This window comes from Amblyomma maculatum, unplaced genomic scaffold, assembly GCF_055883805.1.
Source record: "Amblyomma maculatum isolate TAMU_Amacu unplaced genomic scaffold, ASM5588380v1 scaffold_84, whole genome shotgun sequence".
NCBI lineage: Eukaryota > Metazoa > Arthropoda > Arachnida > Ixodida > Ixodidae > Amblyomma > Amblyomma maculatum.
The window spans coordinates 79,329-151,417 of record NW_028146809.1 but is presented as its reverse complement, the minus strand read 5'-3'; the positions used below and the strand labels follow the sequence as shown (position 1 = coordinate 151,417).

Genomic DNA, 72,089 nt, shown 5'->3' with positions numbered 1-72,089 from the left:
GTAATAAAATAAATAACTTCTTCACAGGAAGGCAAAGGCGCAGTATATGTCACACTTGTTACTGTGGACACCTAAATCATGCCGTAAGGTAAGGGAAGGAGAAGGGTGTGGAAGTGGAAAAAGGTGACTTTGTGGACTACTACTGAGTAATTTCGACTAGCTAGGGATCTTTAACGTGCGCTGACACCGCACAGCACACGGACGCCTCTACATTTTCCCTCTATCGAAATGCAGCCGGTGGTGGCGGTGAAAACATTTATTGTTATATTTACAGAGAGGTATAGTCACTAGGTGGGATGCCTAGACAGACACTCCTTTGGCATTTGCCGCAGCCTAGGCACGCTGTGTTAAGGCCTTTTGGGCATCGAGTGTGCAGCAACCTGACAGGGTCTCCTCCCAATTCTCTTGGGCGCGCCATGAGACCGCGGCTGTGTACCACTCTCTAGGGTTAGGGCCGGAGATATCCGCGTAGAAAACTCCTGGTTTGCTTCCTATTGGCGGTCTAAGGCTTCCGCCCGCGCCAGGCGCCGACCATTATGGTCCTCTTTGGACATGTTGGTGGGAAAAGGCCACACGTGGAGGACGCGTCTCCATTTTTCTGGAATGCAACGTCTCTCCTCTGTGAGTTGAGTGCCTTGGATGTGAAGTGAGGCAAGAAGACGGCGACCCGACTCTGTCTTTGGTGAGCTGGGCCTCCCAAAGCTCCTTGAAAATATTCCTTAAATCCAGTGCCATGAGACGGCTGGTAGAGGTGGGGACCGGGAAGTCCAGTGGTCGTTTCATGATTTCACGGAGAATAACTTCAAGAGTATCCTCCTCCTGTTGTCGCAGGTGAAGATAGGGAGTCGAATACAAGACTCGACTGGTCACGAATGCGTTCGCCAGCCGCAAGGCATCCTTGCATCGAAACCCCGTCGCGCTTGTTGGAAACCCGGCGGGCCATGCGGTCCACCTGGTCCGCCACCTGCCGGAGCTTGGCGAGGGTTGTGTCGCATTGTCGCTGGTTGTGTATAAAAAGCCAAAATAATCTCATTTGAATAGACTCTTGAAAGGACCGTTTTGCGAGGAGAGATTGATTTGAGTCGAGCGTGAGCGCGAGGGTCGCAGGTGCACGAATTGAGATTTCTGCGGTGAGCATTGGAGACCACAGCCGTGGGCATAGCGGTAGATATGCTAGCAGCAGTTTGCAGGCTGGTCTTCATGCCCCCCAGACGCCCTTGCGTGACCCAGAGAGAGATGTCGTCGGCGTACAGCGCGTGTTGCACCCCTTCGACCGCACCCAACAGAGCAGATAAGGGCATCATTGCAACGTTGAATAGCAGAGAGGACAACACGGCGCCTTGTGGAGTGCCCCTCGTGCCGAGCAAAAATAGTCCGTCTTCTTTATCCTGTATTCGGTTGTAAGAGAGCCTGTCTGTAAGAAATTATTTGATGTAATTGACAGTGTCGGTAACACAGTGCGCTTGACTCAAGTGCGTGAGTATGACCTCGTGGATTGTGTTGTCGCACGTCCCTTTGAGACCCAGGGCGAGGACGATTTTGTCATTTATTGTGCATGTGATGGGGTTTACTTCTCACGGTCGAGTTGTAGCAGGACATCCTGTGCGGATCTGTGTGAGCGAAATTCGAACATGGTGTCCGCGAAAGTGTTTTGTTGTTCAAGGTACTCAGACAGCCGATGCCGCACCATCGTCTCTATCAATTTGCCCACACACGAGATGAGAGAGATGGGTCGGAGGTTGTCAGTGTCGACTAGGCTTCCGACTTTGGGAATAAAGGTTGCGAGGGCCGTCTTCCATTCAATGAGAAGGGGGGTTCCACCGTTCAGGTTGCATTGATATAGTCAAGAAGGCACTGGTGCTCTTTGTGAAGGAGGTTCACCGGACGTTTGAAGGTGACCTTGCCCCTGCCCGGCGCAGTGCTCTTCTTCATTTTGGCCAGAAAGCCCGCAGATCGTGGAACCGGAATGGGTTATCCAACTCCGAGTTTTACTTGCCTGCATAGGAATAGACCGATACGCGGGGTTCCTGAATTGTGCATAGGTAGCGATCGCGGACGGTCAATGCCAGCTGCGTTGTTTTCTTGGAATGGCTTTGTGTAGATGCTTCTTCGTTTCCGTTCGTATCTGCGTTGGATTTTCAGGGTTCGGAAGAGCCGCCACGTGTTCCGGCTTGATATTTGCCTCGCCGCCATGTTGGAACGGTCCACCCAGATGGTGTCAGCGATTTGGTCCGTGTACTCTGCTGCTTGCCGGGTGAGGTCCGCAATGCGCGCTTTGAGCTTCTTGTTGTGTTTGTGACGCTTCCAGCGGCGCATGAGGCCGCGGCGTGTTTCCCAGAAATGCACGAGGTGGTTGTTCACGTCTGTAACTACCTCTGTGGGCTGTATTTGTTTCCCGTGGGAGTGAAGGTGCGCCATGGCTGACTGAAACCAGGTCTTGTAATCCTGCTCTGTGATGTTCGTGTTAGTTTATGGTGGGAAATTTTGGCGAAGGGTGGTCCAAGTGGGAATGCGGGCTTTCGTTGTGGGGCGCTTCAGGGGGCGAGTGTAAACGGTTGTGTTGAGAATACAGTTGTTGCTGCCGAGGGTCACCGAGTTGCCGGCGCAGGTGGGAAATGCTGAGTCGGTGTGGAGAGTGACGCCCAATGTGGACGCCAGTTCTGTCAGCATGCGTCCACTTACTTCCTCCTTACGATAGCCCCATAGCTGGCTAGGGGCGTTGAAGTCACCCGCAGTCAGCAAGGGATCGCGACCCGCTTCTTTAAGCAAACGGCTAAAGAGGCCTGCGAAGGTCCCTCGCTTCAGTTTCGGGGAGCAGTATACGTTAAGCACGTGCAAGGGAGAATCCGATCGCCGAAGAGGGAGGATCCTCACCATGATGTATGAATAGGGTATGTTGAGATCGAGGTCAATTTCGGTGGCTGTGTAGGACTTGTGCACGAGGAGACACGACAAAGTATCTCGCTTGAATGTCGCGTAGTTAACTTGGCTGCCGCTCCTACCTCCTGGAGGGCAACCACGTCGGGCAAAGCCTCGAAAGTTTAGAAGTAGAGACGCAGGTTCGCGCGTTTTTGCCGAACCTTAAAACCTCTACATTTCCACTGCGTTACGCTTACTGAATTGTACGTTTTGGGAGGAGAGGAACGTGTGTTAAGCCATCGTGCCATGATTAGGAACGAAATGAGAGATTGGGGGCTCTGAGACTCCGACCCAGAGCCAGCACCGGGTGGAGATGCGGGTTTGAAGTCCTTTGCTTTCGCGTCCGTGAGGTTGAGGACAATTTTCTTCTGCCTGTTCAAGGCTTGGATCCCCTAGTTCTGGTGTTTGATTTCATGCAGCGGGTGATGGCTACAGAGACCGATGCCCTGCATTTGGTCTCCAAGCAGCACATGGCCTCTTCTAACATTTTCTGGAAATAAGAGGTGAGGCGCGCCTCCACCGCGGCCATTGCCGACGCGAGCGCGGGCGGCAATTCGGGTTCACTCTCTATGGCTTCGGGACTCGAGACTCCCGTCACAGCGGCTAGTTCTTTCTCTAAAGTTTGAATTTTGGAGAGGAGTTGCCCGCTCTGTGCCCTAAGCTGCTCATTTTTCCTGCGGCCTTCGACACCACACCATACGTCCAGGAAGGGGAAGCGAGTGAGGATGAGAGAAGGGAGGAAGCGGCCCGCACCCAGCTGCTCACTTGAGCATTTTGTTTCTGCGCCGCGGCCCGGGATAGCCGGGATCCGGCAGCGCCATTTGGAATGAGGACGGGAACGTGCTCGGCGTCGTCTCCGTTGGGAAGAGGTGGTGGCGTCTGCTCTTTTTTTCTTTCTTTCTTCGTCCTCTTCCCCTTCTCCCCCGTTGACGACTGTAAGGGAGAGGAGGAGGCCGCGTTCACGTCACTCTGGCGTGAGCCGGTGATATGATCGCCACGTGGCGCTCCGCCATTGGCTCCGCCGGTGAGGTGACCTCGCTTGCCGGCGGTCGGGATCGAACCGGGTACACGTAAGCCAGCCGAGGTAACCATTAGGGTAGACTCAACATGCACAACGCATAAAATCTTAGCAGTTGGTTATGATTCAACCTTACCCCACCTATTATCCGACTATCGCGGGACATCCCCAGCATACTACCTATGCGGCGACCCTCACACCATACTATGCCACATCCTTTTCGGCTGCCTTGCTGATCCTTCCCCGCAAGGACAGCCCGCCATTTCATGCTAGGAGCACTGGGAGGTCCTGCCTCCAGACCGACATCGCCTCTCGCTGCGGTGACTCGGGCTGCCGACGTTATGAAGAAAAGGGACGTGAAAGTTTAACGTAGCGCAGGGCCGTGCGGTGACCCGGGAGGATCTAAAACTTGTTTGCTTTAATAAAGTTTCTCTCTCTCTCTCTTGGCGTTGTAGGTTGTCCATTCCGGACGATCCTGTGGACTTCGAGAGTTCAGATAAGTGTGCGTGCACTGACAGTCCCCGCAAGATTTTATGCAGCGGCTCCTGCGAGCGCAGTAGGTCTATGCGGACAGTGCGTGTTAAATCAAATCAAAGTTTATTTCCCATCTAACACTACAGATGGAGGAATCGTAGAAGAAAGCTGCCCTTGGGCAGCTTGACGAGTCTACAATCCTAATTATTGGCAGGGAGGCAACCCAAGAGTTTATACAAATTTAAAAACAAGCACATCAAGGAAACACCAGAAAATACTTGAAACAGCAATATGTATACACATAATGAAACCTAAACCACGTTATTCAAAAACAAATTATGTAGTTCTCGACGTGAAAAAGAAAACAAATTGAGGTTAATGTGGATATACCTATTTATAAGCGATGGAAGAGTGTATTCAAGGCATTCCGACCAAGGTTTAGGCGGGGTGTTGGCACTGTCCATTCTTCGCCACGTCTTGTTGCATAGACTGATTATTTTTTCCGTAGTTCTGCTAAATTCTTAAGATTTGTTACATTTTTCCTGATTTCTGCTTTAAAAGTAACACTGAGGCGATATTTATAAAAACTATGGTCTTTAATAACTCTGGAATGACAAAAGAAAGCTGCACTTGGATGTTGGAACGGTAAATTATATATATTTCGGAGATTTCTTTTTTTCATTAAATGAATACGTTAAAGGTTAGTGAATGTTGTAGTACCCCACACTTACTGGCAGTTGAATATTGAATTGTATAGGAGCATCTTAGTTTTTGCGGGAAGTACGTATTTTAGACGGCCTATAACACCGGTTTTTTGAGCTATTTTTTACAAGATATAATTGACATGATCCCATGACATAGAGGCAGAAAATATAACCCCGAGGCATTCAAACTGCTGAACTATTTCTACAGACCACGAGTTTAATATAATATTATCCTGCGGCGGGATAACTTTGTTTGTCGGCCTAAATATGACAGCTTTGGTCTTACTCTTGTTTATTTGCATCTGGTTAACTGCAGACCAGGCCTCAAAAGCTTTCATTGTGACAGTAAAGATACGACGGGCTTCCCAGCAGTGGATCCGTCCGAGATAAATGACACTTGGTGGAGCAGCTTCCTAATGAACCGGAGAACTTTATACAGACTATATACAAGAGATGATACAAGAGTCAAGCCGGATTTGCTTCCCCAAGGGAGCAACAATTAGAGACGAACGGCAACTGGCCGCGCCGGCCGCGCCGACCGCTAAAACAAAGCAACCAGGGACTCCGCGTCCCCGCAATTGAGCTGGCGCCTCTTGCCCCAGCTCCAAAGCAACCACTACTCCCAGCGCTCGCCAGCGCGAGCGTCCTATCCTAAGGAGTAGCTCCGGCAAAAAGCACCTGGGCGCAGTCCCGCGCTCCTGAGATGAGCCGGGAGCATGCCCCTTTCCACAAGTAAAAAATAAAAAAATAAAAACACATTTACTGCAAACTGTCTCCTTGGCAACCTTCGCAAAGCGCACCAGATGCACGCTACACATCGCAATGCAGCGCGACAAAAGCCTGACCCCCCTTCGCGGGTTTTATGGCCTCCGGTCGCTCCCACTCGTGCGACGGCACAGCGGGAGACCGCGCTAATGAGGTCCGAGGAGAGGCAAAAGGGACGCTTCTCCCATCTCCAATAGCAAAGGGAAAATAAACTCAGAGGGGGTCCGAAGGAAGCGTTCGCATTTTAGAGCTAATGCTCTCCTTCTAGGAACTAGAACGCGACACGCAGTTCAACACTAGGCCACCCAGCTGAGAAATTCTCCCAAAACACAAGTACAGATATACATCAACACATACACGAGGGTCTGGCATAGAAACTTACACAGGCAACCCAACCACTGAGGCCGAACAGAGCACGGGCCTTACACGTCCCCCCTAAGAGGATAATTGAGCTTCCAATGCGCTCAATTAGACTAAAAAAAAAAGACCTGCTCTGTGAGGCTCGCTTTTAAACGACCGCAACCGCCCCTGTCCGCGGTTACACAAAAGTACTCTTCTGCCTAAATAGGACCCAGTACCCAAAACCAGAGCATGGAAACGTACAAATAGGATGCGAAAACATATCTGCTTAGCGCGTACACAGTCACAGGCGCTTGCATAACCAAACAGTTCTCCGACATGCGACTAAGTCACACACACTGTAAAAGATTAAATCTGTCAACAGAAATCAGTTCATCTTGATCGTCAGTTCTCTGCATGTTGAGGGCTCGCACACAGCTTCGACGTGCCCTTCCCCCATTCTCACACACTGCCTGCACACATGCTCGAGCCAGAGCGCGGGATACGCTTCTACAACAAGACAATGTCGAAGTGTGCACAGAGTGCGACCAGTTAGTCAATCATTAGCCTCCCGGGTCGAACACCTGCACTACCTTTTCCAGGCGGCCCCACGTTGACCACATTGTACGATTGGGCTCCGATCTCCCCAATGCAACTGCGGCTCCGACTCCGGTCAACGCAATGCCTGCCCGTAGCCTCGCGCGCTCACGAATATTACCGTCAGGGTACGTTTCCGAACCTGGCGTCGGCGGCCCTTTGTTCGGATTCGGGTCAACCGTTGGCATTCCTGGCCGCTCATTACTCCTTCGCGCGGCCCTATCCTGGCGCTCGAGGTTTTCTACCTTCTGCGGTAGTAGGTCTGCGCCGCTCATTGTACACGGAAAGGAGACTTTGTCGCCATATATCGGCAGCAACTCATGCAACAAAGAAATAGACGACGCCCTGCTCGCGTTTCCGTCAGCTTCGTGCAAACTGTCTGCCTTCCCCGGCGCTCGCAGTAGCTGCTCAACTTCTTTGTCAGGCATCGCGTCTGCTACGGTCAAAATGCAGATTTCGGCTCCATCGCTTTCGCCGCGGATGTTCTCATTCCGAAGGATGTCGGGACCTTGTTCAGAACTCACCTGCTTTGATACCGCTACAATCGGCAGGCAGACTTTCTTTGTGTCCGCTAGCCATGCCTGGTCATCATCGGGCACATTACTCTCATCCTTCAGATCCCCTGCGAGGGGTGGCAACCAGACCTGTGTGTTTCTGACATCGGCAGTATCTGCCTCCTCGAAAGCTACATCCAACTTTGCGGTGCTAGCTGACGGCACCGCGGGTACCGCATTCACAGCCGCTTCCGCTAAGCTTAGACTGTGAGTCTTGGCGTTGGTCATCTCATCGCTACCGGCCTCGTCATTTTCTGAGCCATCTTGTGGGCTCGCATACTCGGATTTCTCGTCTGAGGCTGCCTTCTCTGTACCCGCTAAACCTTCTAGGGATACGGCAGCGACATCCGCTTTCACAACTGATACTGCAACGATTTGCGATGCTACATGCAAAACGTCAGCGTCGAATGCTACTGGGACAGTTTCCTCTGACTTCAGTGCGAACTCCTCTAGAGTTGCCTTTACCTCTACGATTCCCGAAGGGCACTCGTCGCTTTCTGTCAGCGGAGGCACAACAGCCGTCTTAACTGCGCCGTTCTCTCCTTCGTAGCTTACTCTGAGCTGGCTACGTTTGCTGCGCTCTCTTTCTAATAAAAGCTCTTGCCGCATTTGTCTTAGCTCGTCAAGCTCCTTCTGCATCTCCTTTAGTCTCATTGCTCGAATTTCAGGACCGCAGTCCACCCCGAAATCCCACAGCCACATGTCAAACTCCATAGCTATTTGCCTAGGCTTTTGGCTCGAGCACGGCAGGGACAAGCAAGCAAGAATGGGGAAAATCACTCACAAGTGACGCTGCAGTACTGGTTGCAATAATGGAGCGTCCTTGGCGTCATCGCTGTGATGCTCCGCATCGTCAGTGCACACACACACACGCAGTCTGCAGTCGGCGTTTACCCGGTCTTTCGGAGTCGTCGATAGCTGACCTCGCCCTAGCTACGTTGGGGCTGGTCTTCTGCGTCTCCACAACCGATGCGCGCACCTCTTTGCTCTCGCGTCTTCGGCGCTCGGCCGCCCGATGCTTCATGCACCCTCCTGCACTTCGGCGTCTCGGCGCCCGATGCTCACGCACCTTTTTGCAGTTACGTCTTTAGGGTCTCCACGCCCGATGCAGCACGCACCCTCTTGTACTCGAGTCTTCGGCGTCTCGGCGCCCGATGCTTCACGCACCCTCTTGCACACAAGTCTTCGGCGTCTCGGCGCCCGATGCTTCAGGCACCTCCGTTCTCTCGGTTCCGCTGCAGCGCACCAATCCTGTAGCGACTGCGCCAGTAAAGATACGACGGGCTTCCCAGCAGTGGATCCGTCCGAGATAAATGACACTTGGTGGAGCAGCTTCCTAATGAACCGGAGAACTTTATACAGACTATATACAAGAGATGATACAAGAGTCAAGCCGGATTTGCTTCCCCAAGGGAGCAACAATCAGAGACGGCAACTGGCCGCGCCGACCGCTAAAACAGAGCAACCAGGGACTCCGCGTCCCCGCAGTTGAGCTGGCGCCTCTTGCCCCAGCTCCAAAGCAACCACTACTCCCAGCGCTCGCCAGCGCGAGCGTCCTATCCTAAGGAGTAGCTCCGGCAAAAAGCACCCGGGCGCAGTCCCGCGCTCCTGAGATGAGCCGGGAGCATGCCCCTTTCCACAAGTAAAAAATAAAAAAATAAAAACACATTTACTGCAAACTGTCTCCTTGGCAACCTTCGCAAAGCGCACCAGATGCACGCTACACATCGCAATGCAGCGCGACAAAAGCCTGACCCCCCTTCGCGGGTTTTATGGCCTCCGGTCGCTCCAACTCGTGCGACGGCACAGCGGGAGACCGCGCTAATGAGGTCCGAGGAGAGGCAAAAGGGACGCTTCGCCCATCTCCAATAGCAAAGGGAAAATAAACTCAGAGGGGGGTCCGAAGGAAGCGTTCGCATTTTAGAGCTAATGCTCTCCTTCTAGGAACTAGAACGCGACACGCAGTTCAACACTAGGCCACCCAGCTGAGAAATTCTCCCAAAACACAAGTACAGATATACATCAACACATACACGAGGGTCTGGCATAGAAACTTACACAGGCAACCCAACAACCACTGAGGCCGAACAGAGCACGGGCCTTACAGTGGCCTTACATTGTTTAATAAGTTCATAAACATTTTCACCTGAAAAAATACGCTCGTATCATCGGCATAGATCAAAAACTTCGTATTATCGGTAATGTTGACAATACCGCTTAGGTAAATATTGAAGAGTAGAGGCCCTAGCGTACTGCCTTGGGGGACACCGCAGAAGAGCGGCTTTGGTTCAGACGATATGCCATTTATGAATACCACTTGCTGTCTAAACGACAAATAGGAACTTAACAGTGAGAGCGCTTTTCCTCGGATATCATACCAGTGTAATTTATTTAGTAAGGTTTTATGATTTATCAGGTCAAAATTCTTTGAGAAGTACACAAATATACCAATGACAATAGCTTTGTTTTCAAGTTGCTTTATTATATATTCCTTTTGTTAGAGTAATGTTAGTTCAGTTGATTTGCTTTTGCAGAAGCGATTCGATACCTTATGTGGGGCCATAGGTTGTACATTTGAGCGGTGATCCATGCTCATAGGTGTGTGACCGGATATGTGAAGAATGTTCATTTTTATTGATTTTTTTTATTTTTCTCTGGTGTAAGCGTATCGAAATATTATTTTACGGTATTCTTGAGCGGGGGAAGAGTGACACACTAGCGTCAATAACTTTATTTGACACGGTTGCTGGAGATGCCCGTGTCCGCTCAATGCTAGTCACTTACGTTTGACATGCGATGAAGACGAGGGGCTTGCAGCAGTCAGAGTAGCTTCTGCTTCCGGTCGTTCCCCACCGCTCTGCGCGCGGGCAGAGTCCACGCGCGGCTCGACAGAGCACCATGCCCGTAAACACACAGAGTGAACTAGATATTTGCACGGGCCGAAATTATGAGACCAGGCCCTGCCCGGGCCCTATGCTGCAGAACTGAGTCCGATCTGGCGCGGCACTGGAAGGACCCGAGCCTGGCCAGGCTTACTATAACTGTATTTGAAGTGAAGATATAGAAGTAAAAAATACCATGATGTGTTTATTTAAACGAGTATAAACGCCTAATTTTGGGGTTCGTGTTTTATGATTTTCAATCATGTGTAAGACATTACTCTCCGTGATATTTTTCTACGACCGCTGCATAAATATAACCGGATTTTTTCTCACGTCCGTTTTGTTTCAACAGTCAAGTGATGGCTGTGACGTCAAAGTCAAGTCTAGATCTCGCGAGGGATGAAGAAACATAGTGTCGGTCCCTCTCTCATATCGATTCCCAAGAACGCTAAAGCGAACAGGAATTACAACAATTGAAGTCAGCGATTATCGCTGCTTTTTCTTTCCATGTGTGAGCTAGACTTGGCTTGTAGAAGTACTTGCTGAAGAGCTAGTTGGTTCATACTAACCAATGGAACGGCGCATAGAGACGATCACAGGAAAAGAATAGGAATAGAAAGAGCGCCCACTACCAACTTTAGAAGACACCCAGTTTCATACCCTACTGTACATAAGATAAAAACGATTGCAAAAACTATGATAAAATTTAATGTTGTGACAAAAAGAAACAAAAAAAAACGTGGTATGTTAAAGGAAATGCATGTAGCAGCCAAGACAAGGTGCAAAAAAAAAAACGGAATCCCGATAAAAATAAAAATGGCTCACTGTCAGGAACTGCACATAATCATCAAAGTGAAAACGTGGTAATAAAAAAACTGATAAAATCACATTCTCAATATCTGCACGTGACCTTCTAAAAACCGATTTCCTGGTCGCTAAGCTTTACCGACGACGTGCTTCTGCACGTGGGCCCAGCTATCTGTATATTATACACTTCTTTGATTATGAAGATGATAATGATAATATGGCCTCTTTAAAGCCATTTATTAAAGCGGAAATGATTTTAATGAAGCTAACTTTCAGAATGACATCGGGATAACCAGCGAACATTTCTTGTCCCTGCTTGAATTTTATCTTCACTCCACAGTCATTGATATTAACCAAAGGTTTTATCTGCAAAAAGCAGGAATCTGCATTGGTTCGTCTATCGCCCCTATCTTGACTGACATCTTTTTATTCTGTACTAACCAGCGCATTTGTCCGTAGCTAAATGGAACACCTGTTAAACTTTTTTTTGTTGATAATTATTTTGTTGTGTTTGATAGAACCCCATCATTTAACTTTGACGAAGCGATTGCTGATGTTCTTAGCATTTTTAATATACTATAGAATGTCAGCCCGGCTTAATTTGTTGCGATGAGGTTTTACAACCGCATCCTGAGAACTTTTGTCCATAACTGGAAATGGACACATAAACGCTTTATTTATGCACTATTTCATTCGCGTGGGGAAAGAAAAGATAAAATTCTGGAAAACAGAGGTCGAAGAGATTGTGCTAGTGAAGGCAAACGCTGCACCGTTTAGTCATGTACGCTAGCTGACTCCTCAACGAGGCTCCAGTACCGACTGTGTTGCGCCGTAGGTGGTCTTGTAAGCACGGAAGACGGTCTAGCTGCATCATATTTTGTGTTGTAATTTACATCAGCCATAAACTTGCAATTGATTCCTATATGCCGGCGTGCTCTGCTTTGAGTGCTTCAGCAAGGGACGAATGATGAACAAACCCTTTATGCAGTTGATGCAGCGTAGCTCATAGTCAAAAGGTAGATCCCGCCGCATAAAAAAAAAAATAAAAGCATTATTTTCTTACGTTCTCTACCTTCGCCTGGAAGAGGAAAAAATCTAGCTTTCTCAGATGTTGTGGAATGAAATGTATTTAAATTCAGTAGCATTGCACGCTGCCAACTTTTTACTACGAGTTGTGTACTTGCTGTGGCAGCTGTTAACTAGTTCGGACTTAACATTTCCTGGCAAAGAGTTAAAAGAGAAAATATTGAAGAAGCTTGAAGCATAGAAACCCCACAATTGGAGACAGGAAATAAGTGTCAATTAATGTTTTTGTTTTACAGAAACAAAAAAAAAACACGAATGCGTGCTCACCACCGAAATATTTGTCATCAAATTATTGTTGCCTGGTCATGATGCTCTTCAAGAAAATTATTTTTGTCCAAAAGCTGTATAAGCGCGTGGATAACTCTCATGACCTGCCTTCGAATATTTTTGCAAAGTCGGCCTAACAATATGCATTTAAATGCTTTTTCCTATGCGGTATTATGGGACAATTCTCCATACTTTTTAGGAATTTTATCAAAACACATTGCAACCTATCTATAAATTGCATTCGTTCGCTCTAACAGTTTAGAAAAAACGTGCCCTCTTTGTCAAAAGTAACCTGGCTGCTGGGTTTCCTTTTCAACCGCAAGAAATGGTCTTTACAGATAAGAGTGATTTTTTTTTTCGCACAGGTGAATAATAATTTGGCATTTCCTGTAAAACGCTTAACTACAGGGCGAAGGAGAAAATCGGGCAGCCTGGTTACCATTGGCAAAGGCGGTACGTTGTTTCTAGCAGTGTTAGACAGGCGGCTATTTGCGACGCAGCGGCGCCAGCCTTCGCAGTGACAGCATACGCATCCTTCGTTCCCACGCCTGAGCAGCGTCCAGTCACCCCCGGCGGAATTTCAACTTGCGGTGTCATATGAAACCATACGGACAGCGCTGCCGCGCTCGCACGACTGGCGCCGGCGCGCTCACAGCCTTTCTCTCTTCATCTTCCCTCTGCTCTCTTGCAGCGCAGGTGCGCGCCTCGCGGTTGTGTGCTGCAGCTCTGGGGCCGTATTACAGACGGCTCACACTCACAATCACACTCACACTCACAATCTTCCTATTGGCCAGCGGCAAAACGGTGGGAGTGGCCGTCCTTTACATCATCGACGTCTGCTGTTTACGTCATGAACAAACTTGAAGTGGTGACGTCGACTACGGGCCAATTGTGAGCGGGGGATGTGAGCGACGCGAGCCGCTCACAACTCGTTTGTGAGCGCGCTCACAAAGGAAAAATGGCGGCGGTCTATGCGGCGGCCGGCGTTCTCGTGAGGCGGTAGCGGCGGCAAAGGACGGTGTACGAAGACTGTTTGACGAGCCGGGCGAGATGTTTCGACGCATGTTGCTACTCGAGAAGGATATAGGACAGTGACTGTGCGACGCGACGAACTGAGATAGGTGTGTGCGGCCGAGTGCGCTGTCTGTGTGGCGGCAGATAATGTGTGCACTGCGCTTTTTCCGAGCTCCTAGTGGCTTCCAAACCGCTACTGGCAACGAGGCGAACATCGGCCTCGCGCAGCCGACACTTCGAAAGCGTTTGCGGCATGCAGCAAGGCGGCGGCGAAGAAAGGCTTCCTTCGTCACGGCAGCATACCGGGCGTCGTCGGGTTTGTCGACGGCCCATCGGGCGTCTACGAGTAGCCTTGTGATGTCCCTGTTTTCAGATATGAGATGCCGACATGATTTGGGCCATGAACCTCCCTACGTGGTATCTTGGCATGATGCTTTCTTCTGGCGGCCTCCTCGGCTGCACACAGGCATGACACAGGCCGAGGAAGGCCTTCTGCGAGGCGTCGAATTCACGACAGTGAGCCGTGCTGCTCTTTGCAAGATAAGTTACGGTAGGCTCCACATGCCTCACATGTATTGCCGTTCTTGGGCTTTTATAAAAGCTGAAACGTAAGACACGTCGTACATTTTTGAAATGCCTACGTAAGAAACGAATATGGGAATGCGTGTGTTTGACGCCTGTATTGAGTAGGAATGGGGCACCATTTATACCGATATGAAGTGCAAGGCTGTCCTTACAGCAGTGTTGCTGAAACTTTCAATCATTCATTGTCTGCACTCCCGTGAATGTCATCGTCAGCAAGACCTGGCAATGAGCTACTTGATGCGACTCTTCCATTGTGTCAGCAAGGTTCCATTGTGTCAGCAAGGCTGTTAAAGTTTATGAGGCTGTTGAGGTCGACAACGACGAAGAATGTGCTTAACAGCGTGCCATTTTCGGTTATGCTGGTGAAAGGGGCACCTGTTGGAGACATGGCTGCCAGTGTCATGGCATCCCGGTCCGGACTCTCCATAACGGCTATAGAACAAGGCATACACCTCCACAAGGTTAATGGTGGATAACTGCGTAGGCGTGCTGAAGAGCCGCTTCCAGTGCTTGCAAAAATACTAGACGCTCCTCTACCAGCCAGAGCGTGTAACATATGTGCCGTGTTGCATAACTTCTTTGGATGTCTTCCTGGCTGCAGACGAGGAGGTTGCTGCTGGCTTGGACAAGAAAGGGTCACATCTGCGTACCGGCTACTTGGAAGTGGGATCACTATTGCCATGCATACCTCTAGGAAAAAGCCATACAGAATCATGTTAGCCTGTTCCACAGAACCTGCCACCAGAGCTGGCTGGCACAGCTGCCCATGGTGCGGCAACAGCTGCGGCGTCAATGCCAGCACAACAATCGGCTATGATATACCACACGTAGCTGACCAATTCATCGCAGGCAGCCAAGTGCAGCGCCTTCTCGTTTCATGTCTGTGCCAGAAACCTTTGTGATAATGATGAATCTTCTCGAACCTCATCTGTCAAGTCAAATTTGTCTTCGTACCCCCCCCCACCCCCACCCCCCCCCATTCACTGTTGCTTGCAACCGTGCATGTTGGTGTTTGTGTGTGTGCCTGTGTTTGAGTACATAATTAAAGTGTTTCACAACGAGGCAGCAATTGTGATGCCTATCGGAATGGGAAAGTCTCACAGAAGTTTTTTAGAAGCACGTGTATCAACCGTGCCCCTTTATTTTCCTGCAGCGTTTCACACGCTTGAATATGCAGCAGCGAAACCAACTGCCTGCAATAGCACAGGCAGTTATTTGCACGTGCTGCACGATTGTGCTACACAGAGAAGACATACACGAATAATTTTTTAGCGCCTGTAAGCTGGCACTGTACTCATCGCAGGTCTGACACACTTCAGAAACAAGAAATGAAAGTATTGTGCATAAAACTGCGACTCAGAGGCATGACACAAAATAATAGTTCCTTAATGATTACAGGCTTGCATAGTAGTTGTCATAGGTTTGGCACATTTCAGAAGCAGGAAACAAAGTATGGCTCTTAACAGTGCAGAAACATGACACAAGTAGTGCTATGTACAATGTTTGCATAAGGTAGTCTCCATTAGTGAACCTTCCAGGACTACAGGCCTGCATATACTGTTAGGACGCATAGAAAGCATTTGCTTAATGCTAAACAGTGTAAAGCTGACAAATTGAATGCATAATATTGCGAGTTTTAATGCTCACAGTACGCAGAAAAACATCACATATGCATCAAGCAAATGGTGTGTGGGCAGAAGGTATCGCTCAAAAACAAAGCAACTCACTCATGAGAACAAAGAAAAAAAAATACAGAGCACACTACAACGAAAGCTACATCGAAAGCCCTGTCACGGTGGCACTGCAGTGAATGAAGGCTTCGGGTTCAGTCACGGCAGGGGTGGAAGCATTCCCATGATCATGTTCTTTCCTAAACTACCCAGCTACATACAAACAGATGATAATGCAAGGACAGAGCTTCATTTTGGCCTACACTACATGCTTCACAGTCGTCTTGCATTTCCTAAAGAGAAACAAATAGAACCACGGAGCCTGCATGTTGCACTTTAAGCACTTTTCTCATCGATACTAGTAGGCGCCGACCGAAAACACCTTCGCAAGTTATCTTTGTCCATTTCCGTGTCAAGCGCTCCATGAAATTTTATCGCTGCAGGCCCTGGACTTCGACTGCATTCTATTAGATTTTCAGCATGCTCACGGCACTTGCACGGTACTTCGATTACCGACGACACTAAAAAAAGCAGCACCTTCTCGGGGAATCAGCTGTTTGCTTGCAGGCCGCCATGTGCACGCCATGACGCCGCCGGCGCACCCTCGCGGCAACAAAAGTTACCTAATAGCAAGTATAACTACACAACTAAGAACGCTTCAACTTGAGCTCAATGTTAATCAATACTAAAAATAGTATCTTGCCAAAATAAACCTTTGTTTGTTTTATTTATTGCGTATTAGTTGCGTCGTGTTAGAAAAAGTTAGGAGACGGTCCCTGCTCAGTTTTGTGCCACACTGTGGCATCAACGTTTGCCGAGGATTCGGGACTACTAGGGCGGAGCCACGCTAAAAGTCGCTGGTAATTGGACGATTTCGCATACTCGTCACGATTGACGTCTCAAGGCTGCGTCACAGCTTCGTAATTTTGACGTCACGCTCACAAACTTGTGAGCGGAGTCCGTAATTCGGCCCCTGCTCGCACACGGAGAATAAACAGTAGAACCACGACATGCCTCGTCCTGTCTCGCGGAACAGTCTGCAGCTCAGTGTGAGTACCACTGACAATTTATTTAAAATATATGTTCGTAACGGAGTAGGTTTTTGGGAGCATTTGTTGCTTTATTTGCCTCCAATGGTGCTACACTTCCCTGCAGGAGTAAAGACTCGGGATTACTAGGACAGACCTTTGAGTGCCAATTTCCTTTGGGCTGCTTCGGTTGACGCTGCATGCACGGCTGTTCGGGACGACTGGTAAGATATCCATTTTTTACACAGTGCGGTGTATTAACTGGAAATTAATCATTTTGTAAGTCATTGGCACCTGATAATTAAGATTAACAGAATGTGCTTATCTGCTGTTTATGTATGCCAAGAGTAAGAAAAGCTTTTACTTCAACTCTATTGCACCGAAAAAAATGCATTCTTCATGAATTCCAATTTCAGCACACTGACTTGTACAAACTAATTTTGTAGCAGTGGCAGATTTTACTGCTCATGAACAATTTTCCCAAGCTGTACTAATAAAAACAATTCTGCATAATATTGTCTCATTTTTGTTTTCGCTTGCAGATGTTTGTACGAATGGAAGATGGTGACATGCAAGCTGCTCGAGCATAAATCGGCAAGGGCTGTTGTCCTTATAACCGAGAGCAAAAGGCGCATGCTAGAGATGCTGGCTTGGCAGACACCTGAAGCTCTGCCGACACCTTGTCAATGGGCATAGCCAGAGGTGACGTCCTGGAAGTCTGAAAGAATTCTGCCTATTGTTTTTTTTCGCTATGTACCACATGCGCACCTAATAAATATCCATGAAACGAAACATTCTGGCTTTTTTTGTGTGCGAATGCATATATACTTTCAGGATGCTGTATATTTAATATTTAGTTCAGTTCAGTTCAGTCGTTCAGTCGTGTCCGACTCTTCGTGACCCTATGGACCATGTCACGCCACGCTTTCCGGTCTCTCACTATCTTCCTAACATCACATAACTTCATCTGCAGTGCCTCGAGGATGCCATCTAACCATCGCCTTCGCTGCCTACCCCTTCTCCGGCGACCCTCAACCTTTCCCAACATCAAATCTTTCTCCAGCGACTCCTCTTCTCATCAGATGACCAAAGTAGCTGAGCTTTAACTTTAGAATTTGACCCTCCAATGAGCAGTCAGGGTCTATGGTCGACAATATCGACTGATTTGATCTTCTGGCAGTCCAAGGAACTCTCAAGTCTTCGCCAGCACCACAATTCAAACGCGTCAATTCTTCGGCGGTCAGCCTTTTTCACAGTCCAACTCTCGCATCCATACATCACAACTGGGAAGACCATACCACGAGTTATACGGATCTTGGTTGGCAGACTAATGTCTGTGCTCTTTACTAGGCGGTCAAGGCTAACCATTGCTCTCTTTCCCAGAAGCAGGCGTCTCCTAATTTCATGGCTGCAGTCTCCTTCCGAGGTAATCTTGGAGCCCAAGAAGAGAAAATCTGTCACAGCTTCCACTTCTTGTCCATTGATGCTCCAGGACTTGATAGGGCAAGACGCCATGATCTTTGTCTTTTTAATGTTCAGTTTAAGCCGAAACTTCTCACTCTCTTCTTCTACGGCATCAGAAGTCTCTTGAGTTCCACTTCACTTTCTGCCATTAAAGTGGTATCATCCACATATCTAAGGTTGTTGATACGTTTTCCAGCAATCTTCACTCCAGCTGAAGACTTGTCCAGACTCATGATGCACTCTGCATATAGGTTAAATAGGCAGGGCGACAGCATGCAGCCTTGCCTCACTCCTTTCTCAATCGGAATCCAATCAGTAAGACCATGCGCACTTCTGACTGTGGCCTCTTGTCCTTCATACAGGTTCTTGAGGAGACAGATGAGGTGAATTGGAACTCCCATCTCTTGGAGAGCTTGCCACAATCTGCTGTGATCTACGCAGTCAAACGCTTTCGCATAATCAATAAAGCAGAAGTAGATGGGTTTCTGGAACTCTCTTGCTTTTTCCATGATCCAGCGAAGGTTGGCAATTTGGTCCCTAGCTCCTCTGCCCTTGCGAAACCCAGCTTGCAATTCCGGAAGCGCCCGATCCACATACTGCTGCAGCCTACCTTGGAGGATTTTCAACATCATCTTGCTAGCATGCGAAATAAGCGCGATCGTGCTGCAGTTGGAACAATCTTTGGCACTGCCTTTCTTTGGAATGGGGATGTAAACTGACCTCCTCCAATCCTGTGGCCACTGTAGGGTTGTCCAAATCTTCTGACATAACGTATGCAGAATGTTAGCTTCGTCATGGTTGAGGTTTCGAAGCAACTCAGCTGGAATGCCATCAATTCCGCTAGCTTTGTTCTTAGCAAGGCTGGCTAAGGCCCATTCAACTTACCCTTCAGGATGCCCGGCTCAAAATCAGGAATCACAACCGTCTTATGTTGGGTTTGCACATTCGGGTCCTTCTTGTACAGTTCTTCTGTGTATTCCTGCCACCTCTTCTTTATCTCTGAGGCTTCAGTGAGGTCCTTGCCTCGTTTGTCCTTTATCACGCCCAGCTTAGCACAGAGGCTTTCTTTGATATCTTTGATTGTCTTATACAGAGCTCTTGTGTTCCTTAATTGGCTGTTGTCCTCAACTGCTTGGCACTGTATGTTCAGGAAGGCATTCTTATCTCTCCTTGCTATTTTCTGAAAATCCACATTGAGAACCTTGTATCTTTCTCTTTCCCCCATAACTTTTGCCATCCTCCTTTCTTCAGCTATTTGCAAAGCCTCTTCAGATAACCAGTTTGCTTTCTTGCATTTATTTTGCTTTGGAACTACCTTAGTAGCAACTTCTTGCATTATATCACGAACATCAGTCCAGATCTCTTCGGGCTCTTTGTCTTCTAGATTTAATTCTTGAAATCGATTCCTCACTTCCACAGCATATTCTAATGGAATTTGATCCAGATCATACCTGAAAGGCCTTCTAGTTTTCTGCGTTTTCCTCAATCGAAGCTTAATTTTGGCAACAAGAAGCTGATGATCGGTGCCACAATAGGCCCCAGGCCTTGTTTTTACTGCTTGTATAGCGCTTCTCCATCTCTGCCGGCAAAGAATATAATCAATCTGATTCCTGTACAGACCATCCGGTGAAGTCCATGTGTACAGGCGCCTCTTGTGCTTTTGAAAATGAGTATTCGCTATTGTCAGGTTGTTTTCTTAACAAAACTCTACTAGCCTCTGCCCAGCTTCATTTGGCTCGCCAAGACCGAACTTGCCTATAATTCCGGATATTTCTTCACTCCCGACCTTAGCATTCCAGTCTCCTATGAGAAAAACGACGTCTGATAATGGGGTGTGGTCTAAAAGGCATTGTAGGTCCGCATAAAATCCCTCATCGTCAGCTTCTTCAGCAGTAGTGGTCGGTGCTTACACTTGGATAACTGTTATGTTGAAAGGGTGACCTGGGATCCGAAGTGAAATCATTCGGTCGTTTTTGGGGTTGTAGCACTGCTTTGCCCATTCTTCTGTTTACTATGAGAGCGACCCCATTCCTTCTCTTGCATTCGTGCCCACAATAAAAGACATAATGGTCGCCGGAGTTAAATTCTCCCATTCCGGTCGACTTGAGCTCGCTGATACCTAAGATATCAATGTTCAATCTGTCCATTTCTCGCTTGACGACATCCAGTTTACCTTGCGTCATAGATCTTACATTCCATGTTGCTATGTGATATATCTCCTTGCAACATCGGACTTTCCGGTCGCTTCCCGACACGTCCACAACTGAGCGTCCTTTTGGCTTTAGCCCAGCCGCTTCATTCGTCCTGGAGCTACTAGGAATCGCCCTTTGTTCATCCCCAGTAACATGTGGGACGCCTTCCAACCTGGGGGGCTCATCTTCCGGCGCCATATCATTAATGGTATTGTGACTGGCCATAGGATTTTCTTGGCAGGAAATACTGGAGTGGGTTGCCATTACCTTCTACAGTGAATCACATTTTGTCAGAACTCTCTGCCGTGGCCTGTCTATCTTGGGTGTCCCTACACAGCAGAGCTCACGACTTCATCGAGTTTCGCAAGCCCCTCCGCCACGACAAGGCAGTGATCCACGAAGGGGATTTATTATTAGCTGCATTTAAAATGCCTGCACAAAAACAAACTCAATCTCGTGTTTGGCGCATGATGGCCTTAGCTGCCTCTGCACCGTAACACCCATCAAATCAAAAAATAGTCACAAAAAATAACATTAAACAATAATGGGATTGCCTGGATGCCAATGATGCAAAGCCAGTGGACAGGCTTGGGTGGGCGAAGTTCGGCAGCCGATGAGCCTAACTCGATAGCAGTTAATAAAAGCCAGTGAGTAAGATTGTTTGTAAGTATTGGATAGCCAATGAGAGTGGCTGGATGTACGTTATATAGTAGCCAGTGGATATGCTTGGGTGGAAGATTTTGGGTAGCCGTTGAGTGAGGCTGCATGCCAATAAATAACCTCGTCTGCCATTTGTGACTTATGTAGGAAAGCCAGTCTAGTAGATTGGATTAAATCTTTGCACAGGTAGCGCCCCAAGGAAACACCATTACTGGCCTCAATATTAGGGCCGGTTTCCCCCAATATTGGGCTGATGGCGGTCCATTGACGGCGTGCTACTTGGGTTAATATCGGGCCAAAGCAGTTTCTCAGCATTTTAATCAGAAAGACCAAGTTCGAAGAAATTAAATTATATATTCTTCAGTCAGGCTTTAAATCTTCAGGAGACAGAAAATATAGAGAGGCATATTATCGTATCGTGAGGCGCGGAAGAAAGGACACAACGGGCGGAGAGCCCTCAAGTAACGGCGAACACAACAAAGAAAGCGTTTTTTTAGTAGTTAGATTATTAACCGACGCCACATGATTATTAGCACACTAAGTCAGTTACATAGGCTGTCAACCTGCAACGTAAAAAAGATTTCTAGGAAAAAGCAGCGCAACAGCACACACACGAGGGATGAAGGGACGAGACACAGCCCTGTAAACGAGACACAGCGCCTTCCTCCCTCGTGTTTGTGCTGGTGCGCTGCTTTTTGTTTTTCTAGAATGTCGTACCAACTTGCCCATCAGTCTAACCAATTGAGTAAAAACGCTAAACACTGAAACACCACATCATCCCATTCGCAAAAAAAAAAAAAAGAAAGAAAGAAAGAAAGTCACCGAAAGAAGTCCTGAAAACGTGAGGGAATCCGTCCGCCCTTTGTAGACGCCTCTCTAGACCTTAATATTCCCGTTATGTCAATTGCAGGGGGTTGAAATGAACTATGTGGTGATCTTGCAAGCTTCGAAGGGGCTATCATGAATGGTTGGAAGCTGGCTTTATTACCTGTGTCTGCATCCTTCGCAGTAAGCAGAAAACATAACGACTGCGGGCTCATCTTGATCTGTAACCTTTCTTGAACCGACACCAGCTTGGATGCGTTCCAGGTCTTCCCTTCCTCCAGGCGGAACGTGTTGGGTCCCAGCTGCTTTAGCACCCGCAAATTTTTGGAATAGGATAGTCTGCCCTTACTGAATTTGCTGGGGTGCGAATTCGCACGTAGGTTCTCTCGGAACTTCGGAGCACTGGCCGCTCGTCTTTTGTCTGTATAGGCCTTTATATATGTATGCCTTACCTGAGCACGGGCAGGCACGTAATTGGCACATAGTCAAAGCAGGTTCTACAAAGAACTCCTTGAACGGCATTCCTACAATATCAAGGCGAGTCCTGGCCTGGCGGCGGTGGAGTAAAACAGCCGGGTAGGCTCTATAGTAACGTGCAGGGTCGCCCAGTACACAGCCAAATACTCCACAATGGTCGACAGGACACATCAGCCCTCCAAGGTAGAAAGTTGAATGAAGCCCTTCAAGCTTCTGTTAAACCTTTCCACTAAGAAGTTGGCTTGCGGGAGATACACCGAGAATACACTGTGCTAAGTGCTTCTCTCCTCTTGGAAATTCTCAAACACTTGGTATTTAAACTGTGATCCATTGTCTAGGACAAGTTCTTCAGGGTAGCCTTCATGGCTGAAGCTTAGAACAGCAGCTACTAGCCCAACATGCAATGAACTAAAAAGACATAATGAATATATATTCGAATACCCGGACCCGCTTGTGACGAAACTTTATGCAATCCGTGATGCTATGGAGGCCATGAATAAAATAAATGCCATAACAGAAGTTCACATCTATACAGACTCCTAAGCCGCCATAAACCAACTGAAGAAAATGACAAAGACGCTACGTGTAACCCAGGAAATCCACACACTGAATAAAAAAGCAAAGATACGCATCCAGATGCATTGGACACAAGACGATGCTAAGAACACTGAGTAGAGAAAAATTGACCACCTCACACACGAAGTTCCAAACACTAAAGCACCCCCCGCCATACTCCCTTTTGATGCCCGCTCCGCTGTTCCCATCTTAGCATCCTCTTTAAGGAAAAGTACACTTGCCTTCATTCCCCCGTGTACATTCCCCCTCCCTCATAACTTAACAAGATTGGAGGAGGTTTCCCTTAGAAGGATAAGAGCTGGGGCGGCCCTTACATTGTCGGTTAAATGCCGATGGGAATCTAAAGAAGACATCGGACCCATCACGTGCCCGAAGTGTTCCACACCAGCTGCAGAAGTGGATGTTCGCCACCTGCTGTGAATTTGTACTGAGACAAGAGCATCAAGAACGCAGCTTCTGCAGGAAGTGGGACTAACCGCCACAAGGGAAGAGGACTTTTCCAAATGGCTCACCGACAACGATAAAAGCAGGAGCCTTCTCCGGTTCTTTACGGAAAATAATTTATATGGATTTTTATAATATTCATTATTGCAAGCTTCCGTAAAAAAAATTGATGACAATTTCAGATGTCACTACATTTACGAAGTAGACTTACAATAATCTGTACAATAATCCGCTCGTCCACTTTTTATCAGATAGCTGTCACCTTGCTCCTGGTGCAAGCAATCTACGCATCGCAAAACTGCGACAATTGATTTATCAACCGGATTCATAGAAGAAAGCGATCCTCACGTGCTGTATCGTATCCGAGCCTAATCTGCCCCGGCATCTGCCATGACCACCCTTCCCAGGGACGCAAAGCGCGAACGCGGAACCCAGTACAGCCCTACATGAGAACTGGACATGTATAAAAGACATCTGCACGCATCGCAGAAACATGAGCATGGCGGCACTGCAAGCATGTGGTACAATAATCAGCTCGTCTACTTATTCAGGTGAGCCGAAAATTTGGCAAATGCATCCGTTCAAACGATTCGTTCTCGCTTGTGCTGCCGTGCCAGAGGCTGCTATGTCCTTTACAATATGAGTTGACATTATATGTCCACAAACAACTTCTGTTGGCTGGAGACATCAAATCCAAACCTGATCCCGACATGGCTGAGCTGTTAAAACAGCTGCAAGAAACAGCAAAGGACATCAAAGAAACAAAGGAGCAATGTCTAACTGCTATTGATGCCAAAAATAAACTTTTGCTATCCTTGACAGGAAAGGCTCACGCTGTTTCGACGAGGTGGCCAGACTGCAGGTGGTGGTTTTAGTTCAAGAGTTGAAACTTGATGATTTAGAAAACCGTTCCAGATGGAACAACCTAATAGTTAATGGTGCGCCAGACGATCCTGAGGAAAATGATGACTCGAAAAACTAGTCAATATTTAAAGATGTCCTCAAAATTAAACCTGTTACAATCGAGAGTATTCATAGGCTTGGAAAGCCAGAAAAACAAAAGAGCCGACCAGTAATATTAAAATTCCAGAATTTTCTTCACAAACATCGAGTGCTGAAAAATTTCCACAAATTGAAAGGAACTAACTTTTCTGTCGGCGAAGACCACTCGGTATACGTGTGCGGGGTATGAGAAATAAACTATGGGAATGTGTAAAACAAAATAAAGATAAAGGCGACAAAGTGTTATTGATGCAGGACAAAATGCGCATAAATGAAGACCTACACCATTTGGATGACAACAATAATATGGTACTCGTTTAAAAAGGTTCACAGGATCCCACCAGTGAAAAAAACGAACATGCAGATGGACCGGCCTCGCGAACTTGCCGGCAAGCCATCGGCCCAAATAAGCTTCCTAAACATTAACGCCTGCAGTATATTAAACAAGACAGACTAGCTTGAATCCTTACTTTTATGCGTCGAACCCGACTTTGTTGCCTTTACTCAAACGTGGCTATCATGTAACATCTCAGTCTGAGATAACGCCGTCAGCATATTCTATAATACGTAAAGAAAGTACGACACCGGTAAGCAGAGTGGCGATTTTTGTCACAAACAAATACCTTACACAATCTTGCCGAAAATTAGACGTCGAGGCTATTTTTTACAAACTTATTCTTGGCCGAAGTAGCATTATTGTGGGATGTGTTTACCAAAGTCCCTCTTCAGATCGCGATGGTATAGAATCTTTATACAATTTCATGCGTCGTAATTTTCTTGGGTCCAAATGAACATTACTTGGCGGCTCAATCTTCCCGATATAAACTGGCAGACCCTATAATTTAATTCTTCTTGCTCAGCACTTACCATTAATTTTATGCTGAACTTCAGCCTATCGCAAGTAGTCAACCCACACGCGTACAAGAATCCACATCTAATGTTGACTTAATATTTTTCAGCGATCATTTTCCTAGTGACAAAATGCATAATGAAATTTTTGATGACTTATCTGATCACAAAATAGTTTTATGTAGTGTTCCTCTTCTCGAGGCAGTCGTATTTTCACAATTGCTAATTTCATACCCGGATTTAGCAACGCTGACGACACCAGTATAAATGATACCTGTTCTAAATTTTCGAGCTTCAAAGATTTATTTTATAATAACATCGAAATTTTATGGCTGAGGTTCAAAACCATTGCATTCCAATGCACTAAAAACTTCGTTCCAACTAAAATCAAGAATATTAAAAAGCAAAACCCACGGATTACTCGGGAAATAATGCATGCGAAGTGAAAAATAAAACGACTGCTTAAAAACTGATGTCAAAACTAAACGCTATAAACGACTTTACTACGGCGATCCAAACTATGAAATCAAAAATCAAGTTGGCTAGAACCAAACACTTTGCCAAAACGCTTCCCAGTTTCCTGAAAAGATCACCCAAAAAATACTGGCGCTATATAAACGCTAAGAAAAATGCAACAGAATGCTCGAAAGCCGAAAACAAAGTTACTTCCACGTTGCTAAACAAATATTTCCAATCACTTTTTACTGAAGATAGCAGTAGCGCCCGATACCTGAATCGCAGCAATCGCATGCACTTTGAATCTTTGACGGTGACGGAAGAAGGAGTGCTGAATCTAGTAATATCTTTACATACGAAGAAAGAACAAGGCCAAGCCGAACGCTTCTTTAGGAGGTATGCAAAGTGTAATGCTAAATATTTGTGCGCAATCTTTAACAGATCATTGCCATCATGTACTCTTCCGAATTAGTGGAAGACTGCAAAAGTATTACCGATACGTAAATTAGGAAGCAAAGATGACACCACAAACTACAGACCTATCTCATTTACTACATGCACTGCTTCCAAACTACTAAAACTAGTGAGCGTAAACCACATAACAGCATATCTCGAAAAAAAGAACGCATTTTATCTACTTTACAGCACGTATTTCGAAGAGGACTTTCGACTACTACTCAGCTAATAGAACTTGCACATGATATATCCTTCAGTATTGACAATCAAAAACAGATGGACCTTACTGCTAGCAGATTATCTAAAGCATCTGACCGGGTCAAGCGGAAATTTGGCGAGTTGGTACATATTCATTTCCCTCACAGCACGCTAAGACAGGACTAAACGGAGAATGAAACACAAACAAGCCATGACTATCAACTGAGGTTTAATAAAAAGCGAAACACATAAATACTCCATGAAACTCATGTCACTACAAAAAAAAAAAGTATCTATATGGTACGTGGGCCGAAAGATTTGCCATTTCCTCTTCTGATAGTGGAACGAAAGGACTGCTGATGCAAGTCGTGCCATGATAATGAATGTGGAAGGCCTCCATCACCTCGCGTGTCACCTTATCGCTGTGTCGAAACAAAATGTGCGTGTTTTTGTAGTCTGGGGTGCATCTGCACTTTTTGCATATGAAATTAGACCAGGCCAGAGGATCGCCTTTTGCTTTTCTTTCTTCGTATTCCTTCTCGTGTTTGCATTTGCAGTTTTTGCAGTGGACGGCTGTGTTTGATAGGGCATCTTTTTTTCTTCTGTTTTCTTGTTCCATTATTCGCTTATTCACACACCTCCCATTCTGCCCAATGTACGTGGCGCCGCATGAAAAGAGAATCCGATACACCACCCCTAACTCGCACGGAATCGCTGGTGATACGTGACGCACCTGACAGGCCTCCCTCTTGCCATCTTGCCTCTGCATTACCTGTTTGCACATTGTGCTTAATTTCCCAAGAGCCGAAAACACCACATCAATATCATATCTCCCTGCGACCTTCTTAAGCCCACTCACCGCAATACAATGAGCGTACGGAACAGCAAACCTTTTTTTTTTTTTTCCTTCTGGTTTTGGCCGAATCCCTTTCTTAAGTTTTCTAAGACGCTGTCCGCTGCTCTCCGACCGGGTATCCCATCAGAAATTATTGAAACTAGGCACATTAGGTAATGGCCCCATATTACATGGATCGAAAACTATTTAACCAACAGGTCTCAGTATATTTCTTTTGCACACGACATTTCCAACTTACTGTCTGTAACAAGACCGACTGAAATACAGACCTGCACAAAAAAAAATAAAACAGGGTTCTATGGGACCGCGTGCGCCAACATTCATTACCTTTCTCGCCGTTGAGGGCGCTCGGTTGACCTGTTCGTCTTCCATTATCATCATCACCAAATTTATTTATTTATTTATTTTGTTTATCACATACTGTGGACCAAACATATGGTCCATTATAAAAATTATAAAATTTTTAAACAAACCGTAACTAAATTCTAAAACAAAAGGACCTTTGTCCGAGTTATACTTCAAAAATTTTGCTTTTTTGTATTTTAACGGGGAGTTTGTTTATTGAGATGTTCTTCTCTCACCAGACGGCAGCGCAGACAAGTGGATCGACAGCTCCATGGAAGAAGGACAGTGCGGCGTTCAGCGATGGTTCAGCGTGTGTGGAGTAGGTTTTTTATGCGGTAATCCCGAACGTGTCTGGAAGTGCGTGCACACGCATGAATTATTTCTGTCTGCGCTTTGCCACTCCGTGGATTTATCTTAGTAATTTGGAATTCAGTAAGAACTTATCGGATATACAACTTATTTGAGGCGTAGCGCAGACATATATTCCGTTTGATACGCGCATGCATGCATGGAAGTTTCTGGCACTTTTTCTCAGCCGCTGTAAAGAATTATTGCTGCATTCACTCATGATTTACGTTCAATTTTGTGTAAAGCGCACTTAACCCGACGCAAATTCAATATGGACGATAAAACAACGTTCCTTTTAGGTTCAATAAATTGTTTCGGGCCTGAAATACGGACTTACCTACCTTTCCAAGGAGCAAACATAATAGTCAACAATACTAAGGCCAGTATAATAACCGTTTTTTAATTAACTGAATTGTAGGACGTATACTATGCCCACAGGTGTAAGCCAGCATCGTGCAAATACACTCGCTGGTGCTCAAATACTGTTTTCACCTCTCCCATGAACACAGACTTCCTTCAACACATGCTATCAGGTATTCAGGTTTATTTTCAATTTGCAGTGTTAAATAGTGAGCATTTGGGAGGGGGAAGAAATGGCTGCGCCGATATATGCGTGCACCGCGCTTGCAATAATACACATATACCTTCGCCTTCAGGGAAGGTATCGATCTTGAACAGCATACGTGACTGTCAAAATCTAAAAGAATTTATTTGCATATTTACAGAAGCCAGCAGGCAATTAATGCCTTCTGCTGCTCAGCCACTTGAAGAAAATAGCAGAGGCGCTTCATCTAATCTACATGCACATTCCGCCGCGTCAGAACGTCGCCTCCGCACTCATATACAGCTTTGGTAGTCATGGAAGGAACTATGGAGTGCACACTCGGGGTCTAGATGAACGTATCAGCAGATGAAATGACCGGCTTTTTGTGAAATGCACGCTGTTCTAGGTGCTCGAAAGCGCCGTCGAATGCAGCTTGCTGACGACGGCCTTGAAGGCCGTACATAATGAGGTTGTTTTAAAGCACGTGCGGACCCATTTTTGGACGAAAAATCCCAAGCAGAACAAAAAAAAAAAAAAAAATCAAGCAGGAAGGTGTACGAGGAAGGTTGCGCTTTCCTATAGCTTTTTTTTTTTCTTGCTGGAAACTTTAATCCGATGCAGCGTTCCCACGTAAAGCTCCACTTATTTGATGAAAGGCGATCGCGTCCTTAACCTCTCTCCTTCGCCCCTGGAACGCGCGTCCACACGTGTATGCCCGACTCCGAACTTGCCATCGGGTTATCCTTGCTTATATAGCAGTAACACAAGAAAATTCGTCCGCTGAGGTGTCCGTTGATACCTTGCATGAAAAACGGGAGGCGATCCATGTTTCGCAGCTTCGATCATTGCGTCCGAGTCGCTGCCGTGGCAGTTAAGACTGCTAGAACAAAAAGTGTCACATGAGAGCGTTCGAGGAAGTCAATAGAAATTTAGATTTCGTCGCACATGTGGACTTCAAATTGGAGTTGCGAGCCTGCAAGACAGAAAGGGCGTCGACATATCAGCGGCAAATTAAGGCAGACATTTGAATGCAGCCCTACCGAAAAGTGCCTCACTTGAACGAATGAACGTATACGTACGTATAAGGAAAGAAACTGCAGTGAACCTCCGCAGGGCCACCGATTATAGTTGAACTGAATCAATGCAGACGAAGCATATGTCATGACGAAGTGCATATATAATTACTGCAGAGCTCTACGCCTCACTTCCAGGTTTGTATATACACGTAAGTGAAACAGTTGGTTCAAACTTTTGTAATCAGAGGTTACCAAAACCCAGCCGGGCAAGTTTTGCTTTTTGTATACATTTTGACATTTTTGGCGCGAGAAAATTGTGAGACGATGAGGAATCAGTCCAGTCGATTGGGCTTTGTCGCATGAACATATCTTGATCAAGACCGACATTTGCCATTAAATATCTCTCTTTTGATCGAGACCACGCAGCAAGCAGGCGGCCGTCGCGGGGCTCTAAACTTTAAACACCTTTCGAGATTTTGGCTTCTCAGATATTCTTTTTATTTTTCCTTCCTTAATGGTCTTGTCGGTTAGGTAGTTAGAGAAAAAAGGCCTGCTGAACTTTTCCAGGACGAGCCGCGTGACCGTTTCCGTGTGCTCGTTTGCCGACCCGTCATGCCTGAACAGCCTGTTTTGAGCCGCCGCCGGAAAGGCGCTTTTTACAAACGGTGCCATAGGTTTCTTTTTGGAAATGACCAAAGGTGCGAAAGCTTCTGCTGCTTTTTCCAACGTGCAAACAAAACAAATGAACTCAGAGGTAGGGTATGAGAGCCCCCCGCGATCCATATTGAAAATCACCACTGTAGCAGGGCCGGAAGACCATGGGGCCTTGATGTTCTCGGCGCACAAGTGACAGTCGACTCCCGTCTTCCACTGCCTTCACTAAAAATCCTGCTATAAGGCCCAGTGTGGTGGTCCTGATACCAATAATTGGGGCACCTGAGAGAGAGAGAACCAAGGGTTTAACTGAGGTTACAATTAGAGCTATACACGTAATAGTACATCGTTCAGCTTCGTCTGCTTGGCAGATAAAATGGAGAGTGAAACGCAAATATTTTGTGCCTCAGGTTAATTAATTACGCAATAATGTACGTCCCTCATCACATTTTTCTTTTTCATAATATAGAGCTCACACTGCAGCTACAATCAAGCAGCCAAAGAAAACAAACTGGCAGATAGGCAGTGAAGAAAATACATGCGTCTAAAATTGCACTAGGGTACTTCATGTGGTAATACTATGGAGGCGAATGGTTATGTTTGCAATCATTTGTTTAAGCAATCAAGGTAAAGGTAGGCTATACAGACTACATAATTTTATACTTTTGTTGCATTTGCTATTGCAGATCGTTAATTTGTGTGGGATAATTTCAGTTTATATGAGATTGCGCCTTTACTGAACGGTCTTGTTTTAGTATTTAAATGAAGGTGCTCATAAATTGTACTTTCCTACGCACAAAAACAAGATGTCTAGCATGGTTGCAAACGGAAGGATTCACCACTGTAGATTCTTAGAGCATCAAGGTGCGGCTGCATAGCCTGTTCCATTTGCAAAGCAGGGTTGGCATGAGTGGTGACGCCGCGTTTTGCGGCAAAATCAGCATCGTTGAATCCGTTGCCGCTGAATATAGCGGCAGACGATGACTGCTGCGACTCCTCCTGTCGTGTGGCACCAGTCTCTGTTGGCTGTGTCTGTGACACCATATAGCCTGGAAGTGGGGTGACAACTTTCCCGGTGTTGCTACTTGATGAAGAGCAAACAACACCCGCGACAAGCATTTTCTGGAAAGACGACAGCGCGGCACGAGCATCTGTCTGGTCGTTGCAGCCGTCCAGGCGCAGGATTCCAGAAAAAAAGGGCTTCGACAGGATCGCTGGAAAATTTTGCCGTTAAAACATAGACGAAGCCTGATTGAATTAAGTACCTGGTGCACAGAACTGTTGAAACCGTTGTCACCCGGAGCGCTTCATAGGTTTCGAGTGGCAGGAATGCACTCTTGTTGGGCGCTGCTTTCTTCCACGCATCAAAGAAAGGGAGGAACTCGTTCTCCAACCACGACAACCTGAAATAATCGCCAAAGAAAATGACAACGCGCGATCAAAAAATATGACAGACATACCTCTCATCGTCAGGAGAGCTGAATGGCATTCTGTTGGGATCCCTGCTCACAAAATAAAAGGTAGTGCTGCGTATGTCGTGGATCGTGAACCATTTGAAAACGAGTTCCATCAGTTCTATCGTTGGCAGGCTGTCTTCAAACCCGGTTACCCCGAATCTCTGTCCGTGTTGCTGGAGATATGGGAGGACAGCTGTAACCTGCAAAAGAAAAAAAAGGACACTCACGAGGCAAAATTTGTTATGCATCTCGCAGATGAGTACGTGTCAGTGACTCAGTGCCTTCTTATTTTTTTTTTATTTTTTTTTTTTGGCTTTAAATAACAAATATCATTGGTACGTGCCTCCGGAGAAAACACGTCAAGGGCCCTTTTGACATTCATCTTCTCAAAATTGGTCGGGAAGATGTGCTTCCGGGTGAGGCATCTCACTAGCTTGGAAGAAGGCTGTCGTTCTGTGATCTCTAGCAGCATTCAGAGATATTTGGGGCTGTAGTTTTGATTCCGCTTGCACAGGTGACAGTGATGAAATGCCAGGAAGTGCCTGAAAAAAAAAGAAAAAAATAAAACTGAATAAAACATCAGTGGAGAAAGTAAAATATACCATATCTTAATTATTTTTCAGGTCATTGCAAGCAAACTAACCGCTTTTAGCTATAACATAATGCTGATGCTTTTGCTTCGCAACTAATTCAGCTGATTAACATCGATCAATATGAAGGTAATAACGCTGACATACAAAACCTTGAAATTACTTACTAAACCTGCTCGCCTAAAAGAATAAACCGAACTGCGAACTTCTAAATAGCAGATACCTCGTCTAGCAAACGGGGACCATGCGCGGTGAACAAAAAAAAAAAAGAAGAACGTTTTTCAAGTTTCAGTACAACTTGATCCGAGGCCCAGCAGAGTTATGCGCATGCGTGTAAACAAAAAAATAACGTCAAAAATACGTCACCATCGGGCTTATTTTGCCATTGCTAAATATGGCAAAAATTTTGCAGTTGGAGGCATGATTGTCTGCTACCAGGCGCACTACCTTGAATCCAGCTTCTTCTACGCACCTCATTACTTGCATCGTCAAGTGTTGCACCTCCTCCACTTCAATGGATTGGGTGAAGTAGTATCCTACTGGAAGACTGAAAAAACGTTGCCCGCGCACGTCAGATTACATTTGTCCGACGATTTTCATCCTTTCCAATTGCTTTTATCATTGTGTAGTTGTTGGTAGATATCTATATATCACGTGTAGTGCTTTGACAGGCCCACAAAGACGAAGGCAAGAAGGTGTGCTGCCAGCTCATTTTGGAGTCCTACTTCTTTCTCGAGGCCCCCCATTTCCACAAGCCCATGCACGCCATCTCCTTGCTTTCTGTAGCTTGCACCCTGCCTTAGCGACATTTCATCGACCACAAGGGATCCCATTTTTTCCTGCATATAGGAAAAACGCGCTGCGAGATGCAACACTAAAAGTGCATGCGTTATAATAAGCGCCACCGCATAAATCTCCTGAGCTTACCCGTTCGGACAAACGCGCAGCTTCCTGGTGCAAACGCATTAATGAGGACTTCTCCGCTACGTGGTCCGATATACCTTTTCGGCGCGGTGCGACTTGGAAGGGTTAAGCGCCCCGATTCCCGTAGCATCTCATAGGTGATATGGAATGGCTTGCCTGATTGTCTCCTCTGACCAGCGGTGATTTTTCTTATCCAAACAGGGTGATTTTCGTGTACTTTCTCCTGGAAAACAAAGAATTTGTTACGGTATTTAGTGCGCCAATCCTCAGGCTTAGGTTGAAGAACCTCGTTTATTTATGTGCAATGGTACCTGAAGTATTGCGGCATTAGCAAGCTGCGAGCATCCGCTGACCTTGGATACCTTTTTCTTCAGTTCGGAAACTTCAAGATAGAGTTCTCTCTTCCAATTTTTTGTTCTTTTCGTTTCAACGCCTTTGTGGCCGCTTCTGTCAGGCGCATCTTTTTTGAGGTCAGGTTTGTTTGTGCCGACCGTTTCCTCCGTCCAGGTCTCGATGTGACGCCGTTAGATGCTTGCTCATAACTCGATGTTGGAGAGGGTAGACAGAAGGGCTCAGATTTTTGACGTAGTTGAGAGGACAATAGAATAGGCAGTGTTTGTCCCCTGCGAAAAAAATAAAAAATTGAATTTTGATATATATTTATCACATATGCGGTGACTGTACCTGGCCGGTTTAATAAGTAACTTTTGTGGCGTATATGGCTCACTTTTCGTCGGTGTCGCCTAGGTTTCCTCTCGGCGCATCTATGGCATGCAATCACTGCTTCCTTCCAGTTGGGATCACATGCCCGGAGTGGCATAAAAATAATGAGAGCACGGCTTCACTTTTCAGTACCCGTCGCTTCAAGCCTGTCTTGAAATTATCAGGTGTGAAGAGCAGACTGCACACTTTCGACCGGTCTGTTGGCTGCCAAAGCTGGTTTTCTGGGCTTTACAGAAGGAAATAAAAAGAGAAATGGAGATATAATATAAAGTTCTTGTTCCCCAGTGCACGTTACTATCACTGTTTTCTAAAATGCTTATATTTGGCGCATACGATTGGAACAAGCTGCCCAGTAATTAAACGTAAACGACTGATGCGATAAATTTAGCATTACAGTCAAAGAACAGATACAGGACATATCCTATGCTCCGCTTGGGTGAATGGCTATATTGAATGGTTTGCAAGCTCTCATAATTAATCATGCTGCAATACTAAACCCGTGGTACCCGTTGCGTACAGTTTGGGTTCAATATTTCTCCACTGTTCTAATTTGTAACCTGCCTATCTCGTTATTTTGTCGTCTAGTTGAAAGTGCTGGGAGATTTAAAACGGTTCTTAACTTTTCTTGCAATATTCGGTATCCACTGGTCCCGCGCACAAGTCATAGGAAACTCATGCAAGCTTATGCCAGGCGTTTTTCCGTGCCCAGATTTGCAGAATGGTACGCAGCAGTAAACCATTCTGCTTGCTTTAGCTGTCATCATCATCATCATCATCATCATCATTATTATCAGCCTGATTATACCCACTGCAGGGCGGAGGCCTCTCCCATATTTCTCCACTTAACCCGGTTCTGTGCTAGCTGCATCCACTTGACCCCTGTGAACTTCTTAATCTCATCCGCCCACCTAACTTTCTGCCGCCCCCTGCTACGCTTTCCTTCCCTTGGAATCCAGTTTGTTACCCTCAGCGACCATCGGTTATCCTCTCTTTGCACTACATGTCCTGCCCATGTCAATTTCTTCTTCTTAATTTCTACTAGAATGTCGGTAACTTGAGTTATTTCTCTGACCCCACTCTGCACGCTTTCTATCTCTTATTGTTACCCCTACCATTTTTCGTTCCATAGCCCTCTGGGTTGTCCTCAACTTAAGCAGAACTCTCTTGGTTAGCCTCCACGTTTCAGCCCCATAGGTAAGTACAGGCAAGATGCAACTTTTGTATACTTTCCTCTTTAGCGATACCGGTAAGCTGCTAGTCGTAATCTGCGAGTGCTTGCCAAATGCGCTCCATCCCAATCGTATTCTTCTTGTTATTTCCTTTTCGTGGTTCGGATCTGCGGTTACTACCTGTCCTAAGTAGACATATCGCCTACTACTTCCAGTATTTCGCTACCTAATGTAAACTGCTGTTCCTTCCCGAGGCTGTTGATCATTACCTTAGTCTTCTGCATATTGATTTTCAAGCCTACCTTTCTACTTTTCCTGTCTAGGTCATCAATCATTATTTGCAGTTCATCCCCCGAGTTGCTTAGCAAGGCAATGTCATCAGCAAATCGCAGATTACTGAGGTATTCTCCATCTACCCTTATCCCTAACTGCTCCCATTCCAAGTCTCTGAATACTTCCTCTAAACAAGCTGTGAATAGTACTGGGGAGATTGTGTCTCCTTGCCTAACACCTTTCTTTATGGGAATTTTGTTACTTTCTTTATGCAGAACTATGGCTGCTGTGAAGCCACTCTATATATCTTCCAGCACTTTCACGTACGGCTCGTCTACCCCCTGATTTTGCAATGCCTGCATCACCGCCGAGGTTTCAACTGAGTCAAATGCTTTTTCGTAATCAATGAATGCTATGTACATAGGCTGGTTATATTCCGAGCATTTTTCTATCACCTGATTGATGGTATGGATATGATCGATAGTAGAGTACCGTTTCCGAAACCCTGCTTGATTGCAGTCTAAGGTTGTCCTGATTCTACTAGCGATTACCCTAGTAAACACCTTATACGTAACAGACAGTAAGCTGATTGGTCTGTAATTTTTAAGGTCCTTAGAGCCCCCTTTCTTGTGAATGAGGATAATGTTTGCATTCTTCCATGGTTCGGGTACCGTCGATGACACCAGGCACTGCGTATTCATTTCATTTCATTTCATTTAATTACCCTAAAGGCCCAAGTGGGCATTACATAGGGGGGGAGAAGTCATAATAACATTGTACAAACGTTTCATAGTGTCATCACATGTTAACAACAAAAAAATGAGAAAAAGTGATATAGAGAACTAACAAACAATTACAAACAATATTACATACGTAGATCAATGGCAACACGAGCACAAATCAGAGAAAAACAAAAATAAACGAGCGTAAAAACTATAAAACAGGCGTAGTTCTCAATTTATTAAACATTTCCGACTAAGCAGGGAACATCGTTTCCAAGGCTTCTCTAAATTTTTCATGGTTCGTGAGGCAAACAATATTTTTATTGTACAGGGTGGCCAGGTTTTCTAGCACGATATCCCCCCCGTCCTTCAGCAAATCTGTAGTTATCTAATCCTCTCCAGCTGATTTCCCCTTTTTCATAGTTTCTAGTGCTTTCTTGACCTCGTCCTTCGTCACTGGTGGAACGTCTGACTGTTTTTTCCTAATGCCAATCTCATTACGGTCCTGACTACTTTGGCTACTGTAGAGATCTGTATAGAACTCCTCGGCTACTTTGACTATCTTTTCCATATTAGTGATGACGTTGCCCGCCTTGTCCCTTATCGCATACATCTGGTTTTTGCCTATGCCCAATTTCTTCTTTACCGCTTTAAGGCTTCCCCCGTTCTTTACAGATTGCTCAATTTTCTCCATCTTATACTTCCTTATATCGGCCACTTTGCGCTTATTGATTAGCTTTGATATCTCGGCTAATTCGATCTGGTCTGTTGGATTGGAAGCTTTTATACTTTGGCGTTTCTTAATCAAATCTTTCGTCTCCTTAGACAGCTTACTGGAATCCCCTCTAACTACCCTACCTCCTACTTCTACCGCGCACTCAGTAATGATATCTCTGAAATTATTGTTCTTTGCCTCTAGGGTAATGTCGCCATCCTCAGTTAGAGCTGAAAACCTATTCTGTAGCGAGATCCTGAACTCTTCTGCCCTCCCCCTCACCGCTAATTCGTTGATGGGTTTCTTTCTTACTAATCTGTTGCGTTCCTTCTTCAGATTTAGTCTAATTCGGGACCTCACCATCCTGTGGTCACTGCATTGCACTTTCGCGATTACCTCTACATCTTCCATAATGGCGGGGGTTGAACACATTATGAAGTCGATTTCATTTTTAGTCTCTCCGTTAGGACTTTTCCATGTCCATTTCCGGTTCTTCCGTTTGCTGAAGAAGGTATTTATGATTCGCAAGTTATTGCGCTCTGCAAACTCAACTAGTAACTCCCCCCGGCTATTCCTAGAACCAATGCCATAGTCACCTACTGCCTTGTCTCCTGCCTGTATACCTTGGCATTGAAATCGCCCATTAGTACAGTATACTGCGTCTTTACTTTTCGCATTGCCGATTCTACATCTTCATAGAAGCTTTCAACTGCCTGGTCATCATAACTACATGTAGGTGCATAGGCCTGTACAACCTTCAGTTTATACCGCTTATTAGGCCTAATTACGATGCCTGCAACCCTCTCATTGATACTATAGAATTCATCTATATTACCCGCTACATACTTATTGACAAGGAAACATACTCCTAGTTGTCGCCTCTTTGGTAAGCCTCGATAACACAGTACATGTCCATCCTTCAGTACAGTATATGCCTCATTCGGCCTCCTAACCTCACTAAGCCCTATGACATCCCATTTCATGCCCTCTAGTTCCTCTAACAGCACTGCTAAGCTAGCTTCACTAGCTAGGGTTCTAGCATTAAACGTTGCCAGGGTCAGTTTCCAGTGGCGGCCTGTCCAGCGGAGCCAGGCTTTCTTAGCACCCCCTGCTGCGTCACAGGTCTGACCGCCGCCGTGGTCAGTTGTTCCGCAGCCGCTGGTGACTGAGGGCCGGGGTTTTATGGAGCTTATCATAGGAGGTTGCGGCCAGTTACTGCACCAGGGTGGCCAACTCCTGTTCTGGTGAGGGAGTGCGTTGCCGGAGGTGTTCACCGGCATCAGGTCGCACCCCAAACCTGTTTATACAATGCCATGCCATGCCATGCCATGGCATGCCATGGAACAAGTAAGTCGCTTCCAAAACGAACACAAGAAAAACAAATGCAGTCGCAACTTGTCTTAATTTGCGCTAAATATAATGTAAGGCATACAACCGCTACATCTACATCTGGCTCGGTCGCACCGAACAGCAGATATTGTCCCGCAGTCTGCCTGTCGTCTGCCACAAAAACATTTCCTGTTCGTGAATATCTGTAGGGTCTTGTTGTTTCCTTCGGGCAATGCCAATACACATCATTTTATTTTATTCTAACAAGTTTCTTTATGAGTGAGTGAGTGAGAAGACCTTATTTACACCTACATGGACCCTGGGGGAACGGGCTCAGCCATGGGGAGGCTCTCCTTGCCGGCTCTCCTGCGCCGTGGCCGCAGAGAAGGTCTTGGAGTAAGCCTCCTCCGCCAGGCGTAGGGCGATCTTTTGTTCATCCACATTTGGGCTGCGGATGCAGGACTCCAAGGTAATTTGATCAAGGGGATCAGTTTCTTTAGCTCCCGGAGAATCGGGGCATTGCCAGATTAGGTGATTTTGACTCAGAGGTACGTTGCAGAGATTGCAAGCCTCTGAGACCCCTGTCAACTCATTATGCAGAGTAACATGAGGAAAGAAACGATGGGCCTGAATATTTCGCCAGGCCCTGCATTCTGAGGGTATTAGGGACCTATCTGGTGGTAAATAGATCCTTCTGTTTAGTCTGGGAGTCTCAGAGAGCTCCTTGTAGGTGATGAGGGGGTCTTTGTCGCCGGGTAGCAGGGTCGCTATGGCCGCTCGGATGTATACATCTCGAGCGAAGCGATGGGCAGCCTCATTGTCTGGTAGACCCTCATGAGCTGGAACCCAGATTCGTCGCCTGTTCATCTGTGGCCTCCTTTACATGCCGATTAAATTATTGTTGCCACTGAGTCAGTGAAGACCAGGACTTATTACCTGCAGCCCCTCTGATGGAGCAAAATGTATCCCAATCTATTATTTTGGTTTGTAACACGGTATCACGAAGAATAAATCTGAGCCGAAGTTTTATGACGATATGATCGCTGCCGTAGTTTTTTCACCGCGTTGCACCATTCAACTGGGACGCACCTGTGAGTTAGTGTAAGATCGGGCGTGGTGTCTTAGATATATAGATGGATTTATTGAAAGGAAAAGGCAGAGATGTTGGCCCGAATAATTCAAATCTGGCCTGCTACTCTGCACTGGGGAAGGGGAAGAAGAGAAGAAAGAAGGTCATGATGGGTGACGATGTGGGAGAAGGCATATGAAATATATATACAGACACAGCAGCTTGCTTTACAAGCGCGAATCAAGTCCGCTGGCGCTCAGTTAACGGCAAAGAGCACGCACTGCCTGGACGCCCTTCCCCTTGTCCTGCCAACCGCCCAGCAGCAGTTCCTCCGACAGAGGCCTCTTGTCTAAACGCTTCAAGGAAGCAGCTAGCACATTTCTTTCGTTCGCATACTCTGGGCACACCAATAATACATGGTCCACAGTCTCTGGGATGCCACAAGTTGAACATTCCGGTGAGTCCATCAGTCCAATTAAATGTAAGTATTTGCGCGTGAAAGTCACGTTTAAACGAAGTCTATGTATCAAGCATGCCTGATGACGCGGAATATCATGCGGAACCTTAACTTTAAATGTTCGATCGAGCCTTCTTAGACGGATGTGTCGGGCGTCTGGTTGAGCCCAGTAAGCTGCTGTAGCAATATTCATATAACTCTTTAGAAGACACGTCGTATCCGCTCTTGAAAAAGGCACAGCTGTTTGGAAGCCATTGATGAGTGCGCTTTTCGCTTCAACATCGGCCTGCTCATTCCCATGGAGGCCGCAGTGGGCAGGGATCCATTGAAACATTATCATGTGGCCTTGCAGCTGGGCAGATGTGATGAGCTCCATAATGTTCAGTGCCAGGGACTGATAGGCCATGTGGCGTAAGAAGTTTTCCAAAATTTGTAATGCAGTCTTCGAGTCCGTGAATATACAACATTTTTGAGGTGGTTCCCCACATATATAGCGAATAGATTCCCGAATGGCTACAAGTTCGGCAGCGGTTGATGTAGAGGTATGTCCCAAAAGGAAATGCAGAGTCGTTTTTTGAGCTGGTATGACCACAGCTGCAGCGGATGCCTGTGTTGACACAGATCCATCGGTGTATACGTGAATATAATTGGGATATTCTGACCAGATGTCTGCCAGAGTAAGTTGTTTGAGTCCACTAATTGGTACCATTGATTTCTTTAGTATTCCGGGAACACGAAGGTGAACCAAAGGTTTATCCATCGTCCATGGTGGTTGGGTGGGACGATATGGGAGTGCATATCCTGTCGGTACTTGCGACTGATGGCAGCGGAGTGCACTTGTAAAACTGCAGTCCGGCCTCTCATCCAGAATCTTGCTGAGTGGGTGAAAACGGTGTCTTGTAAGTGCTCGTAAATATACACGAAGTGGTTCGTGTGACAAGTATATGGACATTGGGCGAGCGTGTGCCTCCTCAATTGTGCCTTTGTTAGAGATGCATCTGGGCAGTCCAAGGCATATTTTCAGTGCCTGCGCTTGCCCGCTCTCTGAAGTCCGCAAGCAGGAAATGCTCATACTAGAGAGTACTGGGAGACTGTACCAGATGTAGCCAACAAATAGAGCCTCGTAAAGCCGTATTAAGGAGCGTTCAGTTGGACCCCATTTGATGCCAGCTATGTAACGAAGTACATGGCAAAAATTAATTAGCCTTTTCTTCACCATAGCAATATGTTTCGACCAAGATAGTCGGTGGTCAATAATTACTCCCAAGAATCTGTGCCTGGAGACGTATGGTATTACGACTCCATGAAGGGTAATCGGGTAGCGGCTGACACATTTTCCCGTAAACGCGATCACTGCACACTTTTCTGCCGTTAAAATAAGCCTTGACGCCGTAAGTACATCGATGTTGATGACACAGCTCGTTGCAGTCTCGCACGTAGTTATGGGCGCGTCGAACCAGAGGCCCAGATGCAGATGTCGTCAGCATATGCACTTTTGTGGATGTTAGTTGGCAGTTCACTCACCAGGCCAATTAGCGCACCGTTAAATAAAGTTGGGCTGAGAACTCCTCCCTGTGGAACTCCACGAGCGACCTGAAAGCGGGTAGTATATCCTTCAGGCGTAGTCATGTAAACAGAGCGGCCGCTGAGATAGCTTACAATCCACAAGTAAAGCCGGCCACCAACTCCCACGTCGCCAAGTCCATCAAGAATAGCTTCATGGAGGATGTTGTCGTAAGCTCCCTTTATATCTAAAATGCAGCCGCTACTAGTCGACGGTGACGTTTTTCGTGTTCTACTGTCGCCACAAGGTCGATGACGCTGTCAATGGAAGAGCGTCCGCGGCGAAAACCAGACACTGTTACCCATGCGCGTGGATGTCGCCGCATCCGTTATTAGAGACAGCCCATTGGATAATATGGATTCAAGCAGGATCTTCCCCTTCCAGCATTGTGTATCATATACCCATTCCTGGAGTTTAGCATTGAAGTCTCCGCAGATTAGAAGTGGTTCGCAGCCGGTAACCTTTAGTGCTTTTTTGAATAAGAGCGAGAATTTCGCATTGATTCGTCTCGGTGGGCTGTATATTGAGCACAAAGAGATTCTCTTTCTTATTATTTCCTTAATGTGCTTCAATCAAGACTCCTTCAATGTCCCCATCAACCTCGTGTTGAGTAACCATCGTATTGTGCTCAACCAGAGTAGCCGCCCGAGCCGAGTATCCCAGCGAGCTGCGAAACATTTGTATCCCTTGAGGCCCACATGCCTGGCGTTGGTCTCTTGTAATGCAATTACCAAGGGTGGTTCCTCGCTCGACTGTATTCTCTGTTGAAAGACCTCCCTTTCAAAAGCCTACCTGCAAAAGCCGATCAAAGCCACGCGAAGTAGGAGACAATACCGACCTTTCCGCGAACTCCTCTTGTGCCGCAGTCTCATTTATGTCGTCGGATCTGGGAGCAACTTCGACCAACGGTTCAGCCAAAACACCTGCGTCACGGATTTCCTCCTCAGCTACTTCTGAAAGTGAGCGCTCACTTCCCGCTTCGCCCTGCGGCAGGTCCTGTGTTAACTGAGCGGCGAGCTGGCGGGTTTTCGCGCGCGTTAGTGCATGAACTCCTTCTCCAAACTTCTGTCCTCGCTCACGCAAGTCTATCAGACCGATTTGATATTCCAGTGTAACCATTACTGAGACTGCTGCTTCCGTCAGCAGTTCACAGAACGGGCCCGAAATCTTGACCCTCGCTATGGGCAAACAAACACTGTGCTCCTCAAGCGTCTGTTTATTCCAGATTACTTCTCCCGTTAAGTCCTCCGCAGCAACATAGGATGGGTGCACTACATCCATCGTAGCAGCACTATCCCTGAACACTTTACAACGTTTGCCGTAAAACTTTAGCTCAGGAAGGTAGGGGCAAAGAAGTTCCAGGTTTTCATTGCTGATATTTACGTACGAGTAAACAACCCGCGGTTTTGTACACCTTGCAGCGATGTGCCCTGGTTCTTGGCAGTTGTAACAACTCAAAGGCTGCCTCGTTTGCAACTCCCTTTTTCGCGCCTTTTCCGCCCCCTCGTTCTTCGAATGACCGCTGCCTCTCTCCGGGGCCTTTTCAGGGACTTTTTTTCAGCGTGACGCCCTGCACCGCGTTTGCGGCCTTTTTGAGAAGAAAATGCTTTCGGGAAGCATTTCCTTTTTTTTTTTTTTACTGTCCTTCCTCCATCTGCACCTTTCTTCGCATCGCGAACTCTCCTGCCAGCTGAGCCGCTCGCTCGATAGACTCTACCTTTTCCTTATCCAGCACACACAGTTTTACCGTCGTAAGGATGCTGCGGAGAAATTGTTCCAAGCACTCGACCACCTTGTCTCTTCTTTCGTACACTTGTGCCCCTTTAAGCCACTCAATTAGGTTGTTTTTCAATATGTACGCAAACTCCGCATAATCCTCAGTGCCCTGCTTCGTTGCCTCTCTAGTGTCTGTCCGGTGAGACTCCACCTTGTTTAAACCGTCCGCGGTGCCTGTTCCCCCGTATTGGGCTGCCAGACGTTGGCTTTCAACTTGGAGCTCCCATCATTCTCAACTCTCGTTTTTTCTGCATCTTTTTTCTTGTCCTCTACTATTTTACGTTCTTGCGCTTGCTCTCTTTGAACAACTTCCCACGCAATTTCGATTCCCTCTCCATCCGCACCGCTACTTCCGATTGCTGTGATGATTTCCTGTTTACTCATTTTTTTTTTATCCGCTTCCACACCTAACTCCTCGCACAACAGCAGCAACTGCTCCTTGACTATCTTCTTTAGGTCCATGATCGCTGTCCACAAGATGCCTTTGTCCACTCACTAAAGGTTCTGTGCAAACTATCACTGTGCTGCAGACCCCAGATTCCCAGCAGTTCAAACTATTAACCCAGAGTTTAAAGCCTAGTGAATCACCGAGCAAAGGCAAAGCGCTTACCCGCACATGTAGACGATGTCACCAAGTCCATCTCAAGCGCTGCCAACCATTTCTTAGATGTCAGGAGCCGGTGCCACTTAGACCACCTTGTCGCGAGACGACGTGAACAAAATAAAAAAAATGTATTTATACTTCTAAATTACATATATGGTTAAAAAAATACCATCGGCACGGGGGCCTAAACAACTGATTAACGCGACTGTACGAACACAGCGCCGGCAAGGGGGAAGCCGCCACATCCTGTCCGGCCGAGGAGCACAACACACGGAACACGATCTACAATTCAGACTCGACCACCGACAGAGCGTCTTCTTTTATAGGCCCGAAAGCCGGTACCATTCAAACTATCCAATCCGGACGCAGACGTTGGCCACGGGCCAAGAGGCCCAATGGGCGAGCGCCATGGTCGGCCATCACGGGCTGACGCGACGCAAAGCAGGAGAGGGGGGCGCACCTCCACGGCGCCTTCGGTCGCTGGAGCGCCAGGTTGTCTGGCTGGCTTGTCCGGACACGCCCGGCGCCGAAGTGCCCAAGGTAGCCCAGGCTTCTTCTCAAAGCGCAGGTGCCATGCAGAGCAGCACCGGAAATTGTAAAAAGGCATCCGCCGCTTTACTGCACCCGCAAGGGGGGTGCCTGCGGCGCGCAAAGGGCCGAAGTAAGACGCCGAGTGCGTGGCGCTCATCACATTCAGTCGAACGCATTCCAGCCAGCGCCCCGTCGACGATCATCTTTCATTACATTTGACTATCCCTATGACGTTTCTTGTCGCATATTTTTTGTTGCTGCCTGTCATAAATTGTGCGCTTTATCTGCCTAATTTGTTGAAATTGCTTTTGTGTTCGCACTCCTTGTCGCGTTAATGGTTTGCATAAGCTCAATATCACTGTTCTTTTAATTATTACCTTTTTGTTGTCCCTACTAGTGATCAAATATTTTTGTATTCTTCGCATTCCACCTACAGAGACTGGCCAGTCTCGATAAACTATGTTTTCCAAAGCCGACTCTGAGGTCAGATGCTAGCTTAAAGCGGCCACAGAGCCTCTATGGTTCCCACCTGGTAGCCTTGGTTGAACAGTTCAAGAAACAGGCATAGCCCGGCAGGCAGACGTATTCATTTCTATTTATATACAGTAATAATTATACAGTTTGCTACGAAAAGGTTCTCACATAACCATAAGTGCGCGCACAATGAGACCTAGGCTAAGATGGCATCATGCGACATGTTTTCAAAGGCCCCCTTATGATTTAAACTATTCTAACAGACTAGCACATGTATCTGGGGCACAGACAGAAGACAAGACGAGTGCCAAACATCAAACAACTTCAGAGTTGATGTTTAGCGCTCGTCCTGTTTTCTTCGCGGTTCTGCCCTGATTCTAAAGACTTGATGAGGTAAGTCTGATGTGGACGCCAGATTAGGCATGCGTACTCAAGCTGAATATAATTATACGAATTGATTCTCAGGAAAGGAAATGCGCAGTATCTCCAGATGAAGGAACACGCCTTATTTCGATAGGTGGTGTTGTTGCGACTGAAGGAAGAAGGAAACGAAAATGCACGGGCCTGCTGAGCCACCTCCGCTGCCTCGTGAGGACAGAAGGGGAAATAGAGAAGAAATAAAAAGAAGAAGGAGAGAAAGATGCGCACCGCAACAGCCGTCGTCCACCACCAAAACGGTAGCGGGTGCAATGACGGCCTACAAAAGATAAAAATTCGATGGCAGGCTAGCCCCCGCCGCAAGCGGCAGTGGCTTACCAGTCCCAGCCCCGTAGGGCCAGGATCAGCCACCCTTCATCCCCTCCCTTTCGATAAGTGCGACCAGAATGCGAATATCGTGCCAGGGAAGGTGTGGGTTTCCAAATGTGTGAGAGCCAGTCGAGCATGACCTGTTCCGGATGGGAGGCGTTGGCTGTTCCTAGCGCTACGGGGTTGGGACATAGAGAAAGGGATTGGGTAAAGAGTGGGCACTTCCATGGGGCCCAGCCTAAGCCGATTAGCTGATGCGAGCGACTGCTATCTTTACAGCCGTTCTTTTATATTTTTTACGCTTTTATTGCGAAAGCAATACTGCTAGCACTTTCCTGCCGTCGGTGGAGGTCGTTCCTTCGCTCCGGCTACCACGTGACAGCGTGACATCACGACCAGAGGATAGCAGGGGCCCCAACTCGTCTCTTGGCCGTAGTCGTTCCTTCGCTCGGCCAGCGCCATCTAGGTGGCTCTGGCTCGGCGCGGCGGCTATCACGTGACGGCTCCCTCGGCCCGCTGCGTGAGGGCGCTCGCTAGGAGAGGATAAACGGGGCGCCGCAGGCGCGCTCCGCTTAGTCATGTCTGAGGAGTTGTACAAGGCGTCGCTGGAGTGACGTGCTTCGCGCAAACGCCGGCGCCGTGCCGAGGAGACAGATGAAGAAAGGTAAGAGCGGTTGGCTAAGCAACGCGCCTATGCCGGAGAATGCCGAGCCCGGCGGCGTTCTACAAGTTCAGTGCGCGAGCCAGTGTTCAGACCAAGAGTCACTACTTTACGGACCACCAAAGCGTGTTCGTTGGAATAAACAAACAGTAGAAACCATGTTGTGTCCAGAGTAAATCATTTAGTTGCACAAAAGGCGAAGCCATGCTAAACCACCAGCAGAGCCAAGCGCAGCCAGGGAGATATTGTTTTCGTAATCACTCAGGCTTAACCAGAGCTAAGCCACAGCTAATTTTTTACATACCCCAACCCTGTTTTCTTTCTTTTCACCCCTTTCTTTCCTTCTTTCTCTGATGGTTTGATTTCCGCCGGCGGCAGTTTAGATGCTAAGAGATTTCGCGGCTAGAAAAATCTTTTTCTCTACTCTGTTGTTCAAATTAATAAAAATAACAATCAAAGCGAGATCATTAACGGAAGATAAAAGATTAACAGCGGTGGTATGCGCGTGTATCGCTCTGCACCGTTCCAGTTGCACCTCTTTCAATTGGGCGAAGACAAGCAGCCACTTTTTCAAGCCCCAACAGAAAGTGTTCTGCCTTAGCAGCCTTTCGTGAGAGTTCCGAACATTGTGTTTGTAGAGAATGGACATGAAAAACTGAATACCAAAACAACAACGGCAGCCTTTCGGCAACAAGCGGATGATAATCCCTGCGGCAAATATTTACGAGATGCCGGCTGGGAGAGAAAAACTATTTCGATGCAGTCACCTGAGGTATATGAAAGTATGAAAGAAGATGCCCCACTTGAAGACAACGATTCCTAATAAATTGGTTGTGAACTTATTATTTATTTAAACAGCGCTACACATTTTTTAAATACGCATCTCGTAAGCATTTTCCGCCGATAAACAATAGGAATATGGTCATGGAAAAAGCAGCGATTTCTTGAAGTAAGAAAATCTTGCGACGACAAATGGTCTATATAATTGTTGATTAAAGCAACTTTCGCTGATCAGTTGTCCATTTTCTCTTTCATCTGGATGTCAGCATGATGGCAAGATCAGACAAACGCAGCTAGCGTCCAGTCAAAGAAATTGCAGGATAGCAGCGCCCACCGTCGACAACAATCATCGCTAATCCCCGCACATACTAGCAAACCTGTGCGTGAGTCATGCATGCAGTGCTGAAATCCGATTGCCTGGTAGCGGACGCTTAAACGCCCCGATTTTGTCACCCAACAAAAGTACAAAGGAAGAGTAAATGGATCCGAAATGGGTAATAGATCCTCATGAATAGAACTCCAGTGAAGGTGTGAGGACTCCCGCAGTAGCCGCTCATGCAGTAAACAGTATATGAATGATTGGCTCACCCAACAAATGTAGCGCGATTAGCTTTGCTCCTAAACATCATATGAAACGGCTACATATTCTTGTTTTCATTGCTCAAATTGTTAACGGTAGCCCATATACAGAAATCATTGAAGTATAAAAAAGTAAATCGAAAGCTGCCCTGCCTTGCCTGATTCACCGCCCTCGCATCCAGTGATGCGCCACCGCTTCTCTGTGTCACATAAAAGTTACACACTAATTGCAATCATGCTTGTAGCCTCCGGCTGACCCGATGGTGAGCAGAAAGTTTGGTCATTTTTCATGAATGGCATGGCTGTTGCTGAAAAGCTTTTTTCTTTCAGCCAGGTACTTTCAGAAAGCAAACATTTGCATATGAACGCTCCGAAATGCCGTTGTGCGCTACTTGTCGCCTTTCTGCGGATGGGATCGCACATACCAGCATGACGGTTGTTCTAAACTTGGCCGCTAGATGACACCACATACACAAAATGGCAACGCGCATGATAAAATGGCCTATAAGCGGATACGATGAAATCAACCAGAACAAGACACAAGACAGCAAATTAATTCTGGGGCTCGATTTACAAAGTGCATTCGACAAAGTCAAACACTCAGCAAAGTATCAAGATTCAGCATGGAGGTAACGAGCTACAATTACATCCCAGACTTTTGACCAACCGCACGATGAAACTGCACGCCGTAGACATTAAATTCCCCTGTACGCAAGCTCGGCAGCATGGGTATGCCGCAGGGTTCGGTCATCTATCCGTCGCTCCTCAACCTCGCCATGATCGGGGTAGTGAGGGCCGTAGAGGGTACCGGCATCAGGCACACGATCTACGCCGAAGACATTACCCTGTGGGCAGCCAGCGGCACCGATGCCAGCATTGAGCAACAGCTCCAAGTGGCGGTTACCGCCATCGAGCAGCAGCTCGATTGCACCGGCCTAGTGTGCTCGCCCACAAAATCCGAGCATTTCGTCCTCCCACCGTACGACCAGGACGGAAACGCGCTCCCCCTCGGGAGTGCGATCACATCAAAATCGTGACTTCATCGGGTCAATACATCCCCGAAATTCCCATGATCAGGATCCTGGGCCTGATGCGAAACAAGAGCAGCCGCAATGATGAGACCATAAACAAGCTTACTACCAAGGCAGTGGACGCCATCTGGCTTATACACCGAGTCTCTACACGACGGGCAGGTGTGCGTGAAGACAGTCTTGTGCGCCTTGTCCAGTCATTCGTGATCAGTCACATCGCCTACGTTGCGGCTTACCTCAACTGGCAGGTACTGACAGGACAAAGATAAACGCATTGGTCAGACGAGTTTACAAGATGGCGCTGGGTGAATAGAGACCACGAGTACAGTTCGGCTCCTGCAGCTTGGCGTCCATAACACATTAGAAGAAATAGCCGAGGCTCAGCTCACTGCCCAGATGTAGCGCCTCTGTGCCACCAAGGGCTTCAAGAGCGCAGCACGTAGAGATTGGATGCATGGCGTACCTGCTCCGTCGATTTCGGCTGAAACCGTGGAAATATTAGTCTTATTACTATCAAACCTGTGCGGCTGCATCCGTAAAGTCAGCAGGATCCTGGAGACACCTATTGCATATAGGTACGCTAAATTTTGGACCATATCCAGCAACTCTTCGCATCAGCCCGTAGCGGAGGAGCTAAGCCTAACGGCTGCGGCTTCCCGCCGCTGGCCGCTGAGACGCTCGCCGGTCAACCTTTGAAAATGGTATTGCCAGAACAACGCGGCTGCGACTTTTCCTATAAGTCAGCCAGAGGCGGTTTGTCTGCCATTTTGGCGGAACAAGCCGCATTTTTCAAGTTGTCGAGAACCGCTGGCGTCGCCGGCAGAACGCACGAGGAAAGGCCAAGCCCAAGACTCCTTTGAACAATTCGCTCTGTCTCCTAGAGCTCCACAGACATGGATGCCAAAGCCAACGGTCAGGATGAGTCCGGATGACTACGTGGTCGTGCTCAAGACAGCGTTTCAGCAAGGTGAGCTCGGCGCTGCAATTTCGCAACACACCGGTAGGCAGCACATGAGCGCCGTAACTATTTCTCCCAATTGAGAAAAAAACATCGTCTGTGGGGACGCAGAACGCCGAGGTAGTTCAAAAGCTGCTACGGACTTCAAGATTAACACTAGCAAGGACCTCTCCCTCTTCATGGACACCTCAAGCTCATCGGTGATGTGTGTCGCGGAGTGATTCCTGTGCACAACCTGGAAACCAGTAAGTCCCTGAAACATAGTGTGCAGAGGCGTTGTGGAGAAGTTGTCCATGTGCACAAGCTGGGGAACTCTGTGCTAACTTTCGAGGGACGTAACGTTCCGCGGTGCGTCCATCACAACTCTGAACTGACTCCCGTAAAGGCTTACAAAAAGACAATACCAGCGTGCTACCGTTGCGGCACACTGGGGCACCCACCCTTAAAATCACTATCGACGCACATCCCGTCCGTTCTTTCTCTTGCATCCGTATTCTCAATCTCTGGTCTCAGTCCCGTTTTGAGAGCTCCATCGCATATTCGTCGGCTTGTTTTGTGACCTCGGTGATCTTATGCGTGAGCTTTCTATTGTGCTTCTGCCTTTTACATCGCCTCATCGACCCCCGTCTAACATCCCAGAGGTGTAAGAAATGTTTATTGGAATAGGAAGCATCAGGACAGACACCTTCCACACCCCCAAAAAGGGAACACCACAAGGCTCAGTGATATACCCTATGCTCTTTAACATTGTTCTGATCAGCTATCAAAGGAACTCGAAGAAATTGAAGGAGCCAGGCATGCTATCTACGCTGATGACATCACGATTTGGGAGACCATGGGATCCTTAGGAGAAACACACGACTGTCTGCAGACCGCAGCTGACACTGTCAACGCATCCGCCCGACATTGCGAACTTGAATGTTCCCCGGAGTCCAAGCATCCCCGGAGTCCTAGCACCAGAGCCGACTTTACTCACGTCTTCCTGAACTGCCCGAACAAACCCAAGCCCCCGTGGCAAGGGCCAAAACATCAGAAGCGATGGGAGGCTGCTCTGCGCAGCTCGCTGCCGGAGGTACAGCTTCTGACAGTGAGCTGGGCCCGAGGGGTCGCCGAAGCTCAAAAGTGCCCGGCCATCATCCAGAGCGGCCTGAGGGCACATCGTCGTCCTGCTTCCTCACTTCCCTTTACCCCCCCCCCCCTCACTTGGTTCTTTTTTGAATCATTAAAGTTGCTACCTACCTACCTGATGGTACGTCCATCACTCCAGAAGAATTTGACGACGACCCCCGCTGGACCCGAATTGTTAAGGCCCAGCACTCGGCCTTTCCTAGAGGAGCCGCTACTCCTCATAGCGACCCCCTCAAGTCCGCCATAGCGCCCCCACCATCACTAAAGACTCCCAGATTACGTCACCACGTCCCCCTACCTCGACTTCCACAAGAAGACTGCAAGATTGTGTTCCGCCTCAGCGGCAGCCTCGACCTCCGCACCACTACCAAAGGGGCCCTCCTGACCTCACTTTGTGCCACCGCCAAAGTTGACTATGCCACCGCCCGTGCCAATGATCGCGTACGTATAAAGCCATGCAACTCATTCACTGTCAGTTCGCCCTCAGACCCACGCACCCGGCTATATTTCCGAACCCCTGAGTTGCGTCTCGCAACCAATTCGTACCCCCTGTGCGCTTATGTTGCCGCTCCTGACAACGCCTCCGCGACGTAACCTACAACGCTGTGGACAAGCACAACCAAGAGGAGATCATAGCAGACATTCAAGATTTGAACCCCAGCAACACCTACGCCATTGCCGATGCAAGACAGATGGGACGTACGCGGTCCATCCTGATCACCTTCGTCGGCACAAAAGAACTACCCCGCATGGTGGTATTTAACTGCGGCCTCTTTATCAGACACCCTTTCCGCCACAAGGCCGACGCCTGCATCAATTTTTGCAGCTACGGTCATCGCTCCGATGTATGCACCCAGCCCAGATCCGGACGCTGCACTCGCTGCGGAGCCGTGCACGAGATTCGGGAGCCTCTTGTGCTAAGGCACACATGTCACGGAATCCCGCCAGCGTGGACTTCGCTACGCGGGGACCGGTCCCTCTCCAACCAACTCCAGCCATAAGTCAACATCATCCACACCAATGCAGTCAAAACCCTCCCCGAAGACTTCCGTCCATCTAGACGCTGTCAGCGGTCAAACTCCCAAGAACGGGCTGCGGTCCAAGAACGCAGCCCCCGCAGGCGCTCCGTCTCTTTTCCGCCACTGCCGAGCCAAGACATCCCATCGACTTCTTCCCAGGTGAGCCGGCCTTTGCAGCCTCCCACCCCCTACCCCGAAAAAGAAGAGTCTAAAGCTCAAGTCGCTGCTCAAAACAGGGATATTGCCCTGCTAAAACAACAGCTGCAGGCATTGTTAGGGCACCCCCAACTCCCCACCCCTCCCCCACAATACCCCCACCACCTGTCCCTCAAAAGCCGCCGCCGCCCCTTCCCGCCCCCATGTCCATCTCCTCCAATGCTTCCTCCCGCCTCCCGCGTCATCTCCCCTTCCCGCAGCCCTCCACAAAAGAGGCGATCCACCAACGAGCCCCCATCCACCCCGGAGGTGGAGGTCGTCATCCGCCACACAACATCGTTTCTTGATGCCCATGAGCAACGCCTCACGGCCGCAATTTCTGCCCTGCGTACCGACACGCAGAAATGGATGGAACAAATTAACGAACGCATAGCCAGAAATGAGGCCCGCTAAAGTGCCCACGAAGCCGAACTTGCCCAGACGACCCTAATGGTGTCATCCCTCCTCCCCTCCTCATCATCTCGCAATCCCCCTGCACCAGCAGGGGCACCCAGGCCTCGTGATGGCCAGACACCCCTCACGCCCTAATTTCTGGCAGTGGAACTGGCGTGGTTTCCGCGGAAAGCGGAACGCGCTGCCACTCCACCTACAGAGCATCCCTCCTTCCGACCACCCCGCTTTAATCGCCCTCCAAAAAACTTTCTCCCCAGTTAAGCTGCGCCACTTCTCTGCTTTCCACCCTCCTTCCGCATCCCCCCGAACATTGCCACTCTGGTTCACCGCAACTACACGGCGATAGAGCATCCTCTCGACGTTCCAGAGTGCACGCATCTTTTCCTAGAAATCCTCCCCCGGCGGCGACAGGATTCCAGTCTCTGTTCTTAATGTCTACAACCCTTCTCGCACACCTTCAGCTCCTCTCCTCCTCCTTCTACGCAAAGCCCTTTCTCGCGCACATCGCAACGCGTTCCTCATTATTGGGGATTTCAATGCACATCACGTCAGCTGGCGTTATCCCAGGAACTGTAGGAAAGGTCTCGCGCTGTGGACATTCGTCCAGAACGAACAGTTATCCGTCTTTAATGATTTTTCTGACCCAACCTGCATCGGCTCCAGCATCCAACGCAACCCTAATCCGGACCTTTCTATCTGCAAGAACGTCTCGAACGCAGCGCGGACGAACATCTGGGTCTTTCTCGGCAGCGACCACGATATTCTGTCCATCTATCTCTTCCTACCCTATCCTCTCGCCAGCGTCTGAGCCAGGTAGTCGACTGGGATCGGTTCCGCCACTCACGGCAACATGCCCCTACCGCCATCTCAGACCTTTCTCAATGGGCTGCCACCTTGCTCAAAGATGTTTCATCCGCCACCTCTACCGTCCCCCCCTCCTCACTCCTCCACTGCTGACAGCTGCCTCCTTGACCCATGTTAGGCGCATCATTCCCTGCACCGCCGCTGGCTTTCACAAAAACAGGACCGCTCACTACGCCTCCCCTTTGCCCAACGGGGTATGGAAATTGAGGAGCACTGCGCATATCTCACCAGGCAGCAGTGGGGCCAGACCTGCGACCGCATGGCTGGTAACCTCGATCTGGGGGATACGGGGACGCTCCTACGTGTCCTCCTTGATCCGTCGCATACCAAGGCCACGCAACGCAGGGATGTGACGCGCATCCTACAATCCTCACCGCTATCCTATTCCGATTTCCTTCTTGCACTCCGAGATCGCTATCTCTGCACTTCCCCTCCATCCCCCCTCCCTTCCTACATTGGCACCCTAAGTTCTGCGCTTGACGCAGATATCACTTCGGGGAGGTTTGTATGGCGCTACATAAGCTCCGCACCACTTCCGCACCAGGAGTAGACCACATTTCTAACGACGCCCTCCGTAACCTGGACACATCATCCCTAGAGGCCATTACGGACCTCTTTAACAAACATTGGCACGAAGGCACTCTGCCTTCTGAGTGGACCCACGCTAAGGTAACCTTCATCCCCAAGCCCGGCAAACCCATAGACATTCAAAATCTCAGTTTTATTTCGCTCACCTCTTGTCTCGGTAAGCTCTTTGAGCATGTCGTTCTAGACCACTTGCAGAGCTTCCTCGAGGACAACCATCTTTTCCCCGATTCGATGTTCGGCTTTTGACCATCCCTCTCTACCCAGGATGTCATGCTCCAGCTCTCCGAAGAGGTCCTTCACCCTCTTCACACCAAGCGCACTCGCGCGATCATGGCACTGGACCCGACGAAAGCATTTGAAAATGTCTTCCATACCGCCATCCTAGATGCCCTCTCTACCCTTAACGTTGTTTCCCGGATCCGTGGTTACATCAAGGCTTTTCTTTCCCATCGCACGGTTGAGATCTCATTCGGCACCCTCTCCTCTCCCGCTTTCCCTCTTGGAAATCGAGGTACACCCCAGGGTTTTGTTCTCTCTCCCCTTCTCTTCAACATCGCTCTTTTCTCTATGGTACGTGCTCTAGCTACCATTCCTAACCTCTCCCACGTTTTCTACGCTGATGAGATCACCAACTGGGTGACTACCAGCAATCTTGGAGAGATGGAAACCGCTCTCCAGGCGGGCGCAAAAACGGTCGCCGATTATGCTCGCACGGTCGGGCTAGCTTGTTCCCCGTCCAAGTCGGAGCTCCTGCTCCTCCTGGCTCGAGGCATAGTTCCAATCTCATCTCCTAACCTTAACGTCACCATTGATGGACATCCAATGTCTTCTGTCTCTTGCATCCGTATTCTCGGTCTCTTTCTCCAATCCAATGGCAAACACACTACTGTCCTTTCCCGTCTTACTACCATCGTCCAGCAGACGGTACGGCTGATCCGGCGGGTCGCTGACCGACACTACGGCATGCGCGAGCACGACCTCCGTCGTCTTGTTCAGGCCGTTTTGCTAAGCCGCCTTGTCAACTCCCTCTCCTACCTCTTTTTCTCTCGTGCCGAGAAAGACAAGGTAAACTGTCTCATCCGCCAAACCTATAAGTCACCTCTCGCGGGCTTCAGACTTCCACCCCCACTTCTCGTTTACTGGCGATGGGCGTCCACAATACTCTTTCAGAACATGTGGAGGCCCATCGCGTGGCACAAATTGATCGTATATATCGCACCACCACTGGCAGAGCCCTTCTTACTTCCCTTCGCTTGGCCCCTGTCTCCCCTGTCTGTGTCACCCATCCCTTGCCCAGCTCCCTTTTCTCCATGCTCACTGTCAAGCCCCTTCCCAAGAACATGCACCCTGAGCGTTATGCCGCTCGCCGATCTGCCCGCGCCTCCACCCTCTGGTGCCAGTACGGTACACGGTCTGACGCCGTGTATGTTGATGCGGCACCCTACCTCTCGCATCCCGCCTATGCCCTGGCCACTGTTCCTAATAAAAAAACTCCTCTCCGTTGCCACTCTCCCTGCTCTCAATTCCACTGCCGCAGAGAAAGCAGCCATCGCCCCCGCCATTGGCAGCACACCGGCCCTTTTAATATTTAGCGACTCTAAGACCGCAGTCCGCAACTTTGCAAAGGGCAGAATCTCTTCCTCTGTGCTCAATATCCTTGAGCACTCCTCCCCCCCCCTTCCCGACCTATCCAATATCTTCTGGATTCCGGCTCACGTGGGGCACCCTGGAAATGAGGCGGCAAATTCTGTCACTCACGAGATGACCGACCGAGCTGGCCCCCTCCACCCTGGGATGGACACGCGTGACTCCCTCCTCACCTTCCATGACATCACCCTCTACTACCGCAACTCCCGATTATCCCTCCCTCCCCCTCACAAGTCCCTATCTAAAATCGAACAGAATACGTGGCGCCATTTACAGGCCCACACTTTACTCTCCCCTGCACGCCTTGCCCTTATTCACCCCGGTGCCATCTCGCCCTAATGCACGCTTTGCAGCTCTCCCCGAGCAGACTATGCTCACATTCTTTACTCTTGTCCGGCGCACTCCCCCCCCCCCCCCCCCCCGTCTCCTGGCAAATAAACAGCCCGCAGCTGGGGGAGGCTGCTTTGGACAGCTCGGAGCCGCATATTCAACAGTGGCTTACGACCTGGGCAGCGGAAGTCGCCGCCAGGCGTGACCTGGAGGTCACGACCAGCAGCCGGAAGGCCACCCACGGAGCGGTGGCAACATAATTTTACTTTTTTTTTAAGTTTTTTTGGCCTTCACGTGCCACCAGTCGGCGGTGGCACGTTGTGCAGACAACTGCTTCCCATGCTATTTATTTGTGCTTCATAGGGCTTCTACAACCGTACCAGAAAATTGCGCCAGAAGACACGTGCGGAAGAGCAACGTATCTACAACGCCTACGAGAGCCGCCAGCCACGAGGGCCGTAGTGACGTCACGTGCTGCCCAGGCTACATAAGCATCCCCTCTTCGGATCTGCCGTCCAGTCGGCGGTGGCATGTTGTGCAGACAACTAACTGCTTCCCATGCTATTTATTTGTGCTTCATAGGGCTTCTACAACCGTACCAGGAAATTGCGCCAGAAGACACGTGCGGAAGAGCAACGTATCTACAACGCCTACGAGAGCCGCCAGCCACGAGGGCCGTAGTGACGTCACGTGCTGCCCAGGCTACATAAGCATCCCCTCTTCGGATCTGCCGTCCAGTCGGCGATGGCACGTTGTGCAGACAACTAACTGCTTCCCATGCTATTTATTTGTGCTTCATAGGTGAGTGCACCAGCATTGTATTTACCTATACTCGACCAAATTTTCCACTGCCTGCCACTGCCGACTGGTTGCCGTGTGATTTTTGTTGACGATGTCGACTGCCACTGCTGAAGTCATGAAAGCCATTGATTTCAAACGCGAAATGCGTGTCGAAATACGCTCAATGAATCAGAGCATAACATTTTGTTCTGACGCTGCGTGTCTAAAGGTACGTCCGACGTATCCATTCGATTCTTGTAAAGATACGGCGGACGTCGATATACAGGCTCATGGCTATATGCACGTCGAACGCGGCCACATTCCGCTTGCTACGCGTGAATGATCTTATCCTCTATGATATCAGCTAGCCGGACTCTCGATGAGGTGCTACGAAGAGTGCATCCGTTCTAACATAGAATACGGTCTTCACTTAGGGTTGTGTACGGCAAGCATCGCTGTCACGCACATAGCTGCAGGCGATGCTACGTACTGCACCAGCTCCACCAGCTGGCATCGAGATACGCACATTCACGAGCAGCTTTCGCTTCGCACTAAACTATCACCTCGATCTGCCCGTAATGCGAGCGAGCTATTCCTAGCATTTACGCTGTCTTAGGTCGTGCATCGACCTCCGAAGATCTAGCGCTGGCACAACACACACGCACCTCGCCGTGCAGAACATTCAGCAGTCCAAAGTATGTATGTGAAATGGCATTATGCTTGTTCCTCACATGCAGACCGAGGAAACAGGATGTTTCTAGCTAAATTCTTCGTTTAAATTCTACCTCAGAGTCGTGGCAGAAGACATGCCGAATCTACTAGAGGCCTGCGCTGCTACTGCGGCGAGCTGCACATCGACTCGTCGAGGCGAAGACCTACTGCACCGCACCGCAAGAGTGCACAACCGGAAAGACGGAAGCGCGAATGACCCGATTTCCATGTGAACAGCAATGTTCTTTGTGCTTAGCCTGCATCTTTTTCTTGTCGTTGAATTTTGCGTACATGTAGTTTAAACCCCCGCATGCTCGAGGTTAGCATGACCCGACTGAACGGCCGCGCAGCTTTGAAACGATCGGGATCGATATGCATGCATCGGCGGACTTGGGTACGCGTTAGAAAATGTGCGCTGCACATTTCGTTGCAGAAGCTGACTCTTGGAATTTTGCAGAGTGCGCCACGCAAGTGATCGTTGCTACAACCACGCATCCATATTCCAACGGCTGGCCTACCCCGAGGCGCATAAATGTTCAACCGTGGACGTATCAATGATCGAAGAGAGGACAGATTTTCACAATATTGGGCGTGAAATCGATAGCTACCAGTGCTAGAGAAATTCTGCCTTGATCATGCGCAATTCAGTGTTTCAGGTGTGGTCAGTAGCTGTAAGTTTGAACAGTTCGCCTGTCAAGTCAGCTGCGCCAGCGATGGACCGGCGGAGCGATTTTCCACGCTACACCGCTGTCTTGCTAGAAAGCCTACCTAGGCGGCGTTTGACATTCAGCTGCTTTTTGTGGGCCCCGTAATTGAAAGCAACGCCTTCAGAAACGCGTTAAATGTTAAAAAATGTATTCTCTTCAACAGTTTCACTCCAGGCTGTCAAAGCAGGCGGACGTTGATAAAACAGTTGAGCACTCCAGTCTTTAGAAATCTGTAGAATCGTCTTCAGTTTGTAGAATTATTGGAATAGGTCACTTTCCGATCGCTGGGACATAGACCCTCATGACAGCGCTGTCACGTGAATAAGGACCACACCAGACCGAAAGCTTGTCTCATATAACATAGCTAATCAAGGTATACCTTACAGCATTGTATTGATTTTTATGGTGCATAAGCAACTAATGCTGCCATGCACCAAGAACAAGGTGTAATGTATTTATTTTGTGTGTAATGACTAAAATGTTCTTTAGGATGTAGCTTGTTTAGGAACATTTTAGGAAACCAAAAATGCAGGAAATTTTCACGTCTCTCCTAGAATCATGCTGGTATGGAAAAGGATCTGTTGCAAAATTGTACAAAATGTTTCCTCTTATTTTCTCGACTCTGGCGCACGTGTAAGATATGGTTTATTGTTAGTTCATCTTCACACTCCTTGCATATTGGTTTGTCCTCTTTCATAAGTATGAAGCTGTGTGTGTGAGTGTGGATATGCGTTTTGTGAAGATGACCTAAAATGGCCTCTATGTTGTGTTTTTGATTACTGCATGATTTCCATTCCTTAATGACAGGTTTGACAAGTATAGTTTGTAGTTTATTTCATTGTTTCAAAAATCCTGCCATTTCACTCTCACTTTTCTTTGTACAAGCTTCTTGGTATCTTCATGCAGCATAGTCACCCTCTGTAATTTAGCATTGCGTCAAGGTAACCTAGTTATTTCTTTTCATCACCTTTCAAGACAACTGTCCCGATTTCATAAAGTGTAGAGTTTCTGACGACAGGAACTCCTTGGAAGTCGTAGAAATAAATGAGATCCACAATCATGAGCTATCTAGGGTGTGCATATACATGTCCATCGCTCAGTGGAATGGTGTCAGTACGCTGCTAGAATAGGTCTTGTGGTAACAACAACCATTGTCTGAGGTGGTCCTTTAATGGGCATTGAAATGCTATGTAACTACAGGTACTGATAGAACTCTTGATCATGTTATGTGATGGTGCGATCCTTGCATGCATATTAGGTATACATTTCAGAATCTGCAGTGCACCACTTGACCATTTGCCACCAGTTTGTGTGAAAATGTATTTGTCATGCATGTTAACCAGTATTTAACAGATGACCCCTGTGCACAAGCCAAAAGTGCCACGAGCCAAATGTCACGAGGCCACACGACATGGCAGGAGCTGTAAAGTCAAGCTTACAAAGTTATATTTGAAATATGTTCTGCGACGTTTCAGCTCCAATTAAGAAAGGTTGAGGCTTACAGAGGTCTATGCCAGGTTGTCTATCACCTAACAGGGCAGCCTACGACCGTATGCTAATGAGTATATCTGAGATAACAGAGACATGAATTAAGGAATTAGTAATTATGTTTGTAGCAAAGGGCATGTAAATTAACGGGAATCCACAGTGGGATCTGCAGACAAGAACCATTAATGCTGGCACACCATACCTTTAAAGGTGGAGATTAGGAGTCTCCCTAATTTTTTTTCTGCTCAACGCTTGTCATTTCCTTCGTTCTTCCAGATGAGGAAGATGTGAAAATGATAGCATCGAAAATTCCAGAGACCATCGTTAACAAGGATGCTGATCCCAACAGCGTAAAAAAGGAATTTCAGAAAAGATGGGTAACTAGTAATGCTGGCAACAGTTGAAGCTAAGTGGAAAGGCATGAAATTGAAATGTAACATATGCAGAGATATGTTGCGAGACGACCAGTCTGTGGTGTGCGACATCTGTCTCCGTTAGTTTCATCAAGTGATTGGCCAAAGCAGATGGGGCTTGTGGTTTTGTGATAAGTGCAGTGTAGTAGCATAGATGCAACCTTGCCCATTAATAATTGGAGTGGAGTAAGTGCATTGTTTTGTTTTTGTAAGATGTTCATGGTTTCCATGCAAACATTATGAGAAATTTTTTCCTAGAGAATGTTTGCTGAAATGTGAATATAATGTGCAATAAAACTAATGTTTTATTGCTATTTACTTTTTCTTGTATACATTAGTTCTGTGAAGAAAACCACAGGCTAGAAGGAAATGTAATGGCATGCATTTTGATACTTGGCCCCCGTTGTGCTGGCTCAGTAGTTAGAGTGCTTGGCTGCTGAACCCAAAGATGCAGATTTGGTTCCAGCCACAGCAGAGGCATTTCAATAGAGGCGAAACAATAGGCTGTCATGCACCGTGCGGTGTCAGTGCATGTAAAAGAACCCCAGGTGGTCGAAATTATACCGGAGCCCTCAACTATTGTGTTCCTCATAGCCGTAGTTATTTTGGGATGCTAAACCAGATATATATCACATCATACTCTGAGTAAGATGCTATTCATGGTCAGTTAATCATACACTAAATGATCAATTTTTTTCTGCATGGTACAGCAGCTGTTGTACAATTTTACTTTAGCCTTCATGAAGAATATCACACTGGCTCCACATGGCTTTCTGTTGACCCTTGATATGCGTCACAATCACACACCCGAGTATGTATTTGTCTAAAGGCACCTATGCATGCAAGGAGGGGACCATTACTTTCCACTTGTCAGAACTGAAATGCATGATCCACATCATTTCTGTAATTCAACTGCTTGCTATTTGAACTGTCCAGCATTGATGCAAGTTTCAAAGAACTGCAATTAGAAAATTAATCTAAGCAGCAAACCATGCCAAGAACTGCTTCAGTTTCATCTTTAGCAACTGTTTGGGAACTAAAATTAGCCAAATGTTGCAAAACATAGATGAGAGGTTACAAAATCTAAAAAACAATGCAGCCTACCTGTGGCATGTAGGGTTTCACATCCTGAAGTGACATATGTAGCTATGAAGAATACCGTAGTGGAGAGCTCCAGACTAATTTGACTGCCCAGGCTTTGTACTTTGCATTGACATCTTGCAGAAAACAGAAGCATTTGCATTTCACCTGCACCAAAGTGCGACTGCCATCACTGGTATTAAACATCACGACCTTGGGGCAAGTAGCCGAACGTGCCACTAAGATGTCGCAGCGTGTACGTACATGCTATACATGTCAACCTTTCTAGCATTAAAGCTGTCACATGCATGGCAGATATTCATGTTCAGCTTTGGACCGACAAGTTTAAAAGTGTACTATTTGTGTTTTTCTAGCATGAAAAACAAAGGAAATTAAGGAAAAGCGAAAAAAAATGAACATAATATGTTGAAAAAACACTAGTCATTAACACATAAAGCATATTCGTTCCTTTATTAATGATAAAGTGGCCTTCAACAATAGTACAAAGCCTGAAAATTTCGAAAGGTGCTGTGCCAGGCAGCTATTTTACAGAAACCTGAACCATTTCACCTGTAGGAATGCGCATTCCGGCGGTGTGGGCTGGGCACTTATTTTTCGGTCCACTCCAACATGCGAAAACTGCATCATGTGCATTCCCATTTTCCGAGTTTTGAGCTCTGTAGTACAGGCTAACAAATTGTCGATGACTTATTTTCGTCTGACTGTTGCAGAGCGCGTGTAAATAAATTACTACTGCACCTAATAAACACTGACATGCATGTGCAACATCGCCGATCATAAACGGACACACTGATGTCCGTCCGGGCATCGGCGCACTCATCACAGCACTCTTCGTAGTCTCACACAGCACTCTAGTAGGACGTAATCCGTAATCACAGCATCTCACGGTAAGCACAAACCACACCTCCAGTTGTACAACAAACACGAATGACGCGATGCTTGGGCTAGAGACACGCCGGCGGTGCCCAGCTTTTTCAGCGCCGCTTGTACTACGTAGAACTTGCAGCACCAAACCTCAATGCGAGCAGAAAGCGATGCGTTACGTGACGCATCTCATCACATATGGAAGTGAGGAAACTTTGAAGAATCAAAACTACATAATTACATAACGACCGTCGTAGACGTTAATACACATGATAACGAGGACCAAATGAGCGGGCGTGCGGGCCGCGGGCTGGCCGTCAACACCGCGATTACATGCGCTTGCGCTCTGGTCGTGCTTGCCACCCTGCCGCGGTCCAACTCACTTAAACCTATCATCATGCCATCACGTAGTATATCACCCATTCTAGGCACTATTCTTGCCACTGTACTATTCTTTGTAATTTCACATTTCACGCATGCAGTATGTATACATACTTATTGCACCTCGTACGTATGTACACCATGCGTACACCTCATACCAACTTCGATTTGGCTACATATGGCTACCATGTTGTTGCTACAACCACATCTGGGGATCTCGGATCCGTCCGGCTTTCCCGACGGATCCCAAGGCCCATATCGGAGAAAAATGCGTTGGGTCCGTCGGAAGAACCCTACCGATCGGGTCCGTCCGCCGTACCTCTGAAAAATATTTCCCGGATCCGTCCGACGGATCCCGAAGAAAAACGCACCGGGTCCGTCGGACGTACCTTTAAGACCACTGATCGGGTCCGTCGGACGTACCTTTAGCCACAGCCTTTCAAAAATGCTCCATCTGAACTGAAAACTCTGACTGCAGAGGTCAAGAGGACAAAGGAGGAATGTGCTGCCTTAAGGCAGGAAAATAAGGACCTAACTGAGAGGCTAACTAAAGCTGAAGGGAGAATTGTTGAGCTGGAGCAATACAGCCGTTTGAATAATGTGGAGATAAAGGGCTTGCCACTCACCGCTAAAGACAGAGCGGCTGAAATAGCCTTGCAAATCGCACAAACCACCAGCATTCCTCTCGACCTTGCAGACATTGACATCGCGCACAGCGTTAAAACCAGAAACAACAAAGACATTAATCTCGTTGTAAGATTCACGACCCGTACGAAAAGGAACCAGTTTCTTGAGGCAGCAAAGAAAGCAACCCTGTCAACCACTGATATTGGTTTCACTGGCCCTGCTCAACGAATTTACGTCAATGAACATTTGACACCAGACAACAAACGCCTTCTTGGTGCCACTATTGCAAGGAAAGGGGAAGTGTCTTGGAAGTTCGTGTGGACAAAAAACGGTAGCATACTCGCGCGAAAAAACAGACTTCTGGTATCGTTCGGATTAACAGTCATGACGATTTGCTAAAAATGACGTAAGGCGACGCGTCATTACTCATCACACTGATGTTGTTCTTGCTTTCTTGCCTCTGGAAAATGTATCGAGCACTGCACCTCTTTTCACACCTTCACAATTTAATAAACATGTTAGCCTAGATGAAAATAACCAACTCATGTTAATACATTTCAATATGCAATCTGCCATGAACAAAGCTGACCAAATGACACAATTTTTGGCAGGCTTAAGGATATCGTTTGATATCATCTGTTTAACCCAAACATGGTATCGTCATGACACCGATGTTCTGCGAATACCGGGGTATAACTCTTTTTATGTTGACCGTGCTACAAAACGTGGGGGAGGCGTTGCGCTGCTAGCGAAAAACACGTACGCCTGTGAACTGTTATCTGATCACTGCTTCTGTAATGGTGATATCGAAATGCTCACTGTGAAGTCCGCCCGCCAAACGTTTTCTGTTCTTTACCGGCCCCCCCAGGGAAACTTAGCCACGTTTTTTGACCGCTTTGAGTGCGAATTATTCTTTTTTAACACAGAAACCTTTATTTCCTGTATAGCGGGAGACTTCAACATAGATATTAACAGAGTAAGTCCTGCACAGCAAAAGCTTTCTGCGCTTCTCGGAGCGACTGGATTCCACAAACAGTCCCAGTACACTCTTTTCGGGCCGGATCGCAATAGATATATCAGTGATCATTTACCTGTTTTCTTGCGCCTAGACAAACAAATCCGTACGAAGGCAAACGCACAGGCTCGACGGCAACTTATTTCTCAAGAAAGGCTTGAGCAATTTAGGAGACGCATTGCTTTAGTGAACTGGGATCCCGTATACCGAGAAAATAAAGCCGAGGGCGCTTACCGCAAATTTCTGCAAATTTTTCTCTTATTGTACAATGACTGCTTCCCTGTGGTTGACATAACGCCATGCAAAAATGCTCGTAAGCCGTGGATGAACCGTCGCCTCACGCGACTCGTGAAAAAGAAACACAAGATGTTTGCACAGTTCATTAAAACGAGAGATGCGGACGTACTAGCGAGATTTAAATCATTGCGCAATCAGCTGAATAAAGAAATTAGGATAGTTAGAGCCGCTTACTATAACAACTTGTTTGATATCCAGCTTTCTAGAAATCCCAAAGAAAAATGGAGGCGCTTAAACTTAGTTTTAAATAGAAACACACACAGCAGGAACATAACGAGCTTAATAATCGATGGTAAAGAGACCTCAGGTTCATGCCTTGCAAATGCATTTAATAAATTCTTTTCCGAAGTAGGTTATAGCCAATTCAATGCCGGAATCGCGAATTTCTTGAGTGACAAGATAGAGGCATCTCTCTTCTTAAGACCAACGGACGAAAGTGAAGTTTTTGCAATATGCCGAAAATTAAAAGACACCTGCAGTCTTGATGCACATAATATACAGAGCCGACCAGTTAAGTACATTCTTGACATAATTACGCCATGCCTAACCTATATATACAACACCGCACTTTTTACAGCTCATTTCCCTACTGACATGCAGCTAGCCAGGGTAGCCGTGATATATAAAAAAGGCGATGCGAACAAGTTGGGAAACTATAGGCCAGTGTCTGTACTTCCGTACTTTTCTAAGGGTTTAGAACAACTGATTCGCATCCGTTTGCAACATTTTCTGCAGAAACATTCCGTAATAACCGACTGTAAGTATGGCTTTACACAAAATAGGTCCACGGAGCATGCGCTACTCGTCCAAAAGGAATACATTTTAAATAATTTTGAGTCACAGCTTCTAACTCTCGGTGTTTTCGTTGATTTCAGTAAAGCCTTCGATTGCCTAAATCACGATATTCTTTTTGCAAAACTAGAGAACTATGGCATACGCGGACATGCTCTCAGCCTAATCAAATCTTATCTGAATTCACGGTCTCAGTATGTGGTGATTAATCATTCCTCTTCACAGATTCTAGGAATTTCGAATGGCGTCCCTCAAGGCAGCATTTTAGGGCCACTCCTGTTTAATATATATATAAATGACATCCCTAATATCAGTAACCACGCAAAATACATTATATATGCAGACGACACCAGCCTATTTTTTTCTTCCAAAGACGTACAAAGCTTAGCAGACACCGCGAATCGCACGCTCTTATCGCTTGCCACATGGTCATCAGCCAACTCATTAAAGATAAACAAAGAAAAAACTAAAGCAGTACTCTTCCTTCCTAAAGGAAAACAAGTACTTTACCGCCCCTCGTTATACCTCAATGGCAGTGAAATCGAGTACGTGGACACATTCAAATCATTAGGTGTAACGTTTAGCAGTACGATGACATGGGATGCCCATGTTAATAATATTGTGTTAAAGCTTTCTATAATTGTCGGAATTACTTCACGTAACAGGCATATTCTACCTATCAAAACTAAAATTACTTTATATTATGCATTTTTTTATTCGCACCTTAGCTATTGCCTTCTTGTCTGGGGCCATACAACGGTATCCAATGTCATTAAACTGCAAACATTACAAAAGAAAATGCTTCGCGCAATTGTCAACGGGACGTATGATCCGCCTACTAAACACATCTACCTACATTATAATATTGTACCTTTCAACAAATTATTTGACTACAGATTTACATGTCTCTATAAATCAACGATAAAAAAGGGTGATTCATTTTTTTCTGAAATTGTTCCTATTACATGTCACCACTCATCATACGACATCAGACTGCAGAGTAGGTTTGCATTACCAAAGTGCAGAACTAACTATGGGTTTTGTATGTTGAGATTTATTGCGCCAAAGTTCCTAAATACCCCTTTGAGTGACCAAGTGAATATTATGTCTTTTTCTTCCATTCGTAAAAGCTTTATTCAGCAATCTATGCTACAGTGATGTCAATTGTGTTTGAACGTACTGTGCCACTCTGTGTTATAGCCTCACGGTCTTCTGCGTCTATTATTGCTGCCAGTTATGAGATATGTTCTGTCAACCTTGTCCTGTAAATGCACTTGTATTCATTTTTTTTTTTGACCAGTGGTTGTCCTTGCCTTGTGCCTACTGCTGACTTGTAGGGGTGGTGAGGCCCGTCAAGCGGTGCATAATTCACTGCTTTTTTCTCACCATCCCCAGTTTGTATGTACAAACTGAAATAAAGATTGATTGATTGACTGAAGTTTGTACCACCACCATCGTATCCTGCTATTTCGCCGCAGTGTTTATAATTTGGATTGTATTGTGCTGGGTACATGTGCTCGAATTTAGAAGGGCTGAAGAAGGCACGCGTCTGGAGCCGACGCCAGATTACTTCCTGCCTTTTGTCTAGTTTCCTGTCTGGTGGAGGATATATCCCCCTTTCTAATTTAAAGTGATTAGGGTAGTCATGAAATGAGATTAGTGCATCTCTCGAGAAATTGGGGGAATCAGTCTGGTTCCCTGCTCGACTGACATAACCTCGAGCTATACTGTGAGCCAACTCGTTTCCTTTGTTCCCCAAGTGTGCCGGCACCCATAGTAATTCCACGTCTTTTTGGTTCCAGTCTTTATATCTTAAAATTCGCTCTGTCTCCTTTGAGATCATGCCCCTCGCCAAATTGTTTACAGATTTGGAGTCGCTAATTATGGTAACCGCTTTGGTGCTGACCATCGCCTTGGCGATAGCCGCCTCCTCCACTGTCCCTGAGTAGTTTGTTTTTATTGAACCTGCCATTAATGTTTTACCCGAGTTGTTTACGCCCACAATAGCAAAAGAGTTGCCTCCTTTGTATTCCGCCGTGTCTACATAAACAGTGTATTTAGAGCCTTCTAACTTGGCTTCAAGGGCCTTTGGTCTTGCTTTTCTCCTGCCTTCATGAAAAGCAGGATGCATGTTTTTTGGTAACGGTTTAATAGTAAGTGCGTTGCTTACTTCAGTCGGCAATTGCCGGTGACAGCGGGAGGGGAGGTTTAGAGCGCGTGCTGCACGCCTTCGACCTCAGCCACCTGGGCCGGCAAACGCATTATGGCAATGTTAAAAAGCAGCGGGGAGAGAACTGCGCCCTGAGGTGTGCCCCGCGTGCCGAGCATAAATGGTCCGTGCTCCTTGTCTTGTAATTTGATGTATGAATGTCGGTCTGTAAGGAATTGTCTTATATAATTGAACGTATTGCTGCCACAGTGTGTTTCACTTAGATGGGTCAGTATGACTTCGTGTGTGACGTTATCAAAAGCGCCTTTTAAGTCTAGGGCGAGTACTACAGGCCCAAAGGGCCTTAACGCGGCGTGCGCGGGCGGCGGCAACCGCCAATGGGTCCTTGACTAGGGTCTCCACCCAGTATTATAAGGCCGGATCCCTTAAGACTCCGTGTCAAACCTCCCAATATGAAATAAACGTTTTCACCACCACCACCACCACCTCAAGAAGCTCAAAAACGCCGCTACGAAGCTCAACACCACGATGTGCACTATCCTTTCGGATCTCTGGTGTTGCTCTGGCTTCCGTGCCGTCGTGTGGGTTGATCAAAAACTTCTGCCCCACTACACAGGTCCTTACCGTGTACTACGCCCAGTGACCGACGTTACCTATGAGCTTGCACCGCTCCACCCAAAGTCACCGACTGCTACACCCACTTCCGAAATCGTACATGTCGCCCGCTTAAAGCCGTATTACTCCCCCTCCACATCGCACGCCTAATACGCACTGGGACGTTGACTTTTGCCGAGGGGGGTAGTGTTACCGGGAAACGTGGGACAAAAGTGATGAGCTGACAAAGACGACGACCGAGGAACACGGGCACGACAAAGCGTTCAGAAAGAGGACGACGCTGACAGAGTGGACACTGCACGGCTACTGAAGTCTTAGCGTCGAGTTCAAGCCATCGCAGTGCTGTTACATTAAGTTCAGTTTAGTTCAGTTCAGGCGTTCAGTCGTGTCCGACTCTTCGTGACCCTATGGACCATGTCACGCCACGCTTTCCGGTCTCTCACTATCTTCTTAACATCACATAACTGCATCTGCAGTGCCTCGAGGATGCCATCTAACCATCGCGTTCGCTGCCTACCCCTTCTCCGGCGACCCTCAACCTTTCCCAACATCAAATCTTTCTCCAGCGACTCCTCTCTTCCCATCAGATGACCAAAGTAGCTGAGCTTTAACTTTAGAATTTGACCCTCCAATGAGCAGTCAGGGTTTATGGTCGACAATATCGACTGATTTGATCTTCTGGCAGTCCAAGGAACTCTCAAGAGTCTTCGCCAGCACCACAATTCAAACGCGTCAATTCTTCGGCGGTCAGCCTTTTTCACAGTCCAACTCTCGCATCCATACATCACAACTGGAAAGACCATAGCACGAGTTATACGGATCTTGGTTGGCAGGCTAATGTTTCTGCTCTTTACTAGGCGGTCAAGGCTAACCATTGCTCTCTTTCCCAGAAGCAGGCGTCTCCTAATTTCATGGCTGCAGTCTCCTTCCGAGGTAATCTTGGAGCCCAAGAACAGAAAATCTGTCACAGCTTCCACTCCTTGTCCATTGCTGCTCCAGGACTTGATAGGGCAAGATGCCATGATCTTTGTCTTTTTAATGTTCAGTTTAAGCCCAAACTTCTCACTCTCTTCTTGTACGCGCATCAGAAGTCTCTTGAGTTCCACTTCCCTTTCTGCCATTAAAGTGGTATCATCCGCATATCTAAGGTTGTTGATACGTTTTCAAGCAATCTTCACTCCAGCTGAAGACTCGTCCAGACCGGCCTTCCTCATGATGCACTCTGCATATAGGTTAAATAGGCAGGGCGACAGTATGCAGCCTTGCCTCACCCCTTTCTCAATCGGAAACCAATCAGTAAGACCATGCCTTGTTCTGACTGTGGCTCTTGCCCTTCATACAGGTTCCTGAGTAGACAGATGAGGTGAATTGGAACTCCCATCTCTTGGAGAGCTTGCCACAATCTGCTGTGATCTACGCAGTCAAACGCTTTCGCGTAATCAATAAAGCAGAAGTAAATGGGTTTCTGGAACTCTCTTGCTTTTTCCATGATCCAGCGAAGGTTGGCAATTTGATCTCTAGTTCCTCTGCCCTTGCGAAACCCAGCTTGCACGTCCGGAAGCTCCCGATCCACATACTGCTGCAGCCTACCTTGTAGGATTTTCAACATCACCTTGCTAGCGTGCGAAATAAGCGCGATCGTGCGGTAGTTGGAACAATCTTTGGCACTGCCTTTCTTTGGAATGGGGATGTAAACTGACCTCCTCCAATCCTGTGGCCACTGCAGGGTTGTCCAAATCTTCTGACATAATGTATGCAGTGTTAACAGCGTCGTGGTTGAGGTTTTGAAGCAACTCAGCTGGAATACCATCAATTCCGCTAGCTTTGTTCTTAGCAAGGCTGGCTAAGGTCCATTCAACTTCACTCTTCAGGATGCCCGGCTCGAGATCAGTAATCACAACCGTCTTATGTTGGGTTTGGACATCCGGGTCCTTCTTGTACAGTTCTTCTGTGCATTCCTGCCACCTCTTCTTTATCTCTGAGGCTTCAGTGAGGTCCTTGCCTCGTTTGTTCTTTATCACGCCCAGCTTGGCACAGAAGCTTCCTTTGATAACTTTGATTGTTTTATACAGAGCTCTTGTGTTCCTTAATTGGCTGTGGTCCTCAACTGCTTGGCACTGTATGTTCAGGAAGGCATTCTTATCTCTCCTTGTTATTTTCTGAAAATCCGCATTGAGAACCTTGTATCTTTCTCTTTCCCCCATAACTTTTGCCATCCTCCTTTCCTCAGCTATTTGCAAAGCCTCTTCAGATAACCAGTTTGCTTTTTTGCATTTCTTTTGCTTTGGAACTACCTTAGTAGCAACTTCTTGTATTATATCACGAACATCAGTCCACATCTCTTCAGGCTCTTTGTCTTCTAGATCTAATTCTTGAAATCGATTCCTCACTTCCACAGCATATTCTAATGGAATTTGATCCAGATCATACCTGAAAGGCCTTCTAGTTTTCTGCGTTTTCCTCAATCGAAGCTTAATTTTGGCAACAAGAAGCTGATGATCGGTGCCACAATCGGCCCCAGGCCTTGTTTTTACTGCTTGTATAGCGCTTCTACATCTCTGCCGGCAAATAATATAATCGATCTGATTTCTGTACAGACCGTCCGGTGAAATCCACGTGTAAAGGCGCCTCTTGTGCTGTTGAAAATGAGTATTCGCTATGGTGAGGTTGTTTTCTTGACAAAAGTCTACTAGCCTCTGCCCAGCTTCATTTGGCTCACCAAGACCGAACTTGCCTGTAATTCCGGATATTTCTTCACTCCCGACGTTAGCATTCCAGTCTCGTATGAGAAAAACGACGTCTGATGATGGGGTGCGGTCTAAAAGGCATTGTAGGTCCGCATAAAATCTCTCAACATCAGCTTCTTCAGCAGTAGTGGTCGGTGCATAGACTTGGATAACTGTTATGTTCAAAGGGTGACCTTGGATCCGAAGTGACATCATTCGGCCGTTTTTGGAGTTGTACCCTAGCACTGCTTTGCCCATTCTTCTATTTACTATGAGAGCGACCCCATTCCTTCTCTTGGAGTCGTGCCCACAATAAAAGACATAATGGTCGCCGGAGTTAAATTCTGCCATTCCGGTCCACTTGAGCTCGCTGATACCCAAGATATCAATGTTCAATATGTCCATTTCTCGCTTGACGATATCCAGTTTACTTTGCGTCATAGATCTTACATTCTATTTTGCTATGTGATATATCTCCTAGCAAAAAAAGGACTTTCCGGTCGCTTCTTGACACATCCACAACTGAGCTTTCTTTTGGCTTTAGCCCAGCCGCTTCATTCGTCCTGGAGCTACTAGGAATCGCCCTTTGTTCATCCCCAGTAACATGTGGGACGCCTTGCAACCTGGGGGGCTCATCTTCCGGCGCCATATCAATAATGGTATTGTGACTGGCCATAGGGTTTTCTTGGCAGGAAATACAGGAGTGGGTTGCCATTACCTTCTCCAGTGAATCACATTTTGTCAGAACTCTCTGCCGTGACCTGTCTATCTTGGGTGGCCCTACACAGCAGAGCTCACGACTTCATCGAGTTTCGCAAGCCCCTCCGCCACGACAAGGCAGTGATCCATGAAGGGGGTTACATTAAGTACATCCCCGTAACAATAAAAAAAATCACAGTGGCTTATCTGTTGTTAAGCCTAGGAGATTACAAAAGCAAGAGAGGCGTATCTCCAATGGAAGACGACCCCACCTGTTAGGGTGCCTCGATGCGTGCTTCCTCGCCAAGGAGGTTATCCTTGGTCCTCGCACCCTCGATTGGTGGAGACAACTCTGCAATATTTTGAGCCACCCTTCTCATAGAGATTCAGGAGCGTTCCTGTTATCTGCAATCACAATCGAACGCGCGCCGAGGAGCGCCATGCGACGGGAGCGATGGCGTACCATCCAAACGCAAAATTCTGGGAGAAAGTGTGATATACTGCGCCTTTCCTCCAGAAGTGTCATCTTGTCTGGCGTTCCTGCCATCTGCAATCCCAAACTTGAATGCGCTCCAAGGAACGCCGCGCGACAGCCGCCGCAAAAGCGGGACACACTTGCGTGGGCTCAAATATGGAGGTGTAGAGGCGTGTTAGGTTTGGGTCGCGTGCGCCTGAGTAGCGTACCGCTGCCAGCAGTTATTACGTGCGGCTCACACTTGCGCGCCCCTCGGTAGCATTGGCCTGGCGGCTCCGTGGACGGCGGACGGCATGAACGGTCCCAGCAAAGACAAGGCGTCTTCTAACGAAGCAACCTTTACTGCAACATCATAAAGAAACGGGCAGTGAAGCTGACCCGGAGAGATTACAGACACTCTCACACAGCTGGTGTCTAGCGTCGTGCCAACGGCGCGTCAAAGTAGTCTATCGCAGCGGAGTCTGCCGCTGCTTTATATAGGCATGCCAGTTCACAGGGAAAGGGAGAGAGCCCTTCAAGTTCAGACAAGGCGATGACTCAATCGCAGGTGGCGCGACCACATCTCCTGCACCTCCTGCAGACAGGAGAGGGCGACGCACTCTCCCTCGAGCTCCAGGCTTGGCCAGCTTTTGCACACACACGCACGCACACACATTTGGCGCGTGGTAGGAACACGCTGAGACTTGGCGGGAGGAAGCGTTGCGCGGGTATCTTAGTGATATCAAACTGCACTGTAGGTCTGATATGCACTCTGAAGGATTTCTGCAAGGCTGGTGTTGGATAAGCGGATGCTAGCTTATCAGGGGCGGCCCTTACCTTCTTTGCCGGTGGTGTGTTGA

General features: G+C 47.4%; 2 protein-coding genes and 1 pseudogene across 2 annotated transcripts; 1 reads left to right on the top strand and 2 right to left on the bottom strand.

The window, feature by feature from the left end:
* Positions 1–30,881: 30,881 nt before the first annotated feature.
* LOC146170671 (uncharacterized) lies at positions 30,882–31,986 on the bottom strand (annotated as a pseudogene).
* Positions 31,987–33,513: 1,527 nt separating this feature from the next.
* LOC146170670 (THAP domain-containing protein 1-like) lies at positions 33,514–34,505 on the bottom strand. The gene is made up of 3 exons (XM_084586856.1): positions 34,411–34,505; positions 33,878–33,991; positions 33,514–33,613 (listed from the first exon to the last, which is right to left on the bottom strand). Exons 1-3 carry the CDS (start codon positions 34,503–34,505, stop codon positions 33,514–33,516), a joined length of 309 nt encoding a protein of 102 aa, XP_084442982.1.
* Positions 34,506–64,546: 30,041 nt separating this feature from the next.
* Positions 64,547–65,805, top strand: LOC146170669 (uncharacterized). Its single transcript, XM_084586855.1, has one exon. It carries the CDS (start codon positions 65,157–65,159, stop codon positions 65,721–65,723), a length of 567 nt encoding a protein of 188 aa, XP_084442981.1. The 5' UTR covers positions 64,547–65,156; the 3' UTR covers positions 65,724–65,805.
* Positions 65,806–72,089: the final 6,284 nt, after the last annotated feature.

Coding starts and splice junctions, on each gene's coding strand:
- LOC146170670 (XM_084586856.1), bottom strand. CDS start 34,505: ATGGTTTACTGCTGCGTACCATTCTGCAAATCTGGGCACGGAAAAACG. Junction 33,992..34,410: donor ATGACTTGTGCGCGGGACCA/GTGGATACCGAA, acceptor CCTTCTGTAAAG/CCCAGAAAACCAGCTTTGGC. Junction 33,614..33,877: donor GTACTGAAAAGTGAAGCCGT/GCTCTCATTATT, acceptor CAAAAATCTGAG/CCCTTCTGTCTACCCTCTCC.
- LOC146170669 (XM_084586855.1), top strand. CDS start 65,157: ATGACATGGGATGCCCATGTTAATAATATTGTGTTAAAGCTTTCTATA.